Below are 72,089 nucleotides of genomic sequence, written 5' to 3' on the forward strand. Positions count from 1 at the left end.
AAGGAGACTATTAACAATTTCAATCACCACATGGCAAAGGCTACGTTCTTACTGCAGGCCTTAATGCTAATGTTTTTTTTTGCATTGCCGTTTACATTTCCAAATATATGCTACTTGTATGTGAGCTCCTGTGTGAACTGCAGTCATACAGCACAAGTGTTCCGCATGTGCAGTAGAGAACGCAATGACATCACAGGCCAGCTTGCTCTGTGTTCACGGAAATAAACATGGATGGTAGTGCCGGAGCGCATCTTGCGATCCTTCCCAACTATAAAAACACAATCTTTTCAAGATGGTTAAACATAAACTCTTCTCTCCGTTTTTCTTGCCGCTGCTTCATAGCAAGACCCATAATAGTGACTTTTGTTGAGTATTAATGCTGTTCAGGTCGGATGAATGCGACCTGGCCGTTCAGAAACAGGTCGCATTTGAAAAGATCAGATTCATATCGGATTCAGGACAACATAACCAAGCGTCCTGGGTCGCATTGGAAAAAATCGGATCTGTGTTGTTCAGACAGCCAAGAAAAGATCAGCTACAGGTCGCATATGGGCCAAAAAATCGGATTTGGGTCACTTCAGGCTGCAGAGTGAACGTAGCCTTAGACAGTTCGACTATAGTTAATACACATGAGCCCATCTCCAACTTGGGTCTGATATTTGTCGGTAGGGCTCAAATTGTTTGTTCATCTCACCAAAAGGGACAATCCACAACAGTGAGTTAAATGCACTAAATTATTTCCTTTTGGTATTTCCGCAACCAAAGACAAGTATTTCATAGATGCTTCGTTCAGCATGAAATTATACATGTAAGTATATTTTTCTCGGATTTTGGGCTGGAGATACACAGCATTTATTTGCTGAAGCTTGAGCGAGGAACATCCCAGCTTTTTCAGGTGAAGCCGATAAGAGTCTTTCAGACTGGATTTACACTTAAACTTCCTTTGAATGAAATAATGTAAAGCAGCATTTTCTCTCACCAAATACTATACCACACACTGTTTTAAAATGACGGAGCGTTCTTTCACTTTCTGAATGAGGGCTCTCAATGTATTTATTAGCTAATCATCAAAACCGAACAAAAAATCAAGAGCTACTTCGCTTTATACATCAACACAAAAATCTGAAACAGTGCCGATGTTCACATCTGGGCCTAGTAGATTGTGACAATTCACAAGAGAAAGGGGCATCCTAACTAAAACTGGATAGTGCAGAGATCAGATTTCCCTTTGACACCAAATATTTTTGTTGTTTTGATAGGGTGCGATCTTCTGATGCTAGATCCCATCACACCCCCACTAAGTATAGATGCACTTGAGTTGAAGCATGGCAGGTAATTAGCAAAAAAATAAAAAAATAAAATGATTAAAAACCAAGTTCTAGGAACATGTATTTTAGGAACTGATTCAAGTAATGAAAATGTTGCAGGCATTTCTTTTTGTTTTCAGAGAGCCGCGCATATTTGTCTATAATTGTACATGCTCCGATCGACAAAGAAGATTTTCTTTCTGATGTTTTCATTGGAAACAGTAAAGAACCGGATTATTTGAAAGTTAATATATGTTCGTCTATGCATGTTAGAGAAAGGTTTTTGTTGATCATGTAACATAATGGCTGCTGTTCTGGTCTGGAAACCTATTGAAGTTTACGTTTTTATTTTTTGAATTGTGGGTCAGTGGGACTGTTGAATCCTGCCTGTGTGAGTGCCCAGAAGGTCAATGCAGGGAGAGGCCCACATGAGCAGGCTCCAGTGCTGCTGAATGGGCCGATAATGGCCTCAATCAGAAGGAATGTGTTCTTGGTGCCTTGCTACTGACAGGCAGCCCCTGAGGACAGGAATTACTCTGACTGATTCAAAAAGAAGATGACAAAAACAGAGCCTCAGGCACAACTTCTCTGGACTCCTTGTCTCCTCTACAGCTAAATGGATAAAACTGCCTCCAATGAGTGTGCTTCTTTTTTTTTTTTTATCTTTCCCCACTTCCTTTGGTTACAACATCAAAAATAAAAACAGCTCTCCCTATAGAATTGAAGCAGAAAAAAATAGGTAGGGCAAGCTCTAATTTCTGCAGTTCATCCAAGTGTTTAACAATTAACTTACAGATCTTTGGAAAACAGTGTTAGCTGCAAATGAAATTGAAAGTGGAAAAACTCATGATCTGCCACCTAAACTGCACACGAAAATATCTAAATTGTATTATTTTCTCAGTTTAATACCTAACTTTTATATTTAATCACACATGTTTGGGTGCTGTGTGTATCTATGAAACCAAGTTTCCAAGGAAAATAGCCCTTCTTGTGTGTCCCAATTTGTTTGTTAACCACTACTTTTCCAAAACTTTATTCAGGAGTAGAGATTTCTATAGATATAATCAAATCTAATATTCAAGTATTGCCACACATTCTCAATTTAATGTCATGTATTTCAACATAAAAGGAACTAGATGTAAGTCTTCCCATTAGAGCTCGGATTTTATGTTAAGGGTTGTTGTCTTGTTGGAAGATGGACCTCCACTCAAGTCTCCATTGTTTGGCCTAGAATATGTTTTCTTATAGGATTGTCCTGCAGTTTATTTAGCTCCATCTTCTTAACTATGTTTAGATTCCCTGTTCCTGCTGAAGATAGCCAACTCAGCAAAATAATGCTGCCATTATTATTGTTCACTGTGCAAAAAAAATGTGTGGGGGAGGTTTATTGCCACACATTCAATTTTGCATACTGACGGATGGGTTCTGCTTTATCAACAGGCCAGAGCACCTTAACATCTTGCTGTGCACCCTACATATTCTCTAGCAGATTGGAACAAGAGGTATGCTTTGTCTTACCGCTGATCAGGTTTGGATTGTTTGATACTTGTGTAATTCCTGGACACAATTTCGAGACCCAATAATTCAGCCAACACAAGATGTATTTATAAAGTGCATTGAAAGTTAAACTTCTGTTTGACTGGAACCATTGTTGGAAAGAGAAAATGTGTTAATGGCAGAGAACCACTCAGTGATGTTGAAGGTACTCTGAATGAAAGCCATGAAGCTTCTCTGGAGCCAGGAGGTTGCGCCTGCTCTCATGATTGATCCCAGTTGCTCTGTTTAGATGATTTGGATAGACCTATCAAACTCTTGATGGTGCTAGAGAGTACTAAAGCTAGCAGGGGAAGTTGTGGTCAGTCTGGGCAGGAGTCATGCCCAGGGAAGCAGATCACAGGGCAGAGGCTTTGTAGAAGGGCTAGTTAAATAGATAATCTAGGATCCAGGCTAGCAAATCAGTAACAGGAGGCACATTACCTGGGCTGAGGTTTCCAGAGGGATGGAGGCAGGAATGCAGATCATACATGATTTGACAGACAGGAGATTAAAACAAGGACTGCTGGGGGGTCTGCTCACATAAACAGCTTTCAAGAATCTGGCAGGTACCCACTGGGGGAGCCAGGAATATATAGTGCTCCTCCCAGGTGCACCAACTCCAGGTAATAGAAGCTGCCGCATGTGTAACTGCTCAGACCTGGTTGCCAGAGCAGCAGAGGGTGCAGGGAGTGACATCAAGGGACCGCACACAGCAGCTTCTTAGTACTGAACAGACAAGAATTTGCAGTATAGAAAAACTTCTTTTATCAATTGTAGCTATGTGTGTACATGTATTTAATGATAAAAATTAAAGCTTTTAATTAGTTTATAAAGCTTGTTAAACAAGCAGTTTAGCATAAAAGGTAAAGAAAATATTTAGGAATAGAAACTCTGTGTGTGATCCTGTAACGTCTGGACTGGGAGCAGAATCAGTCCTGCTGTAAGCTACAGTACGCATGTGCGGTGCGTGCATTTCAAAACTGCATTTTTTAAAGTAAAGTTTATGTAGTATTTTTAGGTTTATGCACATACTGCTATTAAACATTAAATAGTATAAGGAAATCTAAGTTACTTACTCTATCCCCAAAATCCATGTATTACATAAAAAAAAGGTTTTATTATACATCAGAAACTCTAGTTTTTACTAAAGATTGAAAATACAAAGTATAAATTATGACAAATACTCTGATAGAGTTAACTTTTTTCAGTATTTGTCAAATGTTTTGCAAGAAACCGTATTATCTTTTATTTTGTGAGATATATTTGCCAGTTTGACCAATACATGGGACCCAGAGGTCCCCAGGGGTGCCTGGGCTGGACCTTCACGGTGGAGAGGGAAGCCCAGGGGACAGGCCTGTGTGAACAGCTGTGCCCTGTTTTAGATCGCTGTTCTCCGTTACCTCTTACTCTTTGAAGGAGTCTTTTCTTACACACTTTCACACATGCAGCATGCATTAGTGAAGCAAGGCTTGAAAATGACTGCACAATGAAAGCTTGAAATGCCTTAACTTTGATGTCTCAATTTACAAAAAAAGTAAAATTCAATGTGCTTAGAATAAATCAAGTTGTGGATGCATCTGGATACTCAATGTTTAATTTAAAGCTTTAAAATATGAGTCTGCTCAAGATTTTTTTTTTTAATTGTACTGTATTACAAGAATATGTTACATTACCTTCATGCGGTCCTGTTGCAGAATATTCTAGTAGGCATGTAATTTTAAACCCTGCCTTTTCCTTAGAAAATCTGCCTGCTTAACATAATGCAACGTAAATTACACATACTGGAATTATGGTTAAAAGTCAAAGTATATTATGCAGCATTACGCAAAAAAAATTATGATAGCTGTTTCTTAAATATAAAAGTGTAACTTGTACCCAGAACTTTTTTCCTTTTTTAATTTTATATTAAAAACCAAGCAGAGGAATAGCCGATTTAGGTGAATGAACAAATATTATAAGAAACATATGTTTCAGTTTTTAAATATTTTTTGATTGACAATTATGAAGATAAACTTTATAAAATGTATTCAGATGATATTAATATTGTCAGCCAGGAAAGTACAACCTAACACGCAATTGCATGCCCATCAGCAACTCAATACACAGTGGACTGTCAAACAGCTGATACTTAAACAGACGTCCAAATGAGGTTATTGATTCACAGCCATTACTGACAACAGCTCCAGCTGTCAGCTTTTGCACCAGGGCTTACAATAATGAATGTGCATAATGGGTCTTTATGATCGTCGGATAAAAGATGCATAAACAAATTGTGTATCAAAATGCTGAGTAGCTCAGCCTTGGTCAGAATGTAAAGACTATAAGGAATAATTGTTAGGAGATAAAGCTTTAAAAACCTTAATCAGATTTTTTTTCCTCCCCATTACAGAAGTCGCATTAATAAAACCTGTATTCTAAGACAAATGGACCAGACTATCACGCCACTAATTTACTAACTGTAGACCTCATACACTAGTGACTATTTTAGAAAAAAAATAATTGTGTTTACAACTTTTTAATCAAATTCGCTCCATATTACCATGCAATATTTATAGTTATTAATCCTTAAATATTTTTCATTTATTTTTAACTATATTTTCTACAAATAGATATTACTATGTCTCAATGTTTTATGCTAGATTTTGAAAACAATTTACTTTAAAAAACTGAAAAGAACATACTTATATTAGGTAAGGAGAAAGGAGGTTATTTTGAGCCAGACTTACTTGTAGTTTCAATCTTTCTTCTATTTTCTAGTTGCTATGTTTTTAAGGCAAAAATCTTATCTGTAAATTACATTATATTACTCACTTTAGTCTAAAATAGAACAGCATTATTTAATACTTATATATGAAAAGCAAAACGTACAAACAACATCTTTCTGTATATTTCAGTTAATCCCTACCTGTTATCATCGCAGCCCCACCCCCTGCACAGGAGAGTGGAAGACTACTCAGCCAGTCCGACAATCCCCTTTAACGACAGACCTTTCAGACACTTGGGTATGGGGTATTGCAGTCTATCAAAAGAAGCCAAACGACCCCCATTCCAAATGGGTTGACCCCTTCGTCTGTTCCAATTCGCATGTTTTCCAAACAAAAACAAGCCTTGGTTAGGCTACTGTATAAAACTTCAAACTCAACGCTAAACCTGACATTTTGAATAGAAAAATCTTCCTGGATGGGAAGCGAAACGTCTTCAAACTCGGAAACCATGTCCAGTGGATTGTTTTTAAATTTTTTTGAATGACTATGACCTGGATGACTGAGAACCTTTACCAGCATGATCTGTATATATAATTTCTATGACACAAAATATTAAGTTTTTGTTCCTTCTCACTCACATTACTAAGCTCATCTGGTTTTGAATCAATTAGGTTAAAAAATATCTTTAGTTTATTAAATGTCAGAATAATGAATCAAAATTATTTCAGAATTTTTTTTCAACTTTTTCAATTTCAGTTTTTTATACATTTTTCTAGTATAAGTAGAATTGCCTGAGGATTAAAACTTATGTATAAATGCTTCCCAAATATAGTTTGAAGAAACTAAGTAATTATTCATGACAGATCAGGTGGAGCTAAATTTGGTTTGTAGGCTTCCTTACTTTCATACACTTTTGCAGCTCCCTAATATTACTTTTATTTTAAACTAAGAGGACCTATTGATCATAAACCTTAACACTCAGAAGATTTTTAGGCTGCTGGCTAAAAACGTTTTTTCCCTTTTTATCTCAATATGCAATCTATCCAAATATAAATGTACCAGAATCCGCTACACCATAAATAACCCCTCCAAAAATGATGCTGTTGTAAACCACTGACCAGATAGTGTTATCGGGTTTGCGTTCTACCCTCTTTCCCCCAAATCTAAAGAAGATCATTTTAACTAAACACTTTAAGAAGCATTTCACCATCACAAAAAAATAAGTTGTCTCCAAATTGAAATATTAACTTTAAATTTAGCTTTTGAAGTACTGACTTCTTTCTCACTGAGTGGCCTTTCAGCCTACTGTTAATGGGCTGAAAGGGCATAACTATACATAACTATATACAGAAATAAATATTACAAATTCAGGCATCTGGAAATTTTACCAAAGGATAAACCAGACTTCTGGAGGTCCACAAGGATGTTTTCTTTATCTTGTTTCAAATGTCACAAGTTTTTTCAGCTTTTTTTTTTTTTTTTTTTTGAAATAAATCCACACTTGTGCATCTAGTTATGTTAACTCGTATTTTGTTAATTAAGCTATAGAATATATGTAAATATCTGATCACATATGCAGAATTCTGTCAGTAAACCAGGACATTACTGTAATATAATTCAGCAGCTATTTTGACTTTTAAACACATCCTTGAATTCTGAGTTACGTATTTCCTTGAAAACATAAAAAAAAACTAACATTGGTTATAGACAAATGAAGAAGTAAAAGTTGATTGGGTAGCTTCAGCAATTACAACAAGCAAATCTGTCGGTATTTAAAAAAACATTTCTTCTTTTTAGAAGAGTGACTGCTAGGAATGGTCATGTCTTAGAGTTAGACAAACTTTATTGTGATTTTGTATGAGTTTATGCAAAATTACATTTTGTTTCATACAGCTTACAACAGTGCAGTAAGATTGCAGTTGGAGTTGGATAAACATTACCAATATAAAGTGCAGCAGTGTTGAGAATGTAACAATGAAGGAGAAAAAAGTAACCACTTTAAATAATGCAAAAGGGCATTAATGTGAAAAAGTTCAATGCAGTGCAAAAATAAATATGGTGCAAAATGGAGTAGAATATTGAGTTGTGTCCTATTAAAAAGGATTATAAAAAGTTCAGCACGTTGGTTGTGCAAAATAATGATGCAAGTGTGATGCAGAGCAAGTAAGGTGCAGAGTCCAGTCATAATCATAGAACAGGAAAAGGCAAAGTTGTGGATTACTAATCAGTGGTTCTTAGCAGCACTGGTCATATTTATTTAACAGTGCCTGACTGTTTTGTTTAAAATTCTGAACTAAGCGTAGGATGTTTGCTTATTACACAATAAATTTTCTTAAATTAAAAGTTAAAGTTTTCATTGTGAGGTTGATCTATTGCAATCAACAGTGTATGATATCACTATGAAAGCAATGGCTCTTTGACTTGGTTGCAGAAACATCCACCAGCAACTTATGTTGTTCCAAATGTAAAGCATCCAATACATCCGCATGCTACTGATACTGTCAGACATTCATTTCACCCGAATCAGTTCAAGCAGCAGTGCAGTTGGCCTTTTCCTACTTTTAAGTCGGTAGCATTTGTCAATCATGTTAATTGAAAACTGCATGATTAAATGAAGCAATTCTCTTTACCAACAGTTTATTTTCCCTATCTGACATGTGACTGAGTTACAAAGGGGAATGTGTTTGCAACAGGTGCCTGTAACACAGAGCAGGCATGAGGGCATTCATGCTCACCCTCAGTAACCTCCCTCTGCCCCAAAAGTCCTGAGCCTGCCAGGGAAACCCGATTCCAGTTCAGACACTGGCACACTCTGCTACTGCAGCCGTTTCCCTGAAGCCACACTGAAAACTACAGGTTCTTCTAAAAACTGCCTTAGAGTTATATACATTTGACGTATTGGGATGCGAATGATGACTGTTTAAATGTCTTAACGTTTAAAAACTTGAAATTCAGTCTTGTTTTACATAAATGAACATTATCTATAAAATAACACTTTCTACATAAAGAAATGGCAGATTTTGTGGAGAATGTGTAAAAATTTAACTTTAACATTTTTCTTCAGCCAGTAATGTACTGATATTATTCTGCAGGAGATGTGAAGCTGTAGTATGAAAACAGAACAGAAAGGAAGCATCAGTCTAAAGCACCCATAAGCGAGGACATGATGCAGAGTGTACAGTGTTATACGTTTTGTTTTGTTTGTGGAGAATGGTGGAAGGCTCCTTGATTACTTTTATTAAAGTCACAGAAGAAAAATAATAGTCATGTCTTTAAACAATGATTAATCAATCAAGTTACAACTTCTATGTGTATCAAGTGACTAAAACAGAGAAAAGAGAAACACTTCCATGCACAAAAACATTCTTTTTGGGAGTTAAATGCCAGAGCTATTGATTGGAAAACTTAAATGATTTCAGTGACTTTGTAAAAAGAAAAAACAGTGAAATGGGTAGAAATCAGCTCCCAAATTAACTATGAGCTATTTATGTTGTTATCTGTGCATTTGCTCAAAAGAACTAAACTTATTTTTACAGAATACTAATAAGAAATCAAAGAGAACCAGGCTGGTCTATGTTCTTCCACATTGAAAATATTTGACTGGGGAACTATACGCTGCCTAGGTGCTTCCAATTAAAACACCTGGTTTCTTGAACATATTCCACACTGGGAACGACACAGGACATGTTACAGGAACCATGTCGCTTCTGGAGACAGGAGCTATATTTGGGAAGCCTGAAGTGTGCAAATTGGGAGAAGAATGTCTGGTTTTACTTACGAGGATGTAACCCTCTTTCCTAGTTTTCAAAAAAAAAATTTAAACTGAAGCCAAAAAGATAACCTTACTCCTGAGTCCCTGTATTTTTAAACATTGGTTTAGCTGTGTAACAGAAGAATGTGGTCTGATACTATTTAGTTTGAAATAAGGTAATTAGAGTTTTTAAGTTTGTCCATTGTTTTCAAGTGTTTTCTACAGTTAGTGAATTTATGCCACTGTGTTTTAGAGGACTTTAAACAGACAACTTCTTGACATTATAGTTCATTTATAGTTAGGACGTGTTTATATTATGCGCAATCTGTCAACTGAACTTAGACTGCATCGCCCATATGAAGTAACAAATAATTTTATGCAAGCAAATACAAGAAATGAGAACATTTATTCAAAACTTGACATTTGAAGAACTGTTAATTTTGTAAGGCCGAAAAGATTTTTTAAGAGGTTTGCATGTGGGGCACTTCTTTTTTTTTTTTTTTTACTCATTCAACTCAGCGACGACAAGTTAAAATCCAGTCACTGATTACCTCTGATAATCAGTGACTGAATGAACTCAACAGAAACAGCAGGTCCATGTTATTCATTGTCTGCCTTGACCAGACAAGAAACTTGAGATAAGGTGGAGACACATATATGTAGATGTCAGTGAGCAAGAATTCACCTGATGTGCATCCAGTCAGTGGGGGAGTGGCTGTTTAAAAGTAGGGAAGGTCTCAACTAACGCTTCCATACAAGAAACGTTATGAGATCATTTGAATTTTCCTTAAATATCAGTTACTGTTTGTTGTTGTAGCTCAATATTGTGTAAATATATTTTCTATTCAGAAAGCTCCCTGGTAAATTCCTGGTTTAATAAGAAAATATCTCAGAAAGAAGAATAACTGACTGGATAGGGACCTAGGAACCTAACAATTATTATTATTATTTTTTTTTGTTGGTTTTCAGAGCAGGTTTCTGGTGAAAGGATCCAGAGACTAAATCATGCACATACCTGAAAGTCTTCAGAGCTTAAGATTTGATATTAATGTTGATATTTCAGTGTTTTTGACTCCAATTTTACAGATTTTAAGGTGTATGCCTTTGTGACCATACACTCGTGCTGCAACAAATACTTGGGCCATCCATCTAATCACTGAATTTTAGAAATTCCAACCACTGTTGTGACCTTATAAAATCCAGGCAGTCTGCTTTGACAAAGTAGGTCTCACTCAAGAACTCAGTGATTTCTAGGGTAGTAAATGTTAGGATATATGAACTCTTGTCATTGTGTTGTCTTGCTACTTAAGTGGAATTATATTAATAGAAGTGATTGAGAACATCTCCAAGTCAGCGAGGTGGTGTTGGTCCATTATAACCCCTGTGAGCACATGCTGAAGTACATAGATTGCAGAAGGCTCCAACTTCCTGCAATGATATGCTGCAGAACTGCAGACCTTCCCATGGCTTTCAGATTAAAATGGTAAATGACCTGTACTTATATAGCGCTTTTTCAAGTCAGGAGACTTGACCAAAGAGCTTTACACTACATTCAGTCATTCACCCTTTCAGGCATACACTCACACACTGATGGTGGTAAGCTACAATGTAGCCACAGCTGCCATAGGGCTCACTGTCAGAAGCGGGGCTGCCGTACACTGGCGCCACCAGGCCCTCTGGCCGCCATCAGTAGACAATGCAGGTGAAGTGTCTTGCCCAAGGACACTTCACCTGCTGAAAGTCGGAGCAGGGGCTTGACTAGCTAGGGAAAGGTGGATAGAGAACAGGTTTTCGTGATCATCGCCATATAAACCACGTTTTCCTAGAAAACGTTTTCCTGTTTCTTTGTATCATAATCTGACAGGGTCAAGGTTTGGCAGGAGCCAGCAAAACCAGACCTACATGATTACATTATGTGAAATTCAACATTTTATACTGCGAGTGTTATGTGGGGCTGATTTTAAGAATTTGTGATTGGTCTTTTAGTTGCACAGAAAATAAATCTAAATGCTTCAGCGTATCAGGACATTTTGGCTAATTTCATGTTCTTAATATTTTTGGAACGGTAATTGGTATGGTGCCCTGCGATGGACTGGCCAGGGTGTACCCGGCACAAGCACCCCTCTCGGCCCTGCTTGGGATAAGCATGACGGAAAATGGATGGATGGATGGATGGATGGATGGATGGATGGATGGATGGATGGATGGATGGATGGATGGATGGATGGTGCTCTAAAATTACTGTGCATCAGCTAACAAAGCAAGGCCAGTCAAGACATAGATGATACATTTGATGTAGATTGGCCTCAAAAGCGTCAGGAGCCAAGCTTCGTCATCCACCATCATAGTCCGACCTCACAACTACATCTCTGAGCGATTGGTCAGAAATGATCATATACACTGACCTAAACTTAGTGGAAAGCTCTTCCTAAAGAATATTCATATTAAGAATGTGTGTTTGTATGTGTGAAAGTGGATGAAAGAATACTTTTGGCAACATAGAATAATGCCTGCTATGCAGTTTGCAGCACTTTTTTTCTTGAGTTAAAAAAATAATAAATAATAATCAGGATATAAAATAAGAATTAATATTAAACTTGTAGGACTTAACAAATTAATGTAAGAAACAATAGATACATTAATTATTTTAAATATTATAAATGGCAAACAATTTTTGATTGATTAACAATTTATTATTTATTAATTAGCTGCTAATCACCAGAAAACTGAGAGGAAAGAAAATTCACTGAAGGATAAGCTGTATAAAACTTCCATAATGCCTTCCTTTTCCTGATTATTTTATGACATATAAAAACATAACGCGGCTCAAATGTAAATTAGTTTCAGTAACTTTAACTTAAAAAAGCGAGAGGTGAGTGTTTCGCCTTTAAGAGTTAAGAAACTTGAAACCTTGTTTGCGCAACAATCAGTGCGGCTCATAGCCGCCAAAGTGTCTAGACTAGCACATGATGGTAGTCAGCCAATGGCTCCACCGCTCTCCTCGGGGGCCCCGCGTGTATGTGTGAGTGTGCGTGTGTGTGTTCGAGTGAGTAAGACTGGGGGAGAAGAGAAAAAGAGCGAGAAACGGAGAAAGAAAAGGATCCGGGCTGCAGTTTGGTTTAGATCTGAGCAGAGACGCAGGAGAACTGGTCAGACGCGGATCGAACCTCTTCGCGTAAAGCTGGAAACTCGCTTGGATGTTTTCTTACAGATCATTTAGTTTTTGTCTGGATTTAACAAAACTGAACCCCATCAAAAAGACGGCGAGGATTGTGGACTTGTGGTGCATTTCCCTGGGATTTTAATCACACCGAAGTGGGCTACCTCACACTCTGCGTGCCGCTGTAGAAAGTCGATCCTAGGCTCTTTAAAGTGTTTCGGGTTGTGACTTTAAAGCGTCTCTGGTTGAAGGGTACATGCTTGGATTATGTTACAGCTCATGTTTATGTTTTATTCGTTCATTTCAAACACATAAACAGTCCATTCCACAGCTAACCGCAACAGTTATTGGTTATTTATTGTAAAATCCGGCAAATGCATGCATTTAAACGGAATGCTGCAGTGCAATTGTTGCATGGTTTTCTTGTTGTAAATGCAACAAAACAACCGTCAGTCTAATGTTGCGGTTTTGCCCCCGATGCTCTCCGGTTGGCTGTGCATGCGACTGCACGGCATTTCAGTGTCATTGATGTTTTGCAAAGACAGGAGTAGTATATCCGTTTAAGAATAAAGCCTCCCCTTCATAATATTCAAGTTGTCGTATGTTCAGGACGAAACGCTCAGGTCTTGTGCGGCGACTCTGGAGAAGCCGTTTGATCCCAGATAAAGAAGGGGAGGATGGAAATGGCAGAATTGGTGAGGGCTGTAGGGACGATCTTTTTGGCAACAACCCAGAGAAAATTCCCAAAACGGAGTTCAGACCGATGACCCTCAGCGGGTCTTTTTTCGGGGACATAGGGGGGGTGTGCGCCGTGGAGAGCGGCGGCGGAGAAGGTGGAGGCATCGGCGACTTGGGGATCACGTCGGACCAAGATGCGGGCGCAGTGTGCGTCCCGGAGCAAGGGAGCCCCCGCTCAGCGCAGGGCAGCGAGTGCAGGACGGTGACGTGCTGCTTGTTTAAAGAGCGGGACCACTCCGAGACGGCCCAGAGCACCACGGATCCAGGGCCGTGCCACTTTATGCTGAGGAGCCTCGGACCTGGAGACGGTGGCAGCTCTCCTGAGGCGCAGGAGGCGATGCCGCGCACCGTGTTGGAGCAGGAGCTGAAGACCGCCACATACTCCCTGCTGAAGCGGCTAAAGGAGAAGGGGCTGGATACCTTGCTGGAGGCGGTGGAATCCAGGGGAGGGATGCCCACTGACTGTGTGATGATTTCCAGGACAGAACTCATCCTGGGTGGGCATGTGGCATCCCCTCAGCTGCTTGTGTGCAAAGTGTACCGATGGGCTGACCTGCAGCACACAGCCCAGCTCAAACCGCTCTGTGAGTGCAAGAGCTTTGGGGCCCAGGACAGTCCAACAGTATGCTGCAATCCTTATCACTACAGTCGGCTCTGTGGGCCAGGTAAGGACATATTTTCACTCCAACCGCTTGTCTTAAGCTTCTCTTCCTATCCAAAGCTCCTTAGTACCTTTTTTTTTTTTTTGCAATCAAACTATAAACCAAGTTAATTAGAGCCAACCAAAGGTATAAGCGAAACAAGCAGGGCCTTAAGTGTAAGTTGTTAGCAGTCATCCCCATAATTAACTCCGGGTCACTTCCCCTATTTGCCAGTGATTACCTTTACACTATTTTATCCTCATTAAACTATTTCATTTTGAGTTTATTTCTCCTTTCTACTGAAGGTAGATTTTAAAATACATTTTAGGGATAGCTTTTCAAAAATGTGCAAATGATAATTTGATTTGAAGTTTAATGGGGTTGTAAATTGATTAAAAATAGAAAAAAGTATTTTATATTATTCTGTTCTCATTCATTTTGGCCCTGATTCATTTTTCCCACGTAGATTATTATATATGGCAGAAATAACTTTACCCAAACTTATACTTTTGCAGTTCAGTCTAATTGTACCATTTCTTTTTTGTATTTTCATACACTGTATGGTGTTTCTTACCATAGCTCCAAGGCAGGGGTTCTGGTCTGCAGTTTGGGCATCAGAACATTACATTTTTTTTTAAACGAACAGCTTGTGATCCTTAATTAAAAAACACAATTGATTGAACTCTGCCTGGTAGAAATTGTTTACTCAAGTCATACAAAGAAAACCATCCTTAGAACACTTGTCAAACTAGGTATGACCCCAATCAATGGTCTGAAACAGCATATGGTCAGCACAAAACATCAAGCAGGGAAAAAAAAATGAAAGCATATGAAATGACTAGCAAACCCTTAAAATTGCATATATGTTGATCCAAAATCAGTTGGGTTGTAATGAGATTTAGTGCTAATAGAGACTCCAATAAAAATGGAGTCTGTTGTGCCCCACCCCATCCAGTTGCTGCATGGCCCACCATGACTTTCTCTGTCTTAGGTATTATTTTCAGCCCTGGATATGGAGGAAAGCGGTTTATGCATGACACCCCAATTCACGTTGTAGACTCTTATTTTCAGGTGGGAATGGTTCTTGAGTTTCCTTTTTGTGTTGATGGAGTCGGATAATAAGGACCTCTTTCTGGGTGAAGACACTGGCCAATCTTAGCATCAGTGAGGCCCTCATCATCTATAATAGATTCATAAACTGTAACTATTGCTACATTGTAAAAAATGTGAAACAGTGATAAATATACTAAGGTTGAACGCTGTTCAAAGACTACAGCTGGCTAAATGTTAGCAGCAGATGATGCCTAATTTGGCTTCACAGCTTTCTGTCATTAAAGGGTGACATCGGGTTTCTGAAGGTATCCTGACCACTTCTGTTGAGTCCACACCAAATACACAATTAAGTCGTATTTATATGTTGTCTAATTAAATATTCTCCTGTTCTCATTATCTGAATATCATGCATCGTCTTGCCTTTTGGGCTGGATGTATCGTCACACTCTTATGTTTAACATTCCTTAAAATGCCCTAGTAGATAGTTTTAGAATAGCTTATTGTTGAGCAAGATAAAGATTATCCTCATAGATTAACGATTACATGTCTACATTATCATATTCATCACTTAATTTCTATCAGTTTTCTCTTTTTTGCTGTCCTCTAACTCCAAATACCAAATACTCAACAAATATTGGCCAGTTTTTGCAGCGTTTCTCAGAAATACAACCAATTTAACTCCACCAGTTGGGAGTTGATATGCAGATAGTGAGGGCTTGTGGCATTAACAGAAAGTCATCCTCTAAAGCTAGATCTGTTTGAGACCCAATTCAACAAAAGGCCTCCTTTAATGTGAAGTAAGACATGCTGAAATGCCACAATGCAGCTAAGAGATTAGTCAGTTTATCTCTTTCAAATATTCTCTTGGCTCCAGTCAGCCTTTTGGTTTGGCCTACTTTGATGTACAGAAAAAATCAGAGAAAGGCTGCTATGCTATGTGCATCAAATCAGAACGTCTTTAAACTGTAGAAAATGCTAGACTTTTTTACTTTGGTATATCTTAATACCGCCAACCACCTCATATCTAGTTAGGAGTCTTGATTATGTTTAAAGTTTCAGCATAATCCTTGTTAGTAACCTTTTTAAAAGCATATTGTATGTGTTTTGCTGTTTAGTCCCAGCCGCTGATTTGGACCTGCTGCTCCACAGGTCACTTTCAGTTGGTGTGTGGGTGTGTGTGTTGGTTGTGAGCTCTCCATGGCAGAGCCTCTCTGACCTATATTAAACAGATTAAATTTTGGCAGGGGGAGGCTTGTGATTTGGAAAACCTTAAACGCTGGGCCACTCAACCCCAGTGACCCGATGACAAGGGCTGGTATCGTGTGTAGAGATGCGAGCGTCAGTATTTCTGTCTCCTCACTGGCACATGGGGCGGATTTTCCATAACATCTACATTTATTAGAGCCAGCTGGCTATGACAAGCACTTTGAAAGTCACATGGGCAACAATATTAAAATTTGTAATGAGGCAAAGTTGAGGAACTGACGTAGCATTTGCACACTTGTCCTCACATGCTATGTATTGGAATTAAGAAATGCATGAATTAAATGTCTAAATTAAAAGTTTTTTGTTTAGTATCCATATAGTTATGTAGATGTGTAAGCTTCCTTGCTAGTAAACCATCCAAGATGAGTTGGAAGCAGAGTGAGCGAGGAACATACCCCATATTGGGACTAAAGCTTGTAGTAGACATAGCTCACATGCGCTCATGCGTGGCCCAATAGAACTGGTATTTCTTTCATGCTATTCAAGAAGACCTGCTTTGAATCCTGGCTTTAATCATTACTTTTGACATCATTTGTAAAACAAGAAAAGATAGAAATAGGGAGTGGGAGCCAATGCCATTCAGGAAATTAACTTTGATTTAATAATAATTTCTGGAACTGTCAAACATTCCCAAATTAGCTTGAACCTCAGTTTAATCTACGTTTATAGGATCTCAAAACTAACTAGTTATCAAGGTTTTTTATGTAACCTGGAGGTTTTCTAAGGAATGCAATGCCAGACAGAGGGCTTATTTTACTCCAAGTGAGCAGAAATATTTTCCCTTTTAATTCGACAGGCATTATACTTTTGGAATGAGATCGGTTTCAAGTTGCACTTTAAAAGCTCTTTTTGTCCTGAGGAGGTCCCCTCATGCTATTTAGGTGAAGGAGTGGTGATAATATACAGTTTGCATACTGTTGGCGCCAGACTGACTAGCTGTGTATCTGAGTGACTGAGTTCAGATCCTGGCAATTACTGCCGCCACTCTTAAAGGACCCGCTGCTATTATGCTTTCCTCCTTCCCATTTTCCCTGTAGGCGAGGTCACAGCATGCTCACAAAGTTTTCTTTCCTTTGTGCTCTCCCTCTTGTGCAAGCTGTTCTCTTCGTTTCTTTGCTTTTATTAGATAGGGGCAGGATCTTTGGGTGGAATGACATTAAAAAGCAGATTTGCTCATGTTTAATAAACTTCAAACTTCAGGTTATGGGCAGACAGTGGTCTGCAACTATTTAATAATACAAGATTAAACAACAGCAACAAACGTTTTCTGTTGAGTTTATTAGTATTTTAACTAGCTTGTGAAATAAAAGATTTGTTTTTATATTGTGCAGATGCAGTCTGTTGCTCTGAATTTGATATGTTGTCTTTTTTATAGCCTTTGATGTGAATTGAATTCAGTTGTGCATTTGTTGCCTTTTTCTTTGCTCTTATGAAAGAGAAACAGAACTAATGTAATGTTATTCGGTAAAAACTGCTATAAATGCTAATTGTTATGATTCCTCTTAAAACTTCAATCTTTTAAATCTTTAAAAATCTGTTATTTGTGTTTATTAAACATGCATCTTATTAGCTTATTGAGATCTTTATTATGTGTTGCAGAGTCACCTCCTCCTCCTTATTCGAGGCTTTCCCCTAATGAAGAACACAAGCCACTGGGTAAGACCCAAATACTCGGATAAACTTTTTAGAAATGTCTTTATTTACATCATATCAGTGTGTTGTTTGTAACCAGTGTAGGAAAAAAACAACAGATTTTAGAAACTTACATTTATAGAAGCTATAAATGGGGCTGCTTCTTCACTTTCTTAATAGTTACTCATATATTGCTGCAGATCAAGTACAAACTATTCCCACAGTGTTGGTAATATTACAAAGTCCTTAATATGATTACAAAATTAAATTTTTGTATTGATTTAAATGTAGGCTACTTGTTCACGTGTTTTTTTTATCTGGCTTTAAAAAAAGTAAGTTCTAAATACACAAAACGTTGAAGCTTTAAAAAAAACTGCTATAACAGGATAAGGCAAAATACATGATTAGGTTTACACAGAAACAGAGCTGAAACAATTAATCGATTATTGTAACAATCGTCAACTAATTCAGTAAACGATTAATCGTTAACTGGAGTTTAGAGACTCTAGAACATGCCTTTAGTTGACGGGGTGACCCACTTACAGCAGTAATTATATCCAAATTGTAAAATTCAATATTTAAACATTTTGTATTTTAGATAAGAAAATTATGTAATAAAAAAAACGTCTGTCAATATGTTCTATCCAGAGATGCTCCTGTTCAGAAGTTTTAATTCCACCTGGTTTCATTTCGTAAAAAAAACTTCTTTAAGCAGCCTTTAGCTATCTGATTATTAATCGATCAATCAAAAAAATAGTTGACAGATTAATCGATTTGCAAAATAATGGTCAGTTGCAGCCCTACACAGACAAGATACCATTAGGTTTTAGTTTTATTATAAGGGGAGAAAAAAAAAAATATATATATATATATTTTTTTTTTTTTTTTCTTTTTTTAGCAGAGTAAAGATTTATCATTTCAACCTGTATTAACAGCACAGTCTGGAAACCTGTTTGCATGATTACTTCTAAGGTTTTTCTTAGCATACAGTTAATTTGTGCAGTTGACAAGTAAGTAACAGAGTATTTGTTGGTGAATCACTCCTCAGTGTCTGTGTAATTAATACTGTATCAGATTTAGTGCTAAGTTCTTTTCTCACATACTGCATAGATTGATGGGATTTGTAAACATTAAACTCCTGCCACAAAGATGCAAATTTGTTGAACATGTTAAAAATGCGGTCTTTCAGAAAAATAAATTGCACAAGTTGAGACAATTTTTTACCGAGCACTGAAGAACAGTAAACGTGAAGCTCACCTCTGATTTATTCTCTGCAGATCTCTCAGACTCCACATTGTCATACACTGAAAGCGAAGCAGCCAGCTCACCAAACATCACACCAGGAGAGTTTTCAGGTGGGTTTGTTTTTACATTTCCAAATAGATCCAAAAAGATCCACATGTCCAAAAGCTCCAAATGGTGTTTTGATCTACACTGAAACATGTTTTTACACAAGGAAGTCATTTCAGAACTTTAAAAATTATAGGAAGTACATTTACAGTACATCGTACTATTTGGGATATGATGAGATAAAAATCAAGGCAAAGAAATAAGCCTTGTGGTGTTCATATTTTCTCTAGAAGTTCAAAATTATACAGAACCTTCTAAGAGTACTTCTTAGAAGGGTATTTTCTTTCATCACGATAACAGGCAGAGAGAATGTTTTTGCAAACTTTAAACACATAGAGAGGAAATCTTGGTCCAGTCATTCTGTGTGCTGTCAATACTTATAAATGTACAGCAACTTTTCAGTGGTAACCTGTAGTCTGTGATGGTCAGTGTGTTTCTGTTTTTTATGGAAGGGTTAGGGCTGTTTATTTATATTTAGTGGGGCTTTTTGGAGGGTGTTTCATATTTTTTGTGAGTTTTCTAAGGATTGTACTTTTCCTATGATTCCTTTAATTTAATCTGCATTCTCTATGTCCATTCTGAGCCACAAAATGTCCTTATGGTATCGTGATTTTTTTTTGTGGATAAATTCTTATTCTTAGTTTACTTCTTAAAGTAAATTCAGGTTCTCACAATGTAGTTATTTGTTTATGCTGTCAGCTTTAGCCATATCTGCGTCTTCATGAGTGGGAATAGGTTTATACTAAGGCCTGTTTAATCTAAGAATGGTTGTAAAACCATGTATCCTCAAGCAATTGCATGGTTTAAAAGACAGTTTTATTGGCAATCAGTATGAGTATACTTATTCTTTGTTCTTTACCCTGAGCTAAAATTTTATTTCAAGTTATAACCACAGTTAACTTGTAAAACAGAGTCCATATGTGAATAACAGTTTGATCCCTGTTTAAAAGTTGGGCTTTGGTTTTCCTTATGACTTGAGAAGTGCTGATGGAAGTAGAGCAGATTTAAGAGTGTCCTTGAAAGTTCTGGAGTGTAATTTAGCATTTGGGTTCTTTATGTGTATTGCTGTAGTTTCAATTTTAAGATATACTTTTTATAATTAAAGGACATTCGCTTTAAAGAGAAAGGTTTCATTGTGGAGGGGTTTGAAGGGGCATGTGCTCTGCCTTTAGCACATGTCCTCCTTTCTTTCCTTTTTCCTTACCGAAATATTGAGGGATCAATCTGTAATAAGATGCAAGACTGCTCTGAAACTGACACACACACTCAAATAGTTTTCCATGTGCATGTGGGCAGACTTACTACTATGTGTAGCTCAGTGTAACCTTGCTGAGACTGGGCCATGGGGAGGGGGTTGGAAATGGAGGTCCTTCTGTGAATGTAACCACACCAAAAGAGAGGAGTGAAAATGTTCCTGTCCTCCTGATTTGAAATAAAACACTCCCTTTCCTGGTATACATACCTTTCATTCGGTAATTCATGAAAGGGTCGTGTCCACCAAGCACAGTACTATAAGATCAGGCAGTAAGAGCCCTTGTTTTGGAGCCGGCAAGGACGGGTATTTCCTGCTAAAGGGTCGTCACGGCATAAGGAGAAGTTGACATGGCTACCTTGCAGAGATGTATTCAGTCAGCAAAACGTCCCCCTCCTCCGCAGCACGCACAGGCTGTCACCACCTCATCATGGCCCGGCGACACTCCCTGAGTCAACAAAATGAGGGGCTTGTCAGAGCGCGCACCACAATTCCTCAGAGGCTCTGGTAAAGGAGGATCAAGACATGCAGAGCTTTGGTTTCTTCCAGCTGTATTGCTGTTTGCAGAGGCCAGTTTAGATCACACTGCATTGACACACTCAGCTACAACGGCTTGAGAAAGGGAATGACCACTTTAATGTTGTCTGTGATGTTCTTTGGTTTAGAATAGAAATGAGATTTGCATTTTGCATTGAAAAGTGCATATCTACTGTAGTTAATGAAAGCATAGTATATTTTTGAAAAAAAAAATGTATCCATGTAAAACCCAGATTGAGAGGTCGGCATAGCACACAATGCTTTGCAATAGTCTCTTTATATTTGTCAAACTCAGTGGGCTAACCTATTAATAACTTCTATTTTAGTCTATTCAAAGTAAAGCATAATTGGGAATTGAAATAAAACCCTTTTTTTAAGAGTATAGACTGAATTTGTTCTTTGTAAAATAACTTAAGCTCAGTCAGCTTTAAAGCATAATTTTAACATCTTTCAAGTCCTGCTAGAGGTGTTTTAAAGGATTTAGGTCTGGACTTTCCTTTTCGCTCCCTGTTGAGAGACAGCAACCCCACATCATGATGCTGCCACCACCTCATTTCACAATGAGCCAGAAGGGTTTAGTCTTAGTTTTCCAGCAAACACAAAGTTTTGTTTGTAGCTAAATAGAGAACAGACACCTTTTACATATGTTTATCCACGGGTTAGTCCCTGATCTTTCTGGTGTGCTCCATAGTGTTGCTCAAAAGAAAAACAACAAGGGCATTCAAATTGTTATTAGTTAAACAATGCATTTTTGTCCTACTGTATAACTGTTCACCACTTTGTGTTGTTATATACATAAATTCCCAACAAATGATACTTATTTGTGTTTGTAATGTAAAAAAAAAAAGATTAGGAGATTAATCATTTTATAAAAGCACAGCATTTCAACATTATTCAATGTTTAATATGCCGCTGCCATGAAGGTGTCTTTCTGATAAAAGTTCACTTCAGTATATATTTGCGTGTAACAAAAGCTGTTTGAGAGCCACACTCCACCCATCATGCAGAAACCACTAAACCTCTTAAAAAGCAAATCTTGAGGGCATAAGCTAGGTGGGGTGTAGTTAAATAATCATATTCTGTTTTGCAGCCCAGGGCTACAGAAATACCCACTGTGCATTCTTCTGTATCACACAATGGCAAATAAACAGATCGGAACTGGTTGGTCTTCTAGATAAGCTTGCTCGACCACTTTTCGGGGTATATTCTGTGGAATTTGAATAGCAGTTCTCTCAACTGACTGCCTTTTTAGATTTAAAAAATGTAGTTTAATCAATGCAGAGTGTGGACAATAAAGATAACTTGGCATAGTTCCTAATCCCAATCAGTCCCTGTAAGTCCAGCATTAGTGTATTTTTTTTATTTATATTCCCAACCCTACTTTCCACACATTTTGTCTATTTCCAGTTAAAGAAATCTATTTTTGGCACCATCACACTGTCTGATTAATAGATCATGTTTTCAACTCTTTACCTTGGATATGACACACCATAGTGTGTGAGGGAATGTATAATACTGTCCCTGCTCTGCTCGCACAAAGCCAAGGCTTAGTTGTGTCGGCATCGAAATGAAGCCCTTTGAAGCACCTCTCATTGCTTCCTGTATGACTGTCCGAGGGGAGGATTATATACACTGACTTTTTGTCCTGTCAAATTGTCTCTGACGTCAGGAGCTCTTTACATTTGTCATTACTGCTCACCAGCTGTTACACTGAAAATAAGATACCTTGGTTAGGTTGTTCTGCGCTATCATAATTCCTTGCAAAAGTATTGAGACCCTTGCATTTATCCCGTTTAATGAATGAACCAGATTTTATTTATTTGGAATTGTTTCCAAGTCTTTGTAATTTTTTATGTATTTCTAGGTTTGGACAGGATCATTCTAACACAACTATATGCTATGATCTAAACCATGCAATTGTAGTTCAGGCTGTGTGTTTAGGATTACTTCTAGCACACGCCTTAAGTTCTCTGCTGCCATTAACAAGTTTTCTCCCAGTGTTAACCTATATTTTGGTCCATCCATCTTCCAATCAGTTCAGTTGGACTAAATTTTTCCTGAAGGGCAAATTGTTGCACTGTCAGCAGAAACACAGGTAACATGCAATAACAATCTTTCACCATAGAGAAAAATGCTTCAGGGGAGGCCTTGCTAGCTGGATTCATCAGTCTGACAGCAGTTGCAATGAAAGATTCGCTCACTCTTTGGGCTTTTCAGATTGGCATTCTGTAAGTCTGTCATGATGGCAAATTTTGAAAGTCAGCCCATTGTGGTTAGAAGAATCAGATAAAAGAATTATCTTGGCTTTTTTTGAGGATATGATGTAATAGAGGTTCCTGAGATTGTCAAGAGGGATGCCACAGTGTTTCTGCATCTTTCAACAATGCCAGACACACAGTTGTTATTCACGGGGGATATTCCAGATTTAAAGTGACCCCTGCCAAAAGATAAAAGCAAAGGTAAGAATAGACTAAATGGAATTAGAATAAAACAGAAAAAAAAGACTGACATTAAAATTGAAAAGTTTGAGATAAAAGCGCTAACACTTATTAGCTGAATTCATCATCATTAAGCTTCTAGGAATGTATTTACTATTTGGTTGTCTATCACTACTGGAATAATTAAGCTCAATACAATTTGTTTTTGTCTTATCTACATTTATGTTTTGAAAAGAAGCTTAGCACTGTTTTAAAATGTTGTGAACTACCATGCCATGTTTTTTTTTTTCTGGTTAAAAGCTACTCAATAACAGAACTATCTGAAAACCTGATAATGCTCTGAGTGTAATGGCTCTGGTGTCTTCATCTGTATAAAAACAGTCTGATGTGTTTATGATCTTATTACTGTTTGTTTCCTAATGTTCTTGGAATGGAGTATATTTTCTAATTAGCTGATTTCTGACAGCAGTTGATTGGACTTTATTTCTTAGACTTATACTTACGTAGACAACCTTTATTGTTATTTTGAATACAGAGTATAAACAAAACTACATTTAATTTTTTACAGCTTTCATTACATTTCAATTTCTTAAAGTGTAGCAGTGATTTCAAAAGGTTTTACAGATCAAAAAGGACAACATGAAATTCTTTGCAAATATTTGAGGGTTTTATTTGTAAATTAAAGAATACAGAAACCACAGAAACCCTTGAATTTCTTGAACTATTTTGTACTGGTTGGAAATTTGTTGTATCAAAGATGACAATGAATGGACTCCGTTGTGTAAATTCACCTAACATTGTGATTTATCTTATTCTTATCCCTTAAAACCTCTGGATTAGTTATAGCAGATAATCAGTAAATAAAAGTTAATTGATTTGGAATTAATTAAGACAGAAGCTTAAGGAAGTAAAGCAGAATCTACTACATGATTCATATATCATCCTTACACTGGTTAAAAAGGTGTCACAGACTTTCTACAGAGTCCCTCTGTCAAGTCTATTCAGGTTTAAAGTAATTCTTTCATGTCAAACAGGGTTAGTTGTTGGATAGATCAGAAAGACCTCAGATGGTTATGTAGCAAATAAGTCTGAAAATTTGTAGCGTGCATCACAGTGCAGTGAGACTGTAAATAGACGTCTGAGATGCTTTTGTTTATAAATCTGCAAGACTATTTATCTTCCTCTGTGTCTTCATATGAGTCCACATGCATACATTTTCACTGTGGAGCTAAACAAATTAAGCTAAGCAATCAATACTAATCACACTTGCCTGTCTGTGTTAGGAAGAGACTATCACTCCCCATCAAACCATTCCCTCCGTCTGTGTCAGAGACGAGTGGAAATATTGTGAATTATCAGCCAGTGCAGTCAAGCCTTGCTATGTTTCTCTTTATAAAGCCAGATTGGAGTTAGCGCATATTTTTCCTGTGAAGACTTTAATGATCTGAGTAGATGTGTTAATTTATATCAAAACAAGTCTCAAAAAATCTTCTTTCTAAAAGCAAGATCCCTTTCCTATGACTACAGACCCCTGAGTGATATTGCTCTTCTCTAGAAACCTGGCATATGGCCTCAGGTTTCTACCGCAGCCCCGAAGCCTTCCCAATGCCTGGCCGCCCACACTCCCTCAGGAGTCCGAATGCTGCAGGATACGGGATGTGGAAATAATGTGACTCGAGTGCTTCCACTTGGCCTCCCGAAATCAGGTTTTGCGGATTGTTTATTTGAGGGGAAGGAGGCCTCAGACAAACATCCTGTTTTAAAAAGCTGCCTGGGTTTTGTAGCAGTGTGAGGCGGTGAATTGCCCCTTTGACAGCAGGGGGAGAATGAGGAATGTTAAAGTGAAGGCCAGTATCTCAGGGGACATAAAGGGGCTCTCCTCGCCAGTTTGTCATGTCCAGTTTGGATCGTCTGTTTGGAACTGTGAGCGGAGGGTTGTAACTATACATCCTAAAGGGTCTTGAGCCGTGTCGGCTCTGTGGCTGTGCAGGATTTGTGCCCACAGTCCTCGTCTCAAGTATCCGTTCCTGTCCTGAGAAGCTAGCTTCCGTTTCCCCTTACGTAACGCATACACTCAGAAAAAAAGCCATTGATAAAAGTGATAAGTCCATTTTTCATTTTCCCTTTCTCAGCATTGTTAGACTGTATTGTGTCAGATATCTGGCCTGTTCATTTCTGGCTTGTGCTGGAACATCCTCCACAGTGTTGTTGTGGCCTGCTGTTCCTTTAATATCTGCCTTTTTTAACTGTTGTTTAAACCTTTTTCAGTGTTTTTTGCTCTTTGGCCATTAGAATCCTTCTTAAAAATATTGAATCCAGCATTTTCAGTGGCAAAGACTTAAAGAATTCAATAAAATAAAAACCAAAGGATTTTTGGGAGAAACATTTTATGGCATGGCATTGCTATCTATTGAAATGCTCTGATTAATCATCATTGTTAAGACTGTTTCATACAGTAACGTTTTGTGGCTGTATTATTCCCAAAGTCTTTGATCTAATGGTGGGAATTTAAATCTTCACACCCTAAAACTGAGTTTAACAGTTTTATTTTCTTAAAGAAGGAAAAAAGCTGTTCACATACTGTGTAGATGGACACAACTAAGACAGCTGCTATTTAAGCTTGGATAAAACACACAGTTATAACTTGTTTGTTTATATAACATTAAACAAATTGGCTTACTATCAGCCACTAATGTTGATTAGGTTAGCATCTGTTCTGCAGTTTCCTGTTAACACAGCATGCTAACATTAAAGGCTTTTTCAATGTTTATTGTGGAAGAGGCTCTTATTTATTTATTTATTTTTGTTGGGAGTAAATATCTAATAATTAATCAAATAATTATAAAACCAGAAAGTTTGTTTGGCGGACAATTCCCTTTTAATAACTCAAAAGAATCCCTTACCACCTTTAAATCATTTATCTGACAACATTTTGACCATCAAGTACAAAGAAAATTCAGAAAAAGTAGAAATGCAAGAAATGAGCTGCATGATGAATTAAACTACCAACAAAGAAGGCTTGGCCGTAAAAAGAAAATGCCAAAATATTTTCTTAAATATCCTATCTATGCTAACCAAATAAAACTGTCACTGTTTGTCTTAAAGAAACTGTTTTTACGCTGCAGTAAACAAGCTTTTAACTAAAAACAGTAAGATCAAGCAGGCAAATGTCTTTTCAAATAAATGTTTTCATCCATTGAATCTGTTTTATTCCTCATTTAATGTTAACTTCCTATGAAACTCTCCTTATTTTTTGTGCCTTTTCTTCTATCGTGGCCTATGTCATGCAGGAGAAACATTAGCTTTAAAATAAACAATTTTATCATCTGACTCAGACCCAGCTGGAGAAAATGAGTGTGTTTGTCACCATGTTTTTAGTTCCTTAACACTGATTTGTTTTAAGAGGTAACTGGCAGTCAGAGCAACGCAGGCTCTCTATGTGTTGCGGGTAATGTGACCTCTGTGCAGACTGAAAGCCAGGCTAATCTAAAGCAGTCCTCGGAAAGAGCCCTGAATCTCCTTGCACGTCAACAGAAACAATTTTTTTGGCTAAGTATTTATCTGTTTCTGTTTGGTGAGCCTGAATGGTGCCAGTGCTAGTGTGTGTTTGGATAACATCTCAGAAGCTTAGCGGTATGGAGAAATCCTCATATGGACTGCAAACTTTTTCAAGACCCTACAGCACAAAAAGAAAGCGTGGATAAGAATATTATGGGGTATGCTATTATTTTTTTAATTCTACCACAGCAAATAGAAAAAAGTCAGCTTATTTTGTGCTCTGGGAGAACTGCAGTTGCCATCTGCACTTTCCTCACACCACAGAGAAACACCCTCCTGCCTCCACCAAAAGGGCCATTCATTCATCTCAGGGCACAGGGTTACAGCAACAAATAAAGTGTGTGCAGTGCCATTAAATATGTATGGAATGTCCAACTGTTAGTTTAGCATTTTCGTGTGCCTCTTCTCAAAGCGAGCAAGGGAACAATACTCCATTTGAGCCGGCCTGTGTAAATGTTTTAGCCTTGTGTCGCCTGGCATGGTCATGTGAAGGTGGTGCCAGTAGTGGATGCAGTTTTTATTTTCTGACCATTTTACCCACATTATAAATCCAGGCACTGGCCTTGGCTGACTATGATTTAGACCCATTGCTTGATTGCAGGCAAAAATAGATTTAGGTTTTTGGGTTTTTTTTTTTTTTTCTTTCTTTCCTCCCAAGAGGAGCATTGACAGTTGTGCCTCAGCCTATGGCTGACAGTATTTTTAAAACTCAGCATAGCCAGGGCATTCTTAGAGTCTGCTGAATGTTTTGAGTGGCTAAACTGTTGAATCCACTGTAGACTACATATTTGGGCAAGCATCTTACAGCAAAGGGAACATAATAGAGATTAGAATAAGTAAACCAGCAATGTTTGAAGCCAGAATGATTCTACATTTTCTACAGTTGTAGTTATGACCATATTTTTCTCTTTCTTTATATAAAACCACCAGTATACTGGAGCTATTTTATGTCATGTAGTATGGTAAAACCCAAAATGTAGAGTGGTGACTCTCATATGCTGTTATTTTGGGTGATGGAAGTTAAAAGGTTTTGGTACCAAAGCTACAGAGTACAAACTAATGCAGTGCTGCTTCGATCTGCTGGAATACTTGTCCAATATATGAAAGATCTACAAAAAATTACTAGAGATGCACCGATCGAGTCTTTTTCCAATAAATCTGAAACCTGGGCCAAGCATTTTAGCCGATATCCAATACTGATATGAATCAACTGTGGAATGAATTAATCCCATATCTTGCCATGTGAGTGAAGGCTTTAGCTTTGACATAAACATTGTTAAAACGTGAAAAATTAACAAAGATGTAAATTTACTTTATATAATTCATAAACAAACAAGGTCTACATAACCAGTAAAAAAAAAGTTTTATGTAAAGTAGAGTAGATTGGATCTCCGATCCAGCAAATTTGCCAGTAATGGAGCCAATATTCAATCCAGGTATCGGATCGGCACATCTCTAAAATTTGCGTTAAACATACAAGAAAAAGCATCTGATCAAAAGGTTTGTTGTTGTGAAAAAGTAGCAAATAGCCTTGCTACAGAAACTAAAGAAGATTGAAACTATTGAGCTAGAAATGTTTTAAAAATACAGTTAACAAGCAATTATTATAATACTGTAATTAACAAGCAGTTGAAACAAAACTGCTAAAATGAAGAACATTTAACATGCAAAGTAATCTACTATAAAACATTTAGGTTGCAGTATTTTTTGGGGGGCTTTTTTGGTCTGAAATAAAAGAGATTAAAACTTGTCATGCATTTTCTGTTTGTATTTAGTGGAACTGATACCGTAATACCATGACATGACTTTTGTATACTTAAGGTAATCTCATACTGGCCTGGGCCTGAACAGGAACTAGATCTTCATTCCTGTGTCTTGTACTAACATTGGGATTGTTAAAGAAGACATATCCTAAAGCCACAGATCTTTTTCTTAAAGATAATTCCCTTCAAAGAAAGCTAGAAATAATTTTTTTTTACAAACTCTGTACTGCAGTTATGTTGTTGCAAATGGTTGTTATTACTGCTTGCAAGCGTGCATATGCTTAAGCTTGCAATGATTGTGTTCCTCAGGGGAAACTATATCTACTGCTGTCATGTGTGCTTTGCTTATCTTTTATTTGTGTACATTTCTAAAGTTTTGCTGGTCTGAATCTGTCTGTGCAGTCAGACTGTCGCGTTTTACTGTATGGCTTAGATTAGAGTCCTGGCGCAAGCTTTGCCCAGCTCTTGTCTTCTGCTGCCAACACAAAATTTACTTAATGAAATCCTGCCATTCCCTGTAACCTTTGTATTTTACTCTTTTAAAGATGTTGACAAGGAAGGACTTTATGAATAATTGGAAATGTTCACTATTGCATTTTTAATGAATGTCTCTCTTGTTGTGAGCGGGCTGACTTGGGGGAAACAGTTGTCTCTGTTTGAGGAGCTAGTGTCTTTATGCTCGCGGTGAAGCAGTGTGGGTTTCAGTAGAGCAAGTGTTGTGATTGAAACAGAAACTCTGGTGCCACATTATCCTGACAGAACACATTCTTCTCACAGACTCTGATCTACTGGGCCAATCAATAGAAAGCCATTGTTTGAACAGTAGCTCTGTCCATCAAAGCCACCTCTACCTCCCAGCTTGGCCGAAACAAAATACCTGTCTTTCACCCTAAATTAGTTGGAATAATATAATTACTTTAGATGCAGCAATTCTTTTAAATCTACACATGTTAGGCTTTTAAAACAGCATTTATCCAAATCCTGATTTGGATCCAAACAAAAAGTTAATTTTAGAGGTGGGTGATAAAGCTTTGCATGTTGCACTTAAAGTGTTGTTAGAATCTCTGTTATCTAAAACAGCAAAAATAATATTATTTGTTTTGGAGCATCAATAGGACTGTCTCCATCTACGGGGGAAAAGAAATAAAATAAAATAAAAAAATAAAAACACACAATTAAAAATTTTAAGTAATTTTTAAAAATTTTCTTTCATGTGAAATGTGTGTTTTTTTAAATTGAAAAACACTTTGACTTAACAAACAGGTAGATTTTTGAGATATTTACCAAAAAACTAAATAAGACCTGTTTCTCTGGTATTGTTTATTTGTGTGTGTGTGTGTGTGTGTGTGTGTGTGTGTGTGTGTGTGTGTGTGTGTGTGTGTGTGTGTGTGTGTGTGTGTGTATGTGTGGGTTTTTATTCGATGCTAAACATGTAATAATTTTTTTTGTAAAATACAGATAAAAAAAAATAATAAAAACATGAACTTAATGATAATGAAGAAAGATAGGATTTTATATTTTCCAAGGTTTCAGAAGCTCATACAGACAAAAGGTGACATTTTTGGTAGTTTACTATAACTATCTCTGAGTACTTTAAAGACAGGCAGCTGTTTCATACAAATTTCTTGATCTCAGCTATGAATACTTAAACCATTTTCTAGCAACAGATTAAGAGTGGCACAATTCAAGGCAGTTTTTAATATATATATATATATATATATATATATATATATATATATATATATATATATATATATATATATATATATATATATATATATATATATATATTCCAGTATAGAAATACCTTAGTCTAGGAATGACTGCTTTATAATCAATGTTGGCTCTTACCGATGTTTTATTTTGGATTAGAGAACCAAACCCCCAGTTGTCCTCGGCAGATGTCTGCTCTCACTGAGCCTGGTTCTGCTGGATGTTTCTTCCTGTAAAAAGGGATTTTGTTCCTCTTCACCTTCGCTGCATTTATGCAGGATGCATGAAGGATTGCTGTAGTGTCATTGCAAGCAAATGTTTATGTTGCCAGATACTCATCCAGTAGGAACAAATCCTGCAAAGTCAATGAATAGCTTTGGGAATTTGATTGTCTCTTTCAATATTCAATGTGTTGTAAATTGATACTATGTAAATTAACTGAACTGAGATATATTCCAGGTTTTCTTAACTGTTTAGGGATTTTTTAAATTGATTGAAACTCCAGCATCATCAGGCCCATGTGCTAACACTGTAACAATGTTTTATTTTCCACTCTGAATTAAAAAAATATGCGATCAAATATTAATCAATGCTTGTTTGTCTGAAGTGCTTCTGCGGCTCCCTGGAGGAATGATGCCCTGGGCATTGAGCCACTTCGCCTTCTTTGTTTAATTATATTGTCAATTTGCTTTTTAAGGAAAATTTCAGTTTGTTTGTTTTTAATTTATTTGTAATGATTGATACTTTGCATGAAAATGTAATCAGGCCACCATCTATCATACATTTGTGATACTTATTACACTTTAGTGTCAAAAAGAAACATTCGTTGACATAAAATATAATTTCTTTTCCTTGTAAGTTTATTACAAGCAGGTTCAGACCTTTGACATTATCAGAGAGAAAAAAATAATTTGTCTATGGGCTTCAAAGCCTTCAGTTGCTGTATTGACGTGAGTCAGTGCAAGGCTAACCCATTTAAAATGAGACAAAAAGATTGAAAATATGAGTAGAAACATTAAGCCCTTCTCTTTACATCCAAAGCCTTGGTGAGGGGGTGCAATGTGGAAGGGTCTTAGAAATGCATTGGGTCTCCCCAGTGCAAAAGCTCCAGCATGTTTGGCTCAAACCTCCTTGACACACCAGCAAACAAACATGTTCACACTTCCCTACAAGAATATGCACAGTAAGAAAGATTGCATGTGGAGGTGAAGAAGCGTTTACACCCAGCAGGACGTTCCTTGAGTATTTTAGCTTTTGATGTTCTCTCATACTCCGCCGGCTTGTGAAGCTGTCTGTAGATGTGACATATTCACAAACAACCCCCCGCAGTTTTCAAAGAACTTTTCTTTTCTATGCCATAGAAAAGTCCCTTTGGCCTCTCCGGGATAACTTTACTTGTTTGAGTTCCCTCTCAAACTGATTGCCTTGCTAACGGGGTCAAGGAGCTCCACCATATTACCTTTCTGAGGCTTCCTGTGCTTTTTACACCCTCTGTTGTTTATTGATTTAATTTATGGATTCTGTTAGTTATCTGCTATCTGGTGCACAGCGCTTTTCCTCTCTCATGGAGTCATCATCAAAACAGAAACGGAGGAAAAGTGAGGAGGAAGCGGATGACAATGTAAGGCATTCCCATTATGACCAGGAAGGTTTAGTGACTGGATTCTGTTTCTTGGGCTCCCACATTGTTTTCTCTCAGCACATATCTCTATTGCTGTATCTTTAGCTCTCTTTCTCTTTCTTGGAAGAGAAAGACCAGACCTCAGGGAGAAAAAAAATCCATCGACATGTAACAGCAACTCCAGTTAGTATGTCCATCTGATAAAGCCCAATTTGATGGCAGTGATAGCCCAGACGCCAGCCTGAATGTGGCCTGCTTAGAGTGTGCATTAAAGCCTATGGGAGCCTTTGTCTAAATTAAAGCCATGCCATACCCTGGGGCAGGAGGCTTTGGGCTTTTGCTTTTCCCCCACTTTTTGTGTAGTGGTATATAAAAACATTCTTACACATGGGCATGCTTGTAGCTTTTGATAAGATTGCAAAGATACATATTTTTTCCAGTTTAAATAAAGCTCTAACCTGAAAATACTGAATTTAGACCATTTTCAATGCTTTTAAAAACTAGGATGCAGGGTAAAGGAACTGCATTAGTGTTATTAGAATAAGTAGTCATTATTATCAAAATGAAAGCCTGCGTAAGAGATGTTAAACTTGTTTTTTAATAGGGTTTTGTCATGTAACTGGTGGGAAGAGACCCATTGGTTACAGGGCGAACCCTTCTCACTTTAGGTTTCAGTTATTTTCAATTCACCTGCATTAGCTGCTGCTGTTAGTTCTTGGTCAATCAGTGGTGCCGATATTATGGCAGCCTCATTTCTCCTCACCTCTCACTTAATGGTCGAACCTGCTGCAGACACATTAATGAGCCCAACCCAATATGTAAATAAGAACACAAAAACCTAGTGCAACACAAACACTAAACTGCTTCAGTCACAGAAAATAAACCCAGGGAAAAATTAAAAATGGTGCAAATACCAAAAACATTAGCAAGTTTAAAAAAGCTGCAAACTTGCTCTGGGAAAATGGAGGTGTGCCAGACTACTAGCGGGAGTTGCAAGTACAAGTTTTTTTTTTTTTTGAAGGAAACTTGAATCTTTGCCACTAGGAGAATACATTGACAGTGAAGCATTTAGGTATGTTGCGCTCACTGATTGGGGAAAAGTTTTTTTTTGAAACTTTGTATTGTTTTGTTTTCAAACCAGCCGATTGTCTGTCAGGCTAAACTATGACTGGTTAGAGTCAACAGCCAATTTCTTGATGCATACCTCATTGTTGGTTTTCTGACTCCCTAAACATTCTCTAAGCCTGTAACCAGTTTGCTGGAAAAGACAAACATTTAGGCGACAATCTAATCTCTGGTACGTTAGACCATACAATGTAAGGATACTTTTAGCAGCTTTTTATTTGTTTCGTTTTTTTCCACTCTTATTCAAAGTTTCTAAGGAAGCGGTGCTTTTCTTGTACCCACTCTCAAGCTACAGAGAGATGAAATGTAATGGAGGGTAGGGGGCGGCCCCAGAGTCTGATAGGGAGATGTTAGCACAGAGGGGAAGCTGTTGTTTGTCTGCCTGTCCCTGACACTCGGCCTCCCATTCATCTCACTCCAAGGCTGCAGAGCTGTATTTACCCTGGGGCAGTTCTTCTCTGATTCTCCTTCTGTACTCACCCATCCCTTCTTGTGATTCATGCTTTCTTTAAAAGCATTACTGGATGATCATCAAGGAAGCTCTCAAGCACTTATTTTTATGTACTTAACAATAATTACCCTAACGCACCTTTGAATGCTAGCAACTATCCAAAACGTAGCCAGGACTTTTTTTTTTACTTCTTTTTAACAGACAGTTATTTGTATAGGTGAGATTTGTAAATGATTTTGCTCATTTTCCCAGTGTAGAACTCCTAGGCAGCACAATATGTCTAATATATTGCATCTTCATAACAATACCAGGATATGCAGAAATACTAAGAAAAAGAACTACTGCAAAAACTGTGGTGTAATACTCTTTATTTTCATTGCAATGAATTCTAATTTTTAAAAGATTTTTAGCCTGTTGGATTATTTCTAATTGTAGCAGATATAAATAGATGAGACAGATTATGCTTTCCTAGATGTATAAAGTCACATAGAGTGGTAAAAGGAGAAATGATAGCACAGCAGCAAAGAAACTACTACTACTATTGTTTTGTAGAGATGAGCTTTCTATTCTCGTATGTGCTGGGCTACACTACTGTTTGTAAGTGGAATGAAGGACCAAGGACAAATCAATCAAACAATAATCAATCAATATTTACTTAGTCGACAGGAATCAACTAACAAATCCTAAAAAAACAAATTGTTTTGAACTTAGTCATTAAGTGCATAAAAATAAGACCCCTTGAAATGTTCTGCCTAAAAGAATAAAGTTTAATCGTAAAACTTTTATCTGGTTCTGAATCTCAATGTCTGACCCCTGAAGAAAACTAGAGATCAGTATACCGTATTTTCACGACTATAAGGCGCACTTAAACGTCTTTTTTTTTCCTCAAAATGTGCGGTGCGCCCTATGGTGCGGTGCGCCTTATGTGTGTTGTAACTGCGACTTTTGAGACCACCTCATTGAGGAGATGATGAAAGAGTGGCTGAATGTAAGGAGACCAGGTGTTTTTTTTCCACCCCTCACCATCGCTGTTAATATGTAACTCCATGCGTGCCCATCTCACAGCTGATGTGAAAAACATGGGGAAACAAATTAACGCTGCTCGACATCGGTGTGAACCGGACGCAGCAGGTGCAGCAGAAGCAGCGAGTTTACATGCAAAGTCAATGGTTGACGCGCATATAGGTGCAGCAAAATGTCCCGCAGCGCATTTTGGTGCAGCACGTCGGGAGCGTTTAAGCATCTGAAGCGCCGCGCTTCTGCTGCTCGAGATGGAAAAATTGAAGTTTTGCTGCTGGACGCGCCGCATCAACCAATCAGAGAAGCTGATCTGGGAGCTGCCAGCGAGACAGACAGCGCTCTGATGACATATGATATTAACGCAAATGGAAAAGGCTGGATGGATGCGTGGCTGAGGCAGGTGTATGTGAGAAGACTAGGTGGTTTTTTCCACGCATCACCATCGCTGCGTGCCCATCTCACAGCCGATGTGAAAAAAAGGTGAATCAAATGAACGCTGTGCTCGCCGTTATCCTGGGGGGTCTGACAAAGGAACTTCAACCGCTCGACATCGGTGTGAAGCAGCCGTTCGAAGTAAGGCTGCGAGCGGCGTGGGAGCGATGGATGACCGACGGAGACCACAGTTTCAGGATAAGAAGGCAGCGCCGGGCAGATTACGCCACCGTTTGCGGATGGATTGTAGATGGACTGTGTCTGCTGGCTCTGTTGTTCAAGAGCCGGCATTATTTCTGAGGAGCTGCGCTGCACGGAAAGTGACTGACAGCGAAGAAGGGGAAACTGGCATGTCTGATTTAGCGCAGCTGTTTTATTCAGAAACAGAGGATGATGACTTTGATGGGTTTGATTAATACTTTGTAATAAATACATGAATAAAGCACAATCATACTCAGTTTTGCTCCCGCTGTATTTTTCTCCCTGAAAACTTAATTCAACAGCATCCCCGGCGCGTCTCCTCCTCCTCATCGCGGTGGCTGGCAGGTGTTTTTTCATCTAAATAATCTAAATCTTGCAGCTATATTTGCTGTGATCAGTGGGAATAAAGTAGTTTTAATATGTTTTTAAGTGAGAAAGTCCACCTGAAAACTTAATAATTGCAGTCAGTTCATCCAGATTATCTATTTCTGTCGGAGGCGCTCAGACCCCCACATACCAGCGGTGCGCCAACAGGAGAAATCCTTTCGTTCACCGCGGCTGCTTGCAGGTGTTTTTCATCTAAATAATCTAAATTTTGCAGCTATATTTGCTGTGATCAGTGGGAATAAAGTAGTTTTAATATGTTTTTAAGTGAGAAAGTCCACCTGAAAACTTAATAATTGCAGTCAGTTCATCCAGATTATCTATTTCTGTCGGAGGCGCTCAGACCCCCACATACCAGCGGTGCGCTGACAGCAGAAATCTCTTCATCAGCAGCCTCTAGGCTGGGCAGCCTGGGGTTCACCGCGGCTGCTGGCAGGTGTTTTTCATCTAAATAATTTTAGCTGCAGGCACCAGGATACCGGTAATAAAAGCGAACATATTCCGTCAGCAGGTTTCAGGATTTTAAGTTAATTTAGGAGTGACCACAGCGCTGTGTCATCTGCGATGTCTCTGTCTCACGGCCAGCTGCCAGGTTTGATTAATACTTTGTAATAAATACATGAATAAAGCACAATCATACTCAGTTTTGCCCCCGCTGTATTTTTAAGTACGCAGTAGAGGTATTTAAAGGTAGTAGAGGACATGTACCTGTATATAAAAAACGCGCCCTATAGTCCGGTGCGCCTTATGTGTGTGTTAAATACAGAAATGGGACACATAACTGAGAGTGCGCCTTTTAGTCCGGTGCGCCTTATGGTCGTGAAAATACGGTATTATTGACCTGAAAAAGTCTTATTTTTCAATATATACTTTTTAAAATTTATAATAATTTTTACAGGAAAAAGAAAGGTAAATTCAGTGTGTGTCACTTTTATGTCTGAAACATTGATCAAACACATTCAAGAATGTGTTTGTGTCGGCACTTGATGTAATTCTTTAAATACTACTGTTTTGTCTAATCTCTGAGGGATACTAAGATTAGAGAAAACAAAATCAATCATATTTTCCATTAAGATCATGTCATGTTTGTGATCTTTGTACACAAAATAAATGTAAAAGTATTTAAGTGTTTTCATCATATTCCTACTCTCTTTAAGGTACAGCAAATAGATACTGGCCCAGTCTTAGAAGTTCAACACTGCTACCTGCTTTAGACCATTTTTTCCTGATTAAAAAATAAAACATCATAGAGTAAACACTTAGCAAAGATTTTTAGGCTTTTGATCTCTTCCAAGTGTGCAGATCCTTGCCTTTGGCTGTACAAAGTAGAAAATGCAATCAGGATGCAGCCAGGCCCTACATCCCTAAGACTGACACTAAGAGGAGAGGCTTTTGAGAATAAAATAACAATAATAACATGCGCTACAATTCTAATGGGTAAACTGAGCTGTTAAAAGGCGGCAGGGTTAAATGGATGCAGAACTCCGGTAATTGCTCCCAGCCGTCATCGCTCCGCCCAAAGCAGACCTTCTTAAAAAGCAAGACTTGGAGACTGGGAGAGTTGGGTGTCCGTGTTGTGGTGAGGAAGGGGGAGGAGGACACGCCCTGACTTCTCCTCCTTGTGTCAGAACTTTGAGTTTTGTTCTCGGCTTTGCTTGGATCTGCGTCTGGGTCAGTTTATGGTCCAGCACTACTAATTAAGGTTTCATACCCAGTAAAGTTAGTTTGTGAAATTAAGTTAAAGGTTCTGCATTGTATCCAAAAGGGCTCTAAGTTATTTCAGTTTAAAAACACAGTCTGTGTTTGGGAAAAAATGTAACCTTTAAAGAGGTCTCTTGAACTTATTAAGACAATAAAAGTGCTTTTTGTTGTGTGAAATGAACAAGAACATAGTCAAGTTTTGGCTAAATTATTGGCTGATGGAGCGCTAATGCGAATTACACATTAAACTTTGCTCTGCTCATACACCTTCCAGCTTTTTCTTGCCTCTGGCTGCCTGATATAGGCTAAGTGTGGAAAATAGGTACAATTAACAAGCCTCTTTTAGACATTAACCATTTGGCTCTTTTTATCTGTGTATTGTTTCAAAGTGAGTTTACCTTGATGTGTGGGCTCCGTTTGATTTCAGACAACAGCGGGCCATAAATGAGTTGAAGCTGAGTTCTTTGTGTGGCCAGGCTGAGCCGCAGTAAAAGCCAAACTCAGAGTGGAGAAGCTGGAGTGAGGAATTCACTAATGGCACATGCATGTTGGGGCCCCTGAAGAGAGGGGGTCATTTCAGCCATCAGTGTGTGCGCAAACACACAGAGAGCCTGTCTACAGCTTCCCCCCACTGCCCCACTCTACCCTCTGCACGTCATTCAGAGTGCCTTGGACCAGCAGGCATTTTTGTCTGTGCAAGCCTGTTCAACGTTTCTGCTAATCTTTGAATAAACTTTACTAGTGTGGGTCACTCAGCAGAAAGCTGTAGTTGGGTAGGAGGTGAGTGAGGCATTCTGGTGCTCTGTGGATCCACTACGCTCCACCTTAAAGGCGTTTGTTAATGGGGCGGGCGGTCATTAAGCCCTGAGAGCAGAAGGGCTGAAAGGAATGGGGCCACAGGCCCAGGCTTTAAATCCTCTGTGCCAATAGACTCTCTGAAGCAAAATAATGGCATCACTCTGTGTGTGAGTTAATGGGAGCTGATAGCATGAAGGGTGGGGGGTCAACGGGTCACAGGCTTGTGCTAAGTTGTCAGGGAGCTGAATGCCGTCCCTGGGCCCACAGAAGGGGGAAGAGCTGGGTAAAAGGGGGAGGGGGACCCCCTGCCTGGCCTACTCCCATCACCCCCCCAAACAGACACACACTCCTGTGGAATGTGACCAAGAAGAGTGGAGCAGAAAAAGGGGGTTCCTTTACTTTTTAGGAGAGGAGGGAGAAGGAACGGATGTGAGATCATGGAATTCTCCCTGAGCTTCATTCCTCTTTCTTCCATGTCCACCGGCCCCTCTCCCCTAGTCATACCACAGATTTTATGAGCTATATAAATGTAGAACAGCTATGGGCAGAGTGGACTGAGATTGTCTCTGGGAGCAGTATGTGTGTCTTATGCTAAAGATCGAAGTCTACCTTGGGAGCAGTAACTCACTGTGGAGTGCTGAGGGCTGTCACTGAAAAGACCTCACTGACTGCAGCCATGAAACTGAATTAAGAAGCTGATTTACTGGGCTTAGATGTTTAGGAGCAAGATGCCAATGTTGTTCCATTGGAACCAAATGACACATTATGAAGTAATTGTTGGCTTTAAATAAACTTTTCGAAAGGTTTTAATGCAGCTTTCATGTCATCTCGTGTAAGTAGTTATACCTAATTTTATTCGAGTGAACATGATTTACTTTAAAATTGCATGAGGTAAAAGAATTGGGTAACTTTGTTGGGTGGCCAGTAGTTAATAATTGCAGTGCCCTCCTGAGACAGAGTGTGGAAGTGCAGATTCTTAGCTTGACTTACCTCAGTAGACCCTTAGGGTATGCATATTACTGTGTTAGTGTGATATGATATTGATGCAAGGATTATGTTTCATTAGAGTATCTCTTTAAGCCGTTTTTGTAGGGTGTCCATCTGCTAGAAACAATAAAAGGGCAGCTAATCCCTTAAAATGTAAGCTTTTCTTGTGAAGTTCTCTGTTTACATTTGTTTATATCTTAGTTAATGAGTGTCTCTGTCTCTTCCAGATGCCAGCATGTCACCAAATTCCCCAAAGCAAAGCCACTGGTGTAACGTGGCATACTGGGAGCACCGAACACGCGTGGGCCGCCTCTACACAGTGTATGAGCACTCCGTCAGTATCTTCTATGACCTACCTCAGGGAACAGGCTTTTGCTTGGGCCAGCTCAACCTGGATCACCGGAGCAGCACCGTTCTACGCACACGGGGCAAAATTGGATATGGTATCCTTCTTAGCAAAGAGCCCGACGGCATTTGGGCTTACAATCGAAGCGAGCACCCTATATTTGTCAACTCTCCTACGCTGGACATGCCCAACAGCAGAACTCTTGTTGTGCGAAAAGTGATGCCAGGATACTCCATCAAAGTGTTTGACTATGAGCGCTCGTGCCTCTTGAGGCACTCCCCAGACTCTGACTTCCTAGACGGACCCTATGACCCCAACAGTGTGCGTATCAGCTTTGCAAAGGGCTGGGGCCCCTGTTATTCAAGACAGTTCATCACTTCCTGCCCCTGCTGGCTGGAGATTCTCCTCAACAACCATAGATAACACAAACAGATCCCACAAACTATCCCAAATATCATCTACCTAGATTTAATATAAAGTTTTATATATTATATGAAATATATATTATACATGTAAATACAAAGTCATTTTTACAATGTCATTATTTATGTATGGTGCAATGTGTATATGGACATGAGGAAAAACAGAAAATGCACTTTGGCAAGTTTTATATATATATATATATATATATATATATATATATATATATATATATATATATATATATATATATATATATATATATACTTGTGAAATTATACAGCAAAATTAGGATGAGCCTGGATTTGGTGTATAGTTTTCATATACTATTAATATCCAGATGAAAAGCTAACACCATTCACACATTGATAATAAAGTATTCGCATATTGATTCTGTTTGGTCTCCATTATTGGTTGGTCACATACATTCCTGTCGTCTCTTGCTACACTTTACAGTAGCCTTGTATAACTTATAAATCACTCATAAACAGCCATGTTTTAATGTCATTTTACAATCTTTAGAAACGATCAATAGTGCTGCATTATTTAAAGAGTTAGTAAAGACATGTTCAACCTATAAAGTCTCTGGACCTAGTCTTCTCCCTATGAAGGTTTTAAAAAGTGGTAATTATACATATATTATAAATAGCCTACAAAGTGTAAAAAGCTTGCTTAACAACCCAAATAGTAACACGATTATTAATTTTTTTGCAGTTTTTTTTGCTATTCTCTTATATTCACTATTTTGCGATTATTTTGAGATGCTGACTTAATTACTTTTAAAAGTTTACAGTGCTTTAACCTCTTACAGCTTATGTTGTTAACTATAGTGCTTATTTTTAAAAAGGTTTTGTTAAGGTAAACTTGTTGCAAGCTAAATTCTTTTGTTATTCCTGCCGGTTTAACCATTTCAGTCTGACCCATATCATGTTGCAGTATTGTATTCTTAGTCAGGACGTATAGCTGTGATAAAACATGAGGTGCCGAGCACATAATAAGCATAGCAGTGCAGGAACACATATGTGTAGCTTTTGCTATAACATTTGTTTTCTCAGAATTCACAATTTCATCTTTGAATAGCAAGAGCATAAAGGCATAAGCCGTGGTTTCCCATGGAGTCTGCTGCTACTTCATTTGATATTGTGATTGGCTAAAACCAAAGCTTTGTTGGAAAGCCACAGCTGTCACTTGGCCCAATCAGCTCTAAAAGTTCTGCTGAATTTCCCTCCTTTCTCAGAACAGAATGGATTGGAGAAGAGTTCCAGATTGATAGTGTGTGTACTGTAACTAATCCTTTTCACTGCGCATTATCAGTCTGGTTTGCCAGGTTATTATTAAGTTAGTCAAATTTTAAATTGGAACCTCACCTTGATTTATGTTGTTTTGCATTTAACCGTGCAGTTGAGTAGTTTTTTATTAAATCGTAAAGGTTTCGATAATACTTAACTGCCTCAGTTTAAAATATATGTGATCTCCCATGCTCATATGGATCTTTGCATCCGATTCTACTTCTTTTGCTCAACCAAACAGGAATAGGCAATGGTGAAAAGTTGTGTGATCCCTTTATTTGTTGCAGCTACATAAGAGTTAATAAATGGAGGCATTGGATGATGGCATCTTCTAACATTTACAGCTTCTTTTTTATTACATTTGAAGGATGAGCTAGCTCCACTGATCCAGATGTCCTTGAGGTCCTGAGGAGCCTGAGTAATGACAACTATGAAGAGCCAAAGCATTTGGGAAAATGTTGAAGAAAAAAATTGGAATGACTCAGTCTCAGTAGTTTGGCCATAATTCCAATAGGTTCTTCGTCGTGTCTTTGCTGTCATGTCTTATAATGGACCATGTTCTAAACTAGAAATGGATATGGCACCCCTAAAACCTTCACAACGATTCTGGAATGTCTGCAGAGAAACCAGGAAGTTTTACAAGCCTGCTGGAATCTTAAAAACCGGAGCCAAACTGGATGTGGTTTAGCTGGCTTCCTTCATAATTGCTGGTGTTGGGTTGTCAGGTTGGCGGTGATGGTGATGAGAGGAGGGGTGTAGAGTTCTTTGCCAGCATTCAGCATTGGAGGCATTCAGAGACACTCAGATTCTTAAAAGAGGCCGATAGAGTGTGTACGTTTATGCTTATGTATGTTTACACAATTATCGGTGTATTTTTAAGTTGTTTTGAAAGGAGTCTTGTTTAAATGATAGTGTATCAAATATTTTATTGAAAACAGTTGTCTATGGTTATTTGTGCTTCTGAGTGCATGTCTCTGTCCTGCACCTCCTCCATAAAGACTCTATCAGTCTCCGATGTCCCTGCTGCCTGTCTGGAGCCAGAACTATGAAGAGTTCAAACGACAGAGAGGAGTGGCTCCACTCTACTTTAGCCTCTCCCTAGATTCTCTTCCTTACAACTGGGGGCCATTATCTTTCTCCTTTGTGTCTTTGCTATGGGAAAAAGAGCCCACATCACTGTTGGAGAGGAACTGACACTCTATTACACTCGGTGCTGAGGAGTTAAGACACAGTGAGCTGAGCCCAGAAGCCGCCATAAGAGGTGGTCCAATTAAATAGTCAGGGGAGAGGCCAATTGACAACACAACTTCCATCCTGGCTGCATCTCTTGTAAGGCGCCTTCTCTGCCCTACTCCTAAACTCAAATAGTTGTGGCAGGAAGACTGTAACAACGGGTAAAATGCAGAGAAAGGGAAAAACCATATAAGCAACTCTGCATGCTTCATGAGCTAAGGAATGGTATTTATTACTTATTCTTTTGGAAAAGAATGAGCTTGTCTCATGCACCTCACAAAATAAGGGGCCATTTTGCTTTGCTATTCACTAAATTGCAAGTTAATACTAAGAACCTTTTTATCTACTTAGGAAGTAAAGAAAGCATACTGTGTCTGAACCATAGCGATTCCAATAGGTGGCAAAACATTAGCAGATGAGTTGCACAGTAACCTTGGCCTCCAGCAAATGCCATTGAGAACATAGGAAATGTTTTTCTATTCGCAAAGGAAAAAAGATCCTAGTCATGTGATAGTTATGTTCTTTTTGTAGATATTATAATTCAGTTGCTGTCATTAAGGTAAAAAATTCTATTTTCATTTGAGCAGTTATACGCCCAGCTAAGATTCTGCTCCTCTTAGCCTGAGATGATGAATCTCAAATAGAAAAGGTGGATCACATTTTTCACTTTGGGGCCCCAGATTAATATTCAGATCAGGGCCAATGTAGCAATACTAAAGTGACATAAAATTAAGGAAGAGGACTGAAGAAAAGAAAAAAGCAGGCAGTTTAACAGTGCCTTCCCAACACATTAAAAGGCAAGAATTAAATGGCTTTTCAACATATCCATATGTTTCACCTAAGGACTGAAATGAACAGAAATGTTACTTATCTGTATTGAAGAGCAAAGACCGAGGTCACACTTGTTGCTTGCAGTTATACACAACAGATCCCTGGACTTCAGCCAAGAGTATTGTGTATTCCATTCGGTACTTCTTTAGCCCCAGGATGCTATCTTATGCCCCATTTACACTCCCGTTTTGAACCCGTGCCGAGATCGATCCAAGCATGGTAACTGAGATAACTGTTGAGTGCAAATGGCACGCAAAACTGAACCAGCCCGCGCCAGACACAAACGAACCGCACTAAACTGGTATTAGTTCATCAGTAGTGCGCGCCGCGGTTCAGTTCTGGTACGGTTCTCAGATAATAAAGATCACATGAGCAGAACGCGTCATCTCCTTACAGTCAGCCTCCGTAATCATGAAATGTCAGACATTCATAAAAATCCTACCTTGCCACACAGTCTCCAGTGATGATTCTGCTTAGCAGTGTGATAAGCCTCAATGTCTGTCTTTGTTTCCTGCGTCTGTAAGCCCTAATAAGGCCGACTCTGTTAAGTAAATTAACCAAACACTGCCTTCTTCCCCTGACTCTTTCCTCTAGAGAGCAGTAGTATGGTAGAAGGAACCAGGTTCGGCACAGTTAACTGATCCAAGCCATCAGCAGTCGGAACTCGGCATTGGTTTTCTATAGTCTTTGACACCTTACGTGTCTAGGGTATAGGGTTAGATTAGTGATTTTCGACCATTCAGTGGTAGCTCAGAGAAGTACTCTTCTTTGCAGTTTCATGGCAAAAGTATTTTAAGAAAGAGGCCCCTGTCATCAAATACAGATCATGACTGAAATAACAAAAATCTAGATAACAGTAACTTTAATTAAGCCAGAATTACACTGTGCGATTTTCGAAGCGACTTTCCAGTCGTGTGAGAATTTTCAGGGGCGATCAGCCTCTTACAACCACCTCCCGATCAGGAATTGTGAGGTCGGGAGTAAATTAAACATGTTTGATTTTCAGTCGACCGTCGTGGGCAAATCGCTCAGTGGGTAATCGCAAACAAGGACTCTTCTTCTTCTTTCTCTCAGTTGAAAACACAGAATCATGGCGGGGGTGCGAGTAAAATTGAGTTCTGTCTGTAAAATTGACAGTCCGTAGTAGCCACGTTTGGTCAGCCATGCATTTGTCCAAAAATGTTGCCGCCTTTTCTTTTTATTTAATTGCACAAATTGCCAAGGCAGCGCGTTTCACTCTAGTAATCTTCATATTCTTCTTCTACTCGCTTGGCTTCTGGATAGATGAGTCCAAGGAGCGCAATCTCACTAAGGAGCTCAGTCCGACGTGGATTTGAAAAATCATACAGTGTATGCCTGGATTTAGTTTCCTTGATACGGTGGAGAGAAAGAGCCTTTGAGATCAACCTGCAGCCACAGAGTAGCCAAACCCCAGCTCTGCCTGCTCAGTTATTTTGTTCTTGGTAAAGACACTTCACCCACTTTGCCTATTGATGGCTGTCAGAAGGCCCAGTGGTGTCTGTGAATGGCAAACTCGCTTCTGTCATCATGCACCAAAGCAGCTGTGGCTACAGTATAGCATTCCACCATGATCGTATGTGTCAATGGGTGAAAATACTGTATAGCGCTTTGGGGTCACACTTAAACAGAAGCACTGTATTCAGCTTTGGTTCAGGTATTGAATCAGCACATCTCCTGAATTTGTATCTTTTGAGATATTCTAGGCACATCCAATACAATTTATTTTAGGTTATTTACATAGCACTAATTTAAAACACTCTATACAAACATTATTCCGTCAGATTGGTTTAAAAGATTCTGTCAATAAAAACCAGTTAAAAGAATTGAGCACTTGACTTTCAAGACAAGCTCCTCCTGGAGGCGAAGATTTTCGCTTGCATTTTGTTGTAGACTCTTCAGTAGCCGCTTACACTGATTTTTGGCTCTGTTCCGAGTTTCACTTTGGGCTTTCAGTTACACTTTGATTTATGTCTTTTTGTGTTTTCTAAGTCATTAGTTTAATATCTATTTAGCGTCATCTAAGTTGTTTTGTAGTTATATTTAAGCACTGTTGTATTTCTGAGTTACTTCCTGCTGCCCTCTCTAGTTTCCTTTCCATTAGATCCCTTCTAGATACTTGTGTCCACACTCAATTTATTGTTCTGTTTGGCTTATAGACTCCTCCTCTGCCGTTACTGTTTGCTGGATTCTCTTGATTCCTTATGTTTGTTTCCCCAAGTTTCTATTTTTTATTGTTCCTGAGTTCCTTGCCGTTTGCTTCTGGATTATTGCTTCTGGTAGAAGTAGACATACAATAAGAAGCAAATATACAAAAGTTATCTGTTAACTAACTACACAGATGGCCCCGTTCATTAAAAATACAGCCTAGAAGACGAGTTCCAAGCTAGTTCTCATCTTTGGGGAAGAACATGCTAAACTGCATTTTCCTTTGAGCATCCTTTGAGCCTTGGGATGGTTTAAAATGAGGAGCACTAGCAAAAAAGAATGTCTCAGTCCCCAGCCTTGACCTGTTACCCCTAAGACCTGATCTCAGATAAGGCAAGCAACAATAGATGGATGGATCACTTACCTGGGAGCAATGACTACAATATAGATGATTCATTTAAGGGGCTGTGAGGATTTTAAAATACTGCTTTGAAACAAATGGTAGGAAGACAGAGGCATACCAAAGTTGTTTGTCATCACAAGCTCCTCCTCCAATGATGCAGCATAGTACAGCTTCTCAAGCAGGGCTGCTTTATAGAGTAAATTTCTCCCACCTGCACTCAAATTATAGATAGGAGGATACTCCAAAAACCTACTTTTTTTTCCTGAAAGCACACCTTGAGATCATCCAGCCTTGTGACCATAAAGAAATGGCATCAAGCTTTGTTGTAGGCACTTACTCGTTTTTTTTAAAGCTTAGACAAAATTTCAAAACCCCGTCATTATGGCTAACTGTCCCGCCAAGGCCTCAGTGCATTTTTCTGGCTGTAGATTCTTGTCTGTAAGCTTCCTCAAACCTCTCGTTCTCTAGGTTCACTATTTGCACCAAAGGATATTTAAGTGATATCACTGAATTCTTCTAGAAAAACAAACAAGCAGAAGATGGAGGTCAACTTAAACTGTGCAGATCTGGACATCAGGCCCCCGTCAAGGCACACTGAGATAATAGCACATTTTGAAACAAAATAGGTACTACACAGAGTTGCCTGGAACACTTCCTGTTTCTCTGTGTCTCAGGAACGACTGAAGATCTCTCACCTCAGCTCAGGGTGTTAATTATGGCCCCTTGCAGCTGCCACGCTCACCAGTTACTGAACATGCTAGCACATGCAAGCACAAAGGGGATCCACGCTCTCTGAGGGGGATTATGGGCTAATGTGCAGTGCAAGTTGGGGATACAGAGGCTTACTCTTTTAGGTACTTTTCCACATCAGATGTGCTGAATTTAGGCCAGTAAATGATACCCGGTGGGACTGTTCTATCAGTCATGCTCCAAGGTTGGTAGTGTGTTTTTGTTCAGGTATCAAACATTATATTTGGTACTTTGTTCCTAATGTTATGCTGAGTCTGGCTGCCAGAGTTGTATTTTGTCTGTGTCTGCTAAATGAGAAACCTTGGTTCTGCCTCTTTGCCTCCGGGCTCTAACTAAACCTGGACTAGGCCCGAGTAAGCATTTGGGTGGCTTTTCAGAAGCCTGAAGCTGCCCCGTCCTGATGCTCCACTACAGATTCTCCCCTCCCCTCGGTAATTACAGGGTGTAAAGGGGCCTCTCTGACGTATGAAATGGATTTATTTTAGTGAGTTTCCACAGAGGTTAAAAGAATGCCACAGCTTGAGCACACGCACACCAGGATACACCCATAGGCTCAGTTGTTGCTGCCTATGACTCAAAGTAAAAAAGCCTCAGGGTTTTTATGGTGGTGAATTTATTCAATTTTTTTTAAAAGCCTGAATAAACATGTTAAGATATTGAATGTTGTAAGTAAGTTTGAGTTAAAGATTAGAAGCAGTTGCAATTGAATCTGCTGTAGATCTGGTGTCTTCATTTTGTTGGACATTGGAAGCTAGACCTAACTGCTCCTGCTTCTAGACCCAAACCACAGCAAACATCTGAAAATCTTGATGTTTGATACAGTTGAATGTAATGTAAGAATTGTCACTTTTGCATTGGGTGGTTGTTTACACAGAAGCTGCTGATTATTTACGTATTAACATAGTTGTTGCACCACCATTTATCCAAGATAACATACTGAGAACAAAACTTACAAAAAGTTAACGGATATTAGAAATGTTTGATATAACACAATTTTGTCACTAACACAGATATTTTTCAAAAGAGTAATGTTCTGTTTTGTTTGCAGTTTCTATTCAAATGTAGACATTTTTTTAGAGAAAAATGCACTTTTAAAAAACCTTTTTGCCTGAATATCTTTAAAAACCTGTAGTGTATCCACATGGACTAGAAACTGAATGCTTAACACAAAATGCTACATGCTGACAGAGGTAGCTGTAATTTTAGAAATAATCAGGGTCTTTTTCTTTCGAGTTTTTAGTTAATGGTAAATGACCAGTACTTATATAGCGCTTTTTTAAGTCAGGAGACTTGAGCAAAGCGCTTTACACAACATTCAGTCATTCACGCACACACTGATGGTGGCAAACTACATTGTAGCCACAGCTGCCCTGGGGCTCACTAACTGAGCCTGCTGTACACTGGTGCAACTGGACCCTCTGACCACCGTCAGTAGGCAATGCAGGGGAGGTGTCTTACCCAAGGAGCTACCGACACTGAAAGCCGGAGCCAGGGCTCGAACTGATTGAAACACTCCGACTGCAGGGCAAACTCCTGCACCCGACACCACTGTCTGCATGGTATTATTAACATGATCAGTGCATACTGGTACGGAATAGATAAAACTTGACACAAGGGAGCATCTGATCCAACAAAAAATCGCATCATACATAGTCGTAGGAATTCCGTGGCCAAAACGGATGGGGCTAGCCAGACAGCGCATGTTTCTCTGCAACTAGGCTGGCATAGGTCTAACAGATACAGACCACTGGTCTATTTTGGTTGGAGCTAAATAAATTTCATAGGAAGGCCATTATTTGCATGGGAAGAGAGACACATGAGCTACGTTTACATGGACACAAATAATCGGATTGAAGGCCTGATCAGATCAAAAATGTTTCATGTAAACATGTCAGACTGAAGATTCTAATCCGATTCGGTCCGATCGGAAATAAATTTAATTCCGAAAGAGAGAGGTGGTTTTTGCCGATCGCCATTCTGATTGGCGTCCATGTAAACACCCATTCGGATCTTAAGAGTAAAATAATCTTCACTGCGCATGTGTGCGACGTCAGCGTGACGTTTTTCCGCCTTGTCAACAACAGGAAACCACCGGTCGCTCTCGCTCTTGTTGTGAACAACATGGCGGGAGGAGTCTAGGAACGCCGACTTATACATTCAAGTTCATTTAAAGCTGCAGGAAGCAGGAATTTATCCTCCTCCTCTTCCTCTTTTCTCTCTCCACAGCCCACTCGCTCTCTCACGCCGGTTCAATCGCTCATTCTCTACATTTTCTCTCGGACATTTCGCTGCCAAGCGCTTTTTTCCTCCTCTCTCCGTTTTTCTTTCCGCTCGCTCCGAGCGCATCGTTTGTCAGGCCTCCCAAAAACCAGACGCAGACAGAACTGCCAAGTTTGGCAGGAAGTTCTGCGCATGCTTAAAAGGTTTAATCTGATCCAACGCTTGGTACATGTATACACACGTCATGATCGGATCATTTCATTTAGTGTCCATGTAAACGGAGATTTTGAATTTCTGATCAACCAAAGTTTGGATCGGATCGGGGAAATTTTGCGCATGTAAACGTAGCTAGTGAGAGTAAAACATATATGCTTTTGGGAAATAAAAATTCAGATATTTGAATCTCAAACAAAACCAGCCAGATTTATTTCATATTGGTTTGTTTGGAAATGCAAAGTGCGTATAGGGGTTATTCCAGGATTTGAGGACAATTAAGGTTCCAATATAAAAGAAAAAATCTTCTTTCATAACAAACAGGTACTAAAGTATTATAAAATACATTTTTGCAGCTCATCTGTTGACCGCACACTTTTTATGAGGCATTACATCAATTATGTAATGTGTTACATATACTCAGGCACCTGAAAAATTATATGGATTAATATAATCCATATATTATTATAATAGTCAATTACGACATTCAGGAAGTTGTTACAAATTCTAATGGTAATGAAAAAGTAGTTATAGTCCATAAAAACTATCAAAAATTGTAAAAATTAAACATTAAACAAAGAAATATTGTATTTCAGCACACTGACTGTAAAGGGATACATCCCTTGACAGTCGCAAATCAAAGCAAATGTGGAACAATGATAGTATTTATATTTTATTATGAGTAATGGTTTTCACTGCCTTGGGTGACATTATGGCAGAAAAGATTAAGAATATATGAAAAAAAATTATCAGAGCAATCAATCTTACCATGTAATTTCTGCTGAGTCTTGTAGTTGACTTTTTCCTTTTCTTATTCTCCATATGGCTTTAAACGTTTTTGTTATTCCAAATATCATGAGGGGCATGACTTTAGAGCATAACTACTAACATATAGAGTATGTCTAGTAATGGATCAGCTAAATCATATCAAAAAGATCTCACAGTAAAATTATCTTGTTTTGCTATACTGTATTTGATTTGTAACTTTGTCATCATGAGGGAGAGACCAGTATCAAAAGCAATTTCTGTCGATGCTCAGAACAGAGGACCCAGTTTTCAAAGCAGACAGACAGTTTTATATCTTAAAGAAGCGTTTATTAAAAGTAACGGGTCTGCAGTGAACAGTGAGGTCGTCTAAGGCAGGAACCTCTGCAGGAAGAGAACACAGTTTATTAACCACGTCTATCTGGCGGAGGATGATTATGAACGTCACTAACCCGTTCTTAAAGTTCAGTCTTTCCCCAGAGAACAAGTTTGGTTCCAGCCGGTCGGCTGCCGAGAAGACCCGACAGGGGCCGACCAGAGAGTCCCGTATGCTGAAGTCACGGAGGTTGAAGGACAGGCAGAAGATCAGATCTAAATAGATGAAGGAAGGCATGATAATCTGCAGGGCGAAACCAAAGCAACTTTTGGGGAGGTGCTCAGGAGTCCAGGCCAGAAGATCAGAGATCCGAAGAGATACCACAGGGAAATCCATGTCAATGTCAGGAAACAGTTCCAGGTTTGGTTAACAAGCAGAAACCAGCAGAAGTCCGAAGACAGGTCAGGCAAACGGATTATAACAGGAACAGGCAGGCTCAGAGGTCCGAAGGCAGAACGGGTCAGGATTCGGCAATTAGAACACACTTAGATTTGCTAGAAGACTCTCACCAAGGGCTTGAATAATCTGGCACTGATGACTGGAAGAGGACGGGTTAAATAGAAATTGGAGCAGGTGAAATAGATGAGTGGTAATGACAAAACTGGGCGGCGCTTGTTTACTAGGTAAATGAAATGAGTAATCAAGCCATACATCAGTGCCAAGATCATGAAAATTTCAGGGTTATATTTAGAGCTTTGTGGTATCATAAATGATATTAAGGAATCAAATCTAATCAAATTTAAATTTTTGTAAGCACAGCTATTATTTACATAACAGGGATTATGCCTATGATTTATTAAAAATTTTCAGGAGGGGACATTAAATTTCCTCCAATTCTGGAATGTCTTATACAGCAAGAAGGGCAACCTCAGACATAAAAAAATCAATAAAACATTTCAATAAACAGGGTACTTACACATCATAGAAGCTCAGAATTAAAAAAGATTAAAATCAAAAAGATTAATGAAACAATGACCTTCTCTAAGCTTGTTAGAGCAGCAACCACACATAATTTTCACTACCTGGCTTTAAGGAGGAGGAAATTTTAGGACATACCTTACCATGAATGCTCAATCTAGTTCAGTCAGTGCTCCATAGAGGGACCTTTTATGCAGCCAGTGTTACAAAACATAAAAAAAAAGAAAAAATATCCAAGGTTGTAGAGTCAGATGCAAGTGATGTGTTTTAGACTTAAATATTTCAGTAATCATGAGTTCTCACTATCTTAGAAATTTCTCTCTCCTTAATTAAAAAAAACCAAAACAATATAAGGTTTATTAGACCTAGCTTATGTATCCAGGGTATTTTAGTAGTGTGCCAGAAAGCGTTAAAGCTGGTATGGTTGTGGTTTTCGCTGTCTGTGAGTCAGATTTTTTGCATATGCAAAGCAACAGACATACTAACATGCTGCCTTCTAATATAATAATCTTGTAGAATAAAGCGTCTCATGTTCATCAATCTCCTCGAAGTTTCCACAACCTCTTTCATCAAAACTAGTGTGTTTATTTGGAAGACCCAACAGAATTATTGTTTTGCCTCCTGAGCGGTTGAGAAAAAAAGAGAACATCTAGGAACATTGCGCCCCCTTCTTTTCTCCAGAGCCTCCTAATATGTTCCATATTGTGAGTTGAAATGGGTTGGACTCAGGAAATGCAGTCACTCTGCTATACCTTCCAAGCTTCCAACTTGAGGTTTGGCTTGTAGGGATGGTGGTTGCGCATACTGGGGCTGATTGGGTGGCGGGAGCTGGCAAAAAACCATCTCTAGGCCCGACCTAACGTTCTTTTCCATGGATTTTCTCTTTCCTCCCTGTGGGAGCTAAGACATTCATGTTAATGATTCTGTTTTGTTGTATTTCTTTGCTTGCAGAGGAGCCACATCTCTTTCAAGGCTCAGTTAAAAAGCTGTATTTTCTCATTTCAAAGCGCCTCTTAATCCTAAGAACATCATTATATTTATTAGCATCATTATATTTTTATGTGCAATTCGAACAAAAACCTAATGTTTAGACATAGCACATATTATGAAAGCCAAACCGCACTCTGTCATGTAAGATTTTCATTAAGCTGGTGCCAAATCTTGACTCACTGTAGCTGTTGAAACCTGCTGGACAGCGTAAGGCTAACCCTGAGAGCGCATATCTCTGAGAAGAGTAAGGATGAGTGAGGAGGCTCGAATTCCAGCCAACAGGTCAGGTTTCGCATTCCTGGGGCACACACTACTGCCTGTCTCCACACTGACATGCCTGTTGAGTGTATTTGTGCCAGCAAGGGGCCAGGAATGTGTGTGTGTGTGTGTGCGCGTGTGTGTATATATGTGTGTGTGTGTGTGACCACTTTAGTTTATGTGTGTGCTTTCAAACTAACATATCAAAGTGGCTATAACATGTGTTTTATGACAAATACTACAGACTCATCAAAACATATGAAGCACAGCAGGAAATTGTCTTGCAGAGAGAGATAGCTCTACTCACATTGTTTGCAATGAGCTTGGAAAAAAATAGAAAGAAAGAAAAATCCCTCCAACCTCATTTGAGCAGATTTGGTATTTTGAGAAAGGAGGAATCTGGGGACTGTTGCTTTTTATATGCAAATGGGCTATTTTCCAATTTCATTTCAACTTAAAAGCCCTGCAAAACAAATACGGCTGATTTTTGTGATAGTTCAATTGTTTTTGGGTTTTTTTGTAAGGGCAAATACCAGTGCAGCTGCGTACAATAGCTTTCAGTAATTTAACAATAGTGCTTATTTTATTATCGTTGTACAGGGTGCACAAACATTTCATGGGAGAAATGTAATCACTAATTGGATGTAAGTGTTGCATTCTTTGTTGCAAACATTGTTAACAGCAATTGTTTCTTACGGTACTTTCATTAAATGATATGTATGGTAGGTCACAGTCCCAGGACCATTCAAACCATTGGTCCTGTTCAAGGACTGTTCCAGGAATTGATAACAGTTTAACTTTACAGAGACTTTTTAGATTTGACCAAAAACATTATGTAATTGTAAAAGATAATTTTGTTGGCAGTATTGCTCTAGTGTTGCTCTGATTGAGAATAAGCGAGAAGCTCAGTCATTTGGGAAAGTCTGAGCAGAACAGCTTCTTTTATTATTGGAATTAAGACAATGCACATTAATCAACATGTCAGCTTAATGCATCAATGTAAATATGCCAGAATTAGCACAAAAGCTAACTTGCATCTGGTGTCCTAAGGCAGGTTAAAACAATAAACATTAAACAAGAAGTTACAGGAGAGAACAGAGTAGACACATACAGAGGAAATGCCAATAACTATCACAACTCAGAACAGAAGGATCCAGTAATTCGAGGTAGACAAAACAGAGGTAGCCTTAACAGTTTTGTTAACGACAGAATCAGGTGGATGGCATCTGTGTTTTGAGGCAGGAACCTCTACCGGTGGAGACAGCAGGTTAGTGACCACATCTTTCTGAAAGTGGATGATCACAAACGAGTGGGTCACTAACCTGGTCTTATAGTTCAGTCTGAGTCCCGAGGTAGAGGATTGTTCCGGCCGACTGGCTGCCAACGTGGTCCAGCGGTTGCCGCACTGCGAGTCCCAGACGCCGGTGTATTGGAGGTCAGAGGACAGGCAGGCAGAAGATCAGAACCAAGCAGATGGATGCAGGCAGGATAATCCAAAGGGCGAAGCCTTAACCGATGGGGAAGCTGAAGGCGAATCCAAGACAGAGTCTGGTAACAGTTGCAGGTTTTGGGGCTGACAGGCTGGATGAGGGCTGGCAAACTCAGTGGTCGGGAAACAGTTCCAGTCTGTACACAAGCAGGCAGAGATCAAGCAGGAGTCAGAAGACAGGTCAGGCAAATGGATCAGGCAGGGACAGGCAGGCTCAGAGGTCGAGAGGCACTGATGACTGGTCTGAAGGCTGGTTAAATAGAGGGTAATGCAGGTGGATCAGATGAGCAGATAATAAGAACTGGGATGAGCTAAGCAGGTGTGGGAAATGAGAGATCAGACCAGGTATCAGTGCAGAGATAATGACAAAATAACATAAAATCAGAATAAGATTGGGTGAACAGCCCCAAGGAAACGGATATATTTACTTGTGAACACGCGTATAGTGTAAGGAGGTTTTAAACTTATATAGGTTTTACAGCTCCAAACATGGACCAGCAGTGTATTCCATCACCGTGTTCCTCTGATGGACACAGACATTTAGCCAAATTTGGTCCAATGCTGCTGAACATTGTCAGCAATGTCTGAAAACTATCAAGACTTCAATGTTGTATTTACTTACAGTAATGATGACATAAAGGCTTTTTATCAAGAATTTTCAATTTTCTTGAAGAGAGACTTGAGGGGTTTCAGAATGGCCTCTGAAATGTGAGACTTCTCCTCTCCATCAAGAGGAGTCAGCTGAGGAGGCTCGAACATCTTGTTCCTGGTGCATCCCATTGAGAGGTGGCCTAGGGCACAGTGGAGGAACAATGTCTCATGGTGTTGTTTGTTGAATAATACCATATTCTCTAACTCACCCTTGAGGTAACTAGCCTTACATGTTGGATTTTTATGTGTAAAAATATATATATATTTTTTTTCTTCCATTTAACAGTTGTGCATATTGAATTCTTTTGGACTAATGCTATAAAATGCTTTTCAGATAAATATACCAAAAAAAAAAAAAGGACTGCTTGAAATGATGGGCCTCTTCAGTCCAATTGCTGTAGATAAAGCAGCCTTTGGTAAGGAAGTGTTGTTGCAATATAAAAAATGTTCTCACCCAAAAGGTCTCTTAAAAAAATAAATATGCCCGAGGGGGGCTACCCAACAAACCAGGTGGAGCCATTCCTAATATAATGTCTAACATCTCAGCAGCTTGGCAACACAGTCTTAATCTGAAATTCCTGGGCTTTTGTTTGTATCGCATTTCAGCTGCTCTCTAGCCCCAACTGCTCTGCTTGTCCGTGCCATCCCATATGAGGCAGTTTAACATCTTAATCTGTGTTGTCTTTCATCTGGCTCCTGTTAAAGCCTTAACAGAAAGATTCTGAATGCAAACCTCTGTCAGCACCTTGCTTTAAGAGAGCAAGGGTGTCATAGGGTAATGGGGGAAGCAGACGGAACAGAAAGAGGGGATTTGGAAAAAGATGTTGGAATTTCTTTGGAATAATTTGTTCACAAACCTGAAAAGTTTTTATTATCATAGAAATAAAAAAGTGAAAAAAAATTATATTAGTTATTCATGTTACAGTATATGGTTAGAAAACTTCAAACTTTTAAGTAGCGTTTTTTTTTTTAAATGACTAAATAAAATTCTGCTCTGGCAATCAGCTTGTATTGTTAGATTATTGTTGCTGGACCTCACTCAAGTAAGAAAGTTGGTGGTTCATTAAAATTTAATGTTACTGTACAAGACACTGTATACTCTAAAGCTATAAGACGCTAAAGACAGATACTCAATAAATACAGAGAAATCTGTGCTTTTATTTAAAGGTGCAGAAACTAAAAGAGCAAAAAGAACATGAATATTTCCTGCTACCAAAGAAACCAAATGCTCAACTCTAATGAGACTCTTATTGGACCTTCAATCCACCGTATATTTATAATATAGGTGTCAGAGACCTCATAAGAAAATGGAAAATGGTCCCAGACTCAAGGACAACCTGCAAGACTTTATAATCCAGGGCAGCAAGAACAGAATATTTCTTTTTGGTGACCAAGTCCAGGTGAGAGAACAATACTTTCTGTTCTTACTGTCATAACCTTGAAGCTTATGACTGACGTAATTTTTCATTCCGTTCCCCTGCCTAGCTCCACCCAGTTTCTCATCACTGTTCATGTGTCACCTGCTCTATTTAACCTGCCTGCTCGAAGTCACTGGTGCCGGATTATTTGAGCATTTGGTGAGAGTTATCTAGCGTACTTGTTTTTGTTCTGATTCTCTGATCCTGACCTGCTATGCCTTTGGACCTCTGAGCTTGCGTATTCCTGCTCTGATCTGTTTGCCTGACCGGTCTTTGGACTCCTGCCTGATTCTGCTTGCTTACGACCCTGTCTTCTGACATTGACCTGGATTTCCCTTTGGTACCTCTTCGGATCTCTGCTCTTCTGGCTCGAACTCCTGTGAATCTCCATGAATCCAGCTTTGGCTTTGCCTTCTGGAAAGTCCTGCCTTCCCTTGTCTACTTGGATTTGTTTGTCATCCAGTTCTTCAAGGCTTCAGCATCTGGAACTCTCTGGGAAGAGTTCGTCATGTGGTGCTAGCAGCCGTTCTGCTGGAATTCACCTCTCCCCCTGGAAAAGAACTGAACTTTAAGACCAGGTAAGTGACTCACACATTCATAATAATCCTCCATCAGATCTACGTGACCACTAACCTGAGTTTTTTCCTCTTCAGAGGGTCCTGCCTTAGACATCCCTGCAGTTATGGCACATCCTTTGTTTTGAATAAAAGCCTTTGAGAAATCAGTCACATTGTCTGTTTGCCTTGAATTCAGGGTCCTCTGTTCTGAGCCTTGACACAGACCCTCTTAATCCTCCTAATGTCCTAATATTCTATTGGTACTTATAGAAAAGCTTTGTAAATTGTGGAAGTAAAATGCTATTTAGACATGAATTCAATTTTACTTCTAAAGGCTAATAATTTACCATTTATAAAACTCAAAATGGAGAAATCCTAATCCGTGGCAATCTATTAGAAACAGGCAATGTAAGAATTTGTGTCACTCAATCAGAGTGTACAGCGGGAAAATCTATCCCTTTACAAAGAAAGAGCTCTGTTATTCCCCTTATCCGTAAAAAACAGCATGACTCATAAATTACGTGAAGATAGATGCAATGACAGAAGTTAAACATATATGCCTGCAGCATTTGTACCAAAGAATACACTGCTTGCTCTGTTGAGACCAGTGATATACCAGTGTGGTTCATTACATTGCAAAATGCTGCAAACTTTAGAGTGATCTTCTTCTTTTTCCTGGAAAACATTTAGAACCAGCTGTTAAAAAAAATCATCATTAAAGGAATAGTACACCCAAAACATGATTAGCCTTCATTTTCTACTCACCTCCATGCTGAACAACACTCTGGAGTACTTTTTTGATATCTCAAATGCATCTGGAGATCTGGGAGGCTTCTTGCTGTCTGCTGACATTCAAATAATGGAGGTCCATGGCGCCCGAGACAGAAAGGTCCATAAAAGTCCACAAAAACGTGTCAATATTCCTCCATACTGCTCGTCCAATGTAATCCAAGTGTCCTGAGTGGGTAGCATCCAGAATTTACTCGAAACGAAGTCATTTAGAATGTTTTTAGAGCATAAACAGTAGTGTATAGGATTTCCTAATAGCGCCCCCATGCGCGCTCACGATTCTACGGAAGCCGGCAGACCAAACCGGAAGGAAGTGCGCATTCAGCGTCTGGTCTGCCGATAATGCAAGCGTAGAAGAAGAAATGTGCTGTTTACCTGTGCAAAGAAAGAAACAACGAAAGAAAAATGTCTGAGGACTTCAGTGTTGAGGAAGAGCATGAGTTCTTTGCCGAGCTGAATGCGCTGGTTTGGTCTGCCGGCTTCCGTAGAATCGTGAGCGCGCATGGGGGCGCTATTAGGAAATCCTATACACTACTGTTTAGGCTCTAAAACGTTCTAAATGACTTCGTTTCGAGTAAATTCTGGATGCTACCCACTCAGGACACTTGGATTACATTGGACGAGCAGTATGGAGGAATATTGACAAGTTTTTGTGGACTTTTGTGGACCTTTCTGTCTCGGGCGCCATAGACCTCCATTATTTGAATGTCAGCAGACAGCAAGAAGTCTCCCAGATCTCCAGATGCATTTGAGATATCAAAAAAGTACTCCAGAGTGTTGTTCAGCATGGAGGTGAGTAGAAAATGAAGGCTAATCATGTTTTGGGTGTACTATTCCTTTAAGATGTTTTAAGATTTCTGTAGTGTTTATGACTTGAGTTTAGAAGAGTCTGCTTTTAAATTGGAAAATTGGTAAATAAGCTTCCCTATTCAATTTCTTTACAGAATAGTTTTAAGAACTGAATATGCAAATGCTGGTCATACATTTAGGCCAAATCTTATTTTCCATAAGGGTCATTGCATGTGACTTGAAAGGACTGCAAGAGATTTGTGAAAGTGTTGGGGGGAAAAGGTCTCCAGATTTTACGTCAGACGAGAAAATTCCAGTGAAAACTGGATTCACCTAAAACAAAACATATGGAAAATTTCAGATTATCAAGCGGTAAAGTGCTTCAATTCTCTAAGTACCCCTTCCCTCTATGTTAACTGGCAACACTGCAAAGCAGCTTGTGTAAATTCTAAGTCATCTGGTCATGTCAACTACTTACAGGATTGAAGCTGAGGCAACCAGACTCCCCTCAGTTCTTCTGTTTTGACACCTATCCAGTAGTCTTTGTCAATTCTGTTGGCTCACAGCCTGAAAACGATGCATAGTGGAGATTCTCAGTCATCCAGTACATAGTCATTCCAAAAATAAATAAAAATAAAAAAACAAACCACTGGACTTTGTTTTCCAAGTTTGAAGATGTTTCGCTTCCCATTCAGGAAGCTTTCTCAATTCAAAATCTCTGGAGTAGTGTTAAGTTCCAGGCTTATAGGGTGGCCCAAACAAAGGCTTTGTTATGAATTAGAAAACATGCAAATTGCACCAACAAAACAGGTCCATCCCTTAATACTGTATGTATTAAGTACATGCCTTAGACAACTTTTATTTTTACATTTTGTTTTCTACAGCTTTCAGACTGTGGACGAGCAGGAGCTCAGCAGCAAAATGAACATTTTCAGTACATAAATTGCGGGAGTGATCAAAAAACATGGTGTAAAAACACATTAATATGGAGTATCCAAAAAATCCATCTTGAGCAATAAATTTTCGATTCTTTGCTAGGTTGGACCCTTTTCACATGGAAGCGCTTTATGTCACTTCAGCAGAAACAGCGCAGGAAGGTTCGATCTAAAGTAAATTTGGGGAAAATAGGCATTATCACTGAGTTGTCAGTCTGCTCATCAAAGAATCTCTTAGTCCATACATCCATCCATTTTCCATCACACTAATCCCAAGCAGGGTCATGAGGGGTGCTGGTGCCTATCTCACGCTGCTTACTGGCGAGAGGTGGGGTACATCCTAGACAGGTCCCCAGTCCATCGCAGTGCAATGTTTTAGGCAAGGCAAGGCAAATTTATTTGTATAGCACAATTCAGTACAAAGACAATGCAAAGTGCTTTAAATGGTTAAAATACAGGAAGATAAAACAGAATCAAAGCAAGTAGGAAACAAATAAAAAATAAATAAAATAAAATAAAAAATGCAGAAACAAAAAAGAATATTAAAAACAGTCGGACTAAAGAAAATATGTTTTCATAATACATAGTCATAAAGCGTCAAATAAAAGGCCAGAGCTTAAATATATTTTTCAGTAAAAACTTACATAATGTCTTTTTATGAGACCTCATGTGTAATGCATTCTCTGAGTAAATGTGTCTCTTGGAAAAAGATCTGTAATGTACAAATAGTAGCAAATCCAGCTCATCTTGTATATTGTATTTCCTAAACTGTTTCATAGTTCGCAACCAGCCGTAGTTTTAAAACTCATCCCTCTTTGGCGTCAGCTCCCAAACCAGGTGCAATTATGTTGTTATCTGCCCGGCTCTTGGCAGCTTGTTCCATGATGTTATGGTTCTCAGGGATTCTTTCGCAAATCTATGTGAAGGAAGGCCCACCCCTTCGCTTGTGGCTGCAGGTCCGAGTGGCGGCAGCCAGTCAGAGCCTCAGGGACTACCGATGTTCTTACAGCCATTAACAAGATGAGCAACGACTAATGTGAATGAACAAGCAACAAGAGCCATGTCTGCCTCAGTACAGAGGGACTTTATGTATCCAACCAGCAGGCATTATTGTGAGGGGGAGGAGGAGGCTTAGCATGAAAAAACAATCAAATCAATTCACAAAGCCATCTTCTCTCTCCACAAGAAGAAATGTAATTGCTGAGGTTTTTTTTTTTTTCATTTTCTTCTTTTGCGTGCATGAACAAAATGAAGCAATCTATGGGAATTAATATAAATGCTGTAATAGCTGCCTTGAGGGCCACTGAGAATTGTGATAATAGCCGGCGCCGTGCAAGCAGAGAAAAAGAAAATCCAAAATGCTCATTACACTTGCTTATGCATTCTTACTGAATGGCCCACATGCTGCAGCTTGCCCCTACTGTTTTCAAAGAGTGCACATTCATCTGCATTGAAGCCTGTCATTTCTAAATGAGCAACAAATCAATGCAGCAGGGATCTGTTTGGACTAAGTATGAGGAAAAGGATGCAAAACCTTTTTTGTTTTCTATAGTTTGTTAATATTTATTTAGAATTAGTTTAGATATCTTACCATTACTGATGGGTATGTCAGTAACTAATTGTTTTTTATTGAATAGCCACATTTTAGGTCTTTGCATATCAAAGCGTTAAAAGATTTAGACTTAGAAAACATTTATTGTCTTTTTGTATACACAGAGTGTATGCAAAATGAAATTTAGCTTTGTACAGCTTTCAGACAGTGAATGAGCAGCAGCTTAGCAGTAAAATTAACATTTCTATTCCATAAAGTGCAACAGTGATCAATTGTAAACAGTGTGGGAGGAAAAAAACATGGTGCAAAAACGCAATTGAGTGTTTCAAGCAAATATATATGGTGCAAATATGCAGATTTCCATTCTTGAGCTCCAATGCCAAGCCTTCGCCATCTGTTGCAGGTTTAAATTAAGGGCAGGGTAAAGTTTTTCTACACTGTTTGTTTTTTTTTTTTGTCCAGCATGTGCATGTTTTAGACACTGACAGGCATTTGCTAGTATTTGATTGACAGGGCAGCAGTAGATGATGTACTGTATCATGGGATTTCTTCCCTCCAACAATGGCTCAGGTCTAGTCTGAAAGAAGGATTCAAATCTCCAAGGAGGCTCTGCGTAAGTGTCTGTGTGATCACCATTCAGGAACACAAACACCAGGAGGTGGTTTTAGCAGGGCATACTGCTGGAGGCTAATCAGACTTACTGTACAGTACCAAGAATCAAAGAGCTGTTTTATTTGGTTATTACTGGATAAATATTTGGGGGTCCATTATGAGGTTACACCTACAGACATGGATTATTGAGACAGTGGGAGTTTGTTTTTTATCCTTTTTATCTTTCCCTCCCTACTCTAACTCCCCCCCCCCTCCCTCCTTCAGCAAAGTTTTTAATATCAAAGTGTGCAGTCTGACAGGAGTACTACTCAAACAAGGGCTCTTTTGTTGGGGCTCCCTCCAACCGGCCAGGAACGACAAGAACTTGTCAACCCTTATTCGGTTAGAAAGAAAGATAAAGAGAGGTGAAAAGGGCTGGGGCTGAACCGGCTCTTCTGCAGCATACAACAGGGATTATTTAGGTGTCTAGCAGCGCATATGAAACTGAAGAACATAATTGCGGCTTATTAAGGAGTTGACATACTGGAGATATATATACATTAAAAAATCCTTTTTCAGATTATATTACAATCTGAGAGATTATAATTATAATCTTATGTTTAATATGATTATATATAAAAGGGACCAACTCTTTCTGACTGTGGGAGATGGGAAATAAACCAAAAAAAACATTTTGGAGGTTCACACTTCCCCTGCTGACAAAGTCTTATGCAATTTTAATGCCAAACCAAATGTTTTCTTTATCTGTGTGTGTTTGAGCCATCGGATCTACTTTTGAAAATATTTTCTTCTTTCTATACTTTTTTTCCTTTCATGATTATTTATTTACAAGCTTCTATTAAGATGAATTTGAATTAGAGAGTGTTAGATAGTGCTATTTTATGAGAGTAATGTACAACAGTGTTTGTTTTTCCAACAAAAGTATCTTTGTTTTATGGGGCCATAGTGGGTTTAGAAGTTAAGTTTTGTTCTGTAACTGGTAGTTTGCTGGTTTGAGGCCCTATCCTGTCTGTCTCAGTTGTTGTGTCCTTGGGCAAGACATTCCACTGACCTTACCTGCTGTTGGTGATATGTGGGTTGTAAAGGAGCCTCCCCTCTGTCAATCAGCTGAAGCTGCAATGTGCTTTACCATTATCAGCATGTAAATGAATGAAAGTAGTGTAAAGTGATTAAGGGTCCTGGGAATAAATAAAATGATATAGAAGTACAAATCATTTTATTCCTAAATGTAAAATTTTGTTTGTTTACAACAAAACTTTTTAAATATGCATAGCACCTTAGACTATATCTCTTTTAGTGACTTATTCAAGCCTTTCGAATATTTCAACTCTGACTCACCATCAAAGCCAAATAGCTGCTTAGCTCAGGGAAGATCTAAATTGTTGACATATTACCCTACTTCAGGATAAAGGTGTGTGCAAATCATTCCAACAGTACTGTTAGACAAAATCAGGTGTCATTTTAATGTTTCTCATGACCATTTGGCATAGTAACAGTCTCCTACAAACATAGGAATACTGCTAGCTTCAGTTGTGAGGCAAATGAATCAAAAGTGTTAAAACAACAAAAAAGAGCACTTAACAATTATTGTGTCATTCCATCCTTGCAAACATTCTATGTGTTAATAAACCAAATAGCCTCCCTTTGTTTAGACAATGCAAGCCTGGAAAAGTGAGAAGACATATCTGTACAAGAAAATACATTTTCCAGATTTTGCTGCTGAAATCATAATATTTGTCTCACGGTGATCTGATGAAAGCTGCATGTCTGCCTATTGATAGCAGAGCAAATAACTGAATCTGTATTTACTGAAAAATATCACGTAGGATATCAGAACATGTCCAACAGATCTGTGTCTGATCTGCGCTTTTTTTTTTTTTGGCTTGGTCACCAGTACTGAAGGTACCCAAAGCTTAATTAGATAATTTTTATTGGACGGGTTGGAAAATAAAAATACTCAACAATTGCAAAGTTGGTTGAAAAAGAGAAGATCAAAACAAGAAGATTTAACGAACAGCTCATTTGATTTGTCTAGCGACATTGGCAGTAATGTGAGAACAACAGCACGCAGAATACATTGAGTTTTTACCACTTAAGGTTAAGTATTTTTAACTGTATAGGATCTAAGCTACAGCTTAGATCCTATACAGTTAAAATTAACAATGTAACTGTATTTTTTGCAATGCAGCTTTTTACAGCATGGAGCTGTTTCACAGACAATAGGGGCATATTTAAAAGGAATTGGTCATGTACTATGCTTTTATGGTACCCTACAGGCTTATATTTTATTTCTGCATTGTACGCTTTCTGTTTGCTGTATTTGTCAGTAAACAAAGTGCTTTGTACAATATTTGCCATAACTAGACTGTCTAAATGGAGGTATAATATTGGGCATGTGCAAAATCAGTAAACAAGGATGTAATAGAGTCCAGCTGGTCAGCAACACCCAAAAGAGGTATATGCTGTGCAATGCAGAGAGGGATGCTCTGATCTTTATATCGGATGAACCAAACAACCTCTCCACAGATGCAGGGCTCAACACAGATGGGCTACCTCCTCTGGACAAGACTTATGGGAACAGAATGTTTACATTTTGGACAAAGAAGACAGGTAGTTTGAGAGGGGTGTGAAGGAAGCCATTTATGTTAAGGGAGAAAAAACAACCTTTAACAGAGGGGATGGACTCAGGTTTCAGCTCTCAAAAACCTACAACGCAGCAAGAGAGTTGATTCCTTCCCACTATCATCTCAACCTTCATCGCCATACAGGTGACCAAAATATCTCGCCCGGTCAGCCAGGCCAACAATGACCCTAACGGCTCCCTTTTCAGAGACATAGACATGTATCGGGTATTGCAGGCTAACAATGACCTCAACGACTCCCCATTACTAAAGTTTTCAATTTGCATGTTTTCTAGGCCATAATAAGGCTTTGTTGGGCTATTGTATAAAAGCTTGGAACTCAACGCTAATCCAGACATTTTGAATTGAAAAAGCTTCTTGAATGGGAAGCGATATTCTTAAAACTTGGAAAACAAAGTCCAGTCTGTGTTTTTTTTTTTTTTACTTTTTTTTTACTTTTTTGGAATGCCCAGCAGAGGTGCAAAAAGAAAAAGTGCAAAAGCAAAAAAAGGAAAAAATAAAAATAAAAAAACTGATGCCGAGAGGTACATACCTGGTAAGGTACATGCAAAAAAAGTTCTAATCTTTTCAGGCTCTGAAATTATACATTTTTACTCCTTCAAAAGGATTGAAAACATTTCAAATCAAAGATTTTCTGCTATCACAAACAGAAGTTGAAACTTCAAACGGATTAAACGAAGAAACTTTGTTAAACTCATTTACTACTTTGAGTGTCTTTCAGCCCAAACTGCAGCTTCTTTTCAAAAGGTTTGCATTTTCTGTCCTTAATCCAATTTAAGTTTTAACCTTTTCACTGATATACCGGTAAGTATATTCATATTTTTTATTTTACATACAAATACATCTGTTCTGCATATTTTGAATGAAATTTTGCTGTTGTGTTACTGTAAATTTTTTCTCCTTTGTGAAACCTTCCACACTTGAAGTGTTTCTGTTACTACAAGCTGGTCATGCCGAGGTTGGACTTATTGATAGTGAAATATAACTTAAAAATAAAATAGATAATTGACCTTTATTTATCTCACATTGGAGAAATTTACCTCTGCATTTAGCCCATCCCCTTGGGGAGCAGTGGGCCGCCCGGGGAGCAGTGTAGGGTTAAGGGTCTTGCTCAGAGACCCAGATGGCATTCTGTGGGAGTGGCCCTCGAACTCCTAACCTCAGGATTCCAATTTCTATGCCCTAACCACCAGGCCGCCACTCCCCGTTTAAGCTACATCATAACAACAAAAAGTGATATAAATTTCCATAATCTCATATCACTATTATACATACTGTACGGCATGATTTGTAAATTAAGGTTGAGAAAGAAATCATTTACCCTTATGAACGTTTTGAAGCAACATGATATGATCAAAAGAATGTGCTGCCACTTTTAAGGAATCAAAAATGCCTTTAGCACTTGTGTTTTCAATACAGTGCCTTCATTCTACTGGATATGATCACGACTTTGACATGGTTGTCCACAAAGATTTTCAGGTTGTTTTAAGTTCTCATGGTGATTTTGTATTTTTTTCCCACGGCTGTAAAACCAACATTAAAGTCCAAACTTAGCGAGATCTCAAGTTTTAACAGTCTCCGCAGTATTCATGCATTTCAAAAGCAGCACTTGTTGACCTTGAAAATGTCAGCACTGCGAAACAACTTCAAACAAATCAGCATTAGCAGGAAAATGTGACAAACAAATTAAATGTAAACCCATTTTTTTGTTTTTACCCAACATTAGAATTAACACACAAGACGTTTTTCAGGCCCTGGTATGAAGATTTACGTTTACAGGGAGCTGAAATGTACACATGGGGGAGAAGTGGGGATGGCTCATGGCTGGTGGCCAGCTTGGGCCCCAGATGTGCAGCAATGTTTGGGCCTTGTTCTATGCAGGGAGAAGCCAGCTACTGGACACACACTGAGGGATCTGGACAGCAGATGGATCATCTCTATTGAGTTTTAGGATAATACTTGAAATTTTAAAAGAAGACAATAATGTATATATAAATGTATAAATTTTTTTAAAGATAGTTCTTTTATTTGTTTCTATTTAGTCAAAATGAAAATAATGAAAACCTATCAACTGATTACCAGTACTTTTTAAACCAAGTGTCTTTTTTTTATTTAGCTAATTTCATTTGATCATCATATATTGATGTTTCATATTTTCATACTTTTAATGTTAAAGTTTAGTGGAGCAGTTATTAATAAGCTGCTTTTAGTTCTATCAATCACTTACAGCTTCAAGCACTTTTATAAAGTTATCCAAACCTGCTGTCAGCACCCAATCAAATAAATATGTTTACTTTACATGTTTTTGGCGCACAGTTGCTAAAGAAATTGAAAAAAGAGTTCATATAATGCTGTTGCATAAAGTCAAACATAACCAGAAAGTGATGATATTATAATTACAGTGTTTTTTTTTTTTTTTCTTTTATTAAGGGCAATCTTATTACAGAAGAAGCGAAGAAGAGCCATAAATTCTACCTTCAATTTAGAAACGAAAATCAATGATAAGATAACTGTAGTCTCTGCTGTATATGTTTTTCGTTTTGTATTTTTATTTCATACTCTGTTGTGACTTTTATGTTGTGCAAACAGTGCATCTAAGTCATAATAGTATAAATATTGTTTTTACCATTTTGAAATCAGCAGGATGGGTTGTAATTGTTAGCATTGTTCTAGTTTTACTTTGCCACACAGATATCTTGGTTTGGAGTTTGCTATCCAAAAAAATATAAGTAATTAAAAATGTATGTCATGATAGGAGGAGTGTTGGCCTAGCTGTTAGAGCCGGGTGCTTGTGCTTTGAGAAGGTTGCAAGTACCCAGTTCGATCCCCACAGCCTCCACTCTGGGTTCCTGAGCAAAACCCTTAGCCCCACACTGCTCCCTGGGCGCCACATAATGGCAGCACACGGCTCCCCAGGGGGATGGGTCAAAATGCAGAGAATGAATTTCCCCATTGTGGGACAATAAAGGGATTTAGATAACATTATATTTTGGTTTGTGTGTCTGTTTGTGCTCTGGTGTGAGCTCTCTTTCCGTTAGAGGATCTCTGTTGGAGAGTGGGGAATCAGCTGCAGGTTGCACACCTGGGAATCATTACTTATCTGCAGTACTATTTATAAGGGCCTGCTGGATGGTCATTCTTTATCTGATAGTCTACCGGTATGTTTGTTGGTGTAAAACCTTCACTTTAAAACCTTTCTAACAAGAATTGTTACATCCTTTGACCAACCTGGCCTTTATGCTCCTTCAGGTCCAAACTATCTCCTTGCTTCAGTTTGCCACTGACGAAGCCTTCTTTCATGGAAGAGAAAACAAATTGAACCTTAAATGTTCCTGTTATGTAATCAACAAGGAAATTCTGCCATTACCCCTTCACTTTGTGGCTAAATCCAGTTTCAATTGCATGCTTAGATATAATTGCTTTAAGCACTGCCACACTTATTGGTAACCCGGACAATTCAAGTAAAAGCACATTTGCAATTCAATACTAGATAACCTTAACCCTTTCCTTAGGGTGTACATATGTCATGACATTTTTTTTCAGTTGGAAGAATAAGAATATTTCCTATTGAAACAAAGGAAATGTCAGAGGATCTTGATCATTTACTTTGCCATAGCCTACCACATATTTACAGTTCAGGTAATAATTAAAATGTTTATTAAAACAACTGTTACTATGACAAGCAAAACTGGATGTGGATTTAAGTTTATCTTACCACTACTTACAGTTAAGAGGATGGAAAGTTTCAATAGGGGTTCCAGTAATTGTGAATGCTCTGTATATATAATACCTTTGTGCACCACTCTAGACTTTGAAATTAGATGGGATACAGACGGTCTTACAGATTTGGCTCCAAACACATTCCTGCCCACACAGTTGGCCTAAAGAGTTGTAGCTGCTGCACATAAAGTGTAAATGAGACTCTTGAACTTTCTTACTATTCAGCACTAAGAATGCACCCACGTTCAGGAAAGTGCATTTATCATATTCAATTAGAGCTGTAGATCATTATCAGGGAGGGTGGATTCTGTTAAATGTGATATGAGGGTTAAAATCTATTAGACATTCTATATTTCTCACATAATAGCTGCCTCCTGTAAAAACTTTTAACTTGGCTTCTCAATCATGCGATCTCTCACTGTTGTCTTATTTACTTGAAAGATTTATTTTTCTCAAATCTTTCTCTTTTTCCTCACCAGATAACTCATAGTATACACATCTTTTAAATATTTTAAGATCTTATAATTCTAAATATGCTTATGTAAGTTGCTGTTTTTTTTTTGTCCAAAAATTTACCTAGTAATAATCTTTGTATCATAATCTGACAGGGTCAAGGTTTGGCAGGAGCCAGCAAAACCAGACCTACATGATTACATTATGTGAAATTCAACATTTTATACTGCGAGTGTTATGTGGGGCTGATTTTAAGAATTTGTGATTGGTCTTTTAGTTGCAGAGAAAATAAATCTAAATGCTTCAGCGTATCAGGACATTTTGGCTAATTTCATGTTCTTAATATTTTTGGAACGGTAATTGGTATGGTGCCCTGCGATGGACTGGCCAGGGTGTACCCCGGCACAAGCACCCCTCTCGGCCCTGCTTGGGATAAGCATGACGGAAAATGGATGGATGGATGGATGGATGGATGGATGAATACTTATATGAAATATAATACTTATATGAAATATAATATTAAAACAACTTTTCCAAAGCTTTTTTTTTTATCAGTCCTGACTCCATCAACTCTTCTCCTTATCTACAGAAACCTGTTTGTTTTACCTTTACACTGGTACCAAACATTCCATTTTTAAGTATTTTACCTCACAGTAAGTTTTGTGTTCTTTTCTATGCCTTTTTCCTTTGAATCTTTGCTCTGAGAAATCTGTGTCCTTTTCCTGCCTTGTCTTTTTTTCCCTTTTTCCATGCAGTCATCAATATCACCGCCTTTTCCCACAAAGACTGGAAAACACTAAGATTAAGCAGAAGTGATGTTTCACCACTTTCCCACTCAATTTCTGTGTTTCTTATTTTTCTAAACACAGGGACATAAAAGCCCATTGGTATCCCTGAAGCTGGGGAAAATGTTACGTATTTCATTCATAGGCTCTAAAGAAAAGGAATGTCAGGAGTTAGTAAAAGGTAATCTGTGTGGAGGCTGTGGATACTCAGCTCGAAGGAGTGAAAGTGTTCTGTCATGGCTGAAGCTGGATGTCTGGAGATGATTAGAGGCAATTTGTTTCTGTCAGAGCACAACATTTCACCCTTCTGTGTTTGTGTGTGATAGATAGGATGGGAGAAAGAGGACCCACTTATCAATGAAATGCTTTTACATGGTGGTCCTCTGTAATTACTTGCTTTGGAAAGTATTTCCAAGACAAGATCTTTTGGACATTTTTCTTGTATATCTTTAATCCTGGGTCCTCGTATCCAAACTTTACCCTCATGTTGTTTTCCTACCTCCCTCTCCCTCCCTCTCTCCCCCTCCCTCCCTCTCTCTCGCCATACAAAATAAACATGCTAGGCGATGACCTGGCTGATGCTTGTTCTTTGCCTAAAGAGTAGAGATAAAGACAGAGAGAAAAGCATAGAGTGTTGCAGCAGACCCCCCCTTCACCTCCTCCCTCTTCTGTCCTCCCCAAGGGGATCGGATGTTCTCAGCCGTTATAAGCAAGCAAAGCTGGCGGCCGGCAGACCGTCTGGCTCCAGTGCAGCCCAGGCACACAGACAATGCCAGACCTTCTGTCATGAGGTTTGCTTTCACTGAAGTCAGCTAAACAAGCCTCTAGGCCCTAAACAGAGCCATGTGCGCACACTCCATCGAGTGAACACACTTCTTTAACTTACTTTCCCCCCCCTCTACCTTGGACAACCGTGTCAGACCCTTGTTTGTGTTGTCTGTGTTTGCAGTGTCTCTCTCTCTCTCTGTCCTGCTGTGTGTGACCTCCTCCTTAAATACCCAAGAGGAAGAACACTGGAACAGCTGGGCTAATTTTACACAGGCAATTTTAATAAGAGCATTTCAACATGTTAAAATAATGCATTCATAAAGACTAAACAGCCATGCAACAGTTTAGAATTCTTTTTGGAAATATTGTTTGGCATACTTATAAGCAAGGAAAATTATTATTAGTTTTTAAAATCATCTTTGCATATCTTAACAATATGAAAAGTGTTAAATGCATTTGCATTAACCCCTTTTATTCCCAAATTGAATTCAGAACAACCAATCATCTTCACAATTCACCTTATTGGGAAATAATCCAACAGTGTGTAATTTAATCATAGTATCAACACGGCTGCTTTGTAAAGGCTGCAGAAGTTTGTTGGAGTTTGTCATGTGAAAGAAAACAGCACAAGGTTCCCTGCAAGCAGGTTGTGGATAAACCTGTGGGTTAATTTTAGGATTAGATTATGAAAAAAAAAAGTTTGAAGAGTTTAGTGATTACTATTCAATTACTCAACAAGAAAAAGACATGAGCATTGGCCGTTTTAGCATGCTGGGCACTGAGAACATTAGTCAGAAGCAACCATAAGTGGATAGCAGTAGAAATTCATTTCTCATGCGTGAGAGACAGTTGAAAAGAACAACTGTATGTCTTGTTCTACAGAAATGTTGCCTAGATAAAGGAGTGGAAATACCTTCTAGCAGAAAAAAAACACTAACCAAATCTTTCTGGGAAGAGTCCTGATCAAAGCATATTCATGTATGAAATTAAGACCTTAATCTAATTGACAATTTTTGGGAAAGTGTAAATAATGCTATTCACAGACACTTTCCATATAATCTGACTAAACTTGTAAAATGAAAAGAAATTTCAGTTTATTTTCATAACTTATCAATTCATAAGAAATAAAAGATCCAGACCTTATTAGTGGGTTGCTATTGATTAAAAAAAATAAATAATATGATTATGTTAACAGATTATTTCAACTACCTTCATTTTAAGTAAATATAATCACCACATCTAAGATTAAAATGTAGTACCTTGATTTGTGTTTAATTAGCTGAGGTACAGAGTAAATCAGAGTTAAAAGTGACAGAAGTAATATCAGTAAATAGGATCTAATTTTGGCAAGAGTTGCTAAAGAAACCATGTGCTGCTCTAAAGTCAGTGACCGGAGTCAGCTAAAGGCAACCTTCATTTTTGTAATCTCGATTATACAAAGCCTTTGAATAGATCTTTTCAGCAGAAGCTTAAAGTCACACTGAAAAATGTGAAAAAATGTTAATTCATAGCAAAGCATTTAATTATTTAGAGATATATTCTATAAGCTTAATCTTGCTGAAAAGCAAAGTTTTATAAATAAAGCTTATGTGCTTTTTATGTTTCATAGTAAGAAAGTGATCTCTGTTGCCAGTGTGTTTTATGATAGTCAAATGCTCCTCTGTGAAAAGACAATCAGAGGTGAGAGGAGATTGTGTCTGCAGAGCTGAAGGATGCAACAGTCTGCCTGCACTTAGGAGAGTAACATTTTGTGAGAGTTATTCCAGCTGGGGTTTCTTTGTTGCCTGCTGTTTTAGATTTCACAGCCCTTTTTTTGGTTGTCACTCCCAACAAGGATCTCAGGACACCACCCTGCCCCCTCCACCTTTACCAATTGGCCAGATTCTCTGGCCTTATACCAATATGCACCACACCATTTACTCTTATTCTCAAGTCTATCTCCACGGGGACTTAAAGGAAAGGAGGAAACTGATAAACTCAAGCTGGGACCCCACCCCTGCACAGTTTAGATCAGTGGTGGCTTTTTCGTGAATAGTCCTTAGGATAACCACTCCCCTTCTGCCTCTCCAAAACAGATAAAATCTTGTAAATTATTCAAATTCTACCATGGGTAAATTTTAGTGTTGTCCCTAATAAAGCCTTTATAATAGATTCATCCTACTCCGTTTTAACTGCACAAGTATTAAAAAAGTACAGGTGGTATATAGGTTATATCTTTTATTTTTATTTTGTGCTGATGAGACTTTCTTATGTGTCATTGGGAAACTCTCCATGTGGCCATTGTCAAAAATCGCCTCTAGCTTTTTATGAATTTATTTACCTTCCTTCTTGTTTGTATTATTAGGAATTCTCTATAAAGACACCATGAAAACACACACACAAAACGTATTCATCTTCAAGTAAAAAATATATGGTTAGGTTTCATTTTTATATTGTTTATTTAGTCCTTTTTGGTCCCTTTTTGAGTTTAAAAAGAATATTTACATGATCAGTGCAAATAAACATTGCTGTGCATCATCCACCATCAGTAGCCTACCTTCTAATGCAACCTGCAGCCAAATTCGGAATGCTAATGCAGCTTTAGCACTAGCATTCAATGAAAATCAATGTTCAAAATTTCTTCTGCTATAA

General features: G+C 38.6%; 1 protein-coding gene and 1 long non-coding RNA gene across 3 annotated transcripts; both read left to right on the forward strand.

The window, feature by feature from the left end:
* Positions 1–12,292: 12,292 nt before the first annotated feature.
* Positions 12,293–40,275, forward strand: smad6b (SMAD family member 6b). Its single transcript, XM_038280391.1, has 4 exons — positions 12,293–13,862; positions 17,757–17,813; positions 19,067–19,144; positions 39,348–40,275. Exons 1-4 carry the CDS (start codon positions 13,061–13,063, stop codon positions 39,887–39,889), a joined length of 1,479 nt encoding a protein of 492 aa, XP_038136319.1. The 5' UTR covers positions 12,293–13,060; the 3' UTR covers positions 39,890–40,275.
* Positions 40,276–52,235: 11,960 nt separating this feature from the next.
* Positions 52,236–56,580, forward strand: LOC119780352. 2 transcript variants are annotated; one of them, XR_005280380.1, is made up of 3 exons: positions 52,236–52,322; positions 56,256–56,434; positions 56,510–56,580. It is a non-coding gene; the product is annotated as an uncharacterized LOC119780352 (long non-coding RNA). The 2 variants fall into 2 exon arrangements; XR_005280379.1 differs by lacking the exon at positions 52,236–52,322 and having other exon boundaries at positions 55,897–56,434.
* The last annotated feature ends 15,509 nt before the right edge of the window (positions 56,581–72,089 follow it).

The sequence above is a fragment of the Cyprinodon tularosa genome, unplaced genomic scaffold (assembly GCF_016077235.1).
Source record: "Cyprinodon tularosa strain WSP-4 unplaced genomic scaffold, ASM1607723v1 ctg16, whole genome shotgun sequence".
NCBI classification, from domain to species: domain Eukaryota; kingdom Metazoa; phylum Chordata; class Actinopteri; order Cyprinodontiformes; family Cyprinodontidae; genus Cyprinodon; species Cyprinodon tularosa.

Coding starts and splice junctions, on each gene's coding strand:
- smad6b (XM_038280391.1), top strand. CDS start 13,061: ATGTTCAGGACGAAACGCTCAGGTCTTGTGCGGCGACTCTGGAGAAGC. Junction 17,814..19,066: donor TGAAGAACACAAGCCACTGG/GTAAGACCCAAA, acceptor TATTCTCTGCAG/ATCTCTCAGACTCCACATTG. Junction 19,145..39,347: donor CACACCAGGAGAGTTTTCAG/GTGGGTTTGTTT, acceptor TGTCTCTTCCAG/ATGCCAGCATGTCACCAAAT.